Raw genomic sequence first — 71,618 nt, forward strand, 5'->3', positions numbered from 1 at the left:
GAGGATACACAAGATCATCCTTTGAAGAAGCCTTTTACGAACTCAGGCAAACATGGAGGAATATAAGAGACTTGAGATGTACGTGCCCGCTCTATCTTGGTGGCAGCAGCAACAACCTGACGCTGAAAATGAGTGAATAAGTGAGAAAATGAGCAGGAGGAAATATATGAGAGAGAGGTGGCCCAAGCTCGCCCACACAGACACACCAGAATTACACCCACACACTCGTGACCTCACAGATCGACTGCAATATCACACAGACAGAAACTCACTCTATCTTCAGAAGAAGAACTTGCAGCGCTTTTATAACACGATTTGTGATGCATTTTCCCATTTCATCCCTTTAGCCTGAAGGAAATCATTTCAGACTTGTGGCTTGTGAATCCAGAACACAGGTACACAGTGTTTTTCAAAACCTGCTCTTAATGACTATTGCCGTTTCATCTTCCCCACAGTGAATGCGATGTGAAGATTGAGATCTCCATTCTACCCTCCGTGACTTACTGGCAGGATGCTCTTTCTTTGTCAAGATAAAATGATGAAGCTGATATCAAGAATTGCGTGATTATCAAAGCTGTAACAAACCGTGTTTTTGAATCAATCTATTAATTATTGTTTGATTAGGCAATTAATCTAAACGTTGTTTTTTTTTTTTTGATAGAATCAGTTTTTTTCCTCTGATTAGTCAGTTAATCTGATCTTAACAGGGGGAACAGTCTGTTTAGTGTAGCACAAAACAATGCTCCAAACTACATCCTTTTAATAATGGCCATTAATCTATTATAGTATTTTGGAACACAAGGCATGAATAGAAATGAGCTGTTCACTAGTGCTGCTCAAAAATGTAAAACCTGTGGCTGTGTGTGTGTGTCATTGCTGGAATAATGGAAGTAGTGAGTAGACTGTAAGATAAGATATATTTTATTGTCCACTTAGGGAAATTTGTCTTTGGCTTGACGTCGCTGCTTCACGTTTATCGCCAATTGTGCTTAAAAGCATCCTTATCAATCCACATCTAGGGCAGATATCAATCAATGACAGATACAATAAAATTATTCGGATGTAAAATTAATACAACCTTAGGGAGCAAAAGCAAAGCAAATTTTATTTATATAGCACCTTTCCAAACCCGGGTTACAAAGTGCTTTACAGTAAATAAAACAAAAGGAAAAGATGATGAAGAGGCAACGAACAAAAACAAAGAACAGATAAAACAACATGATATAAACATCACATTAATAAAATACATGGGCAACACAAATGCTTAGATGGTACCAGTATTAAATGCCTGCTCAAATAAATAAGTTTTAAGCAGTGACAAAAAACAGCCAGACTAGATGTAATGTTCTGCTCTTCAGACCATAGAGAGAAAACTGGAAAGCAGACTTGAGGCTAGCGGACCAGACAAATCTTTAAACATGCGGATTTCCAGAGATTAACAATAAGGGTTACAAGATACTTGAATAGACACAAACAGCACGAGAGAACAGGCCCGAGAGCCTAGATGGGGTAGCACTGCTGACAATCTTTGCAACTGGGTGGAGGAGGGCAACAGAGATTGCATTGGGGTGATGATGACAGCAGGTGTGCAGAGAATTGGCAGGCCGCAATGGCAGGACAAGAAACAAAGGGAAGGCAGGGCAAGATCTGAAAATAAAGGGAGCACAACATAAGGGCTGCATCCAAAGTCTCTTAGAAGCATTGTTGTTTCCCTCGTCTGTCTTTTCCTTGTGTCTTAATCCCGTAACATGCAAGGAAAATGAGGAAAAGAGATGCAAGGAAACATTAATGGCACGAGATGTCCTTTGCTCAGAGCCATGATGTGAAGCTTCCAGTCACCACCCGGTTTCCGATAAAGGGGTGTGTCGGACCGGCAGCCTCCTCAGTCCTCAGAGCTGATGTAAGAGACTTGGAATATCCTCGGTCGACTGGAACGACTCCCAGAGAACTAGATGATTGTTTCTAAGTAGTGCATGTATCTGGTCTTTGTGGCTGTTGCTTTCAATGTGCTGACAAACAGTCAGTATCAGCATTTACTCATAGCAATATAACAAATCTCCAGAAAATGGAGAAGAGACATTTTCCTGGCTTTCTTGAGACATGCACGCCACACTGTATTAATGCCAAGCCTGCAACTTCATTTCTTTTGTAGAACAATCTCATTTCAAGCTTCAAGTTAGCTCTACATCTTGCATTCTGCAGCACAGTCAGAAGCCTGCTTGTCTTATTACTTTTACCCCTGCCAAGAAGGTATAATGGCTCCCAGAAGCATTTATTTCTGAAATGGCCTCTGCTGTTACTGGGGGGGGAAAAGGAGAAGCAGAGTATGCTGAATCAGTTTTACAGTAAGTGCAGATTGTGTGGTTGAATTTTAAATATGAGTTTAGTTCATTTGGGAGCTGCCATGGTGATACAGGTCACAGATGCCAAGATCAGAAACACAAAAATGTCAAGGAAAATATTTGGTCCAATCCCTCCTGATCACTTGTTGTTATCTTACAAGAAACCAAACAGCATAATGATGGAAGAACATTGACATTTGAAGGCTGACCTCAAGTATGATGACTCACTGACTGACGCTTGCAGTTTTTAAAAAATAATATGAACTCCCTGTTACGGTGAGTGCTGAATGCTACACCAAACAAAATACAGTGCCCTTGAAAAGATGGAATGCATTACACAAAACACCTTCTTGCCGATTTAGATTATAAATTAGACTTTTATTGCCACATAGCATAAAATATATATTTCAGTGTTGACAGGATTATTGATCAAAAGCAGTGATTCAGCAGCTATTTCCCAATGTGCTGAGACTCTTCCTGACCTACTGAATACATTTTTCAATGTGGTCTCCGATTTGAAACTGCAGAACTGCTCGACCTGAAAGGATGTTAGGATGTTGAACTGACACTTTTCAAATGCAGTTTCTAACAAAAACACTACCTTACAGCATAAAGGCCTCAGTATACTTTTAACAGTGTGGTTGTTAGATTGTCAACCATTATCAAAAACACCACAGTCAAGCAGTGATTGCTCAGGTGCACAGAGTGGAACACAGATCAATCCCAGTGACTTTGACGAACCCTGACCTTTCCACCCTGAGGTACATACTTGTGCTTCAGAGTAGAACTGAAACAGTCAAGGAAGTCGTTCTGCAACTATTTTGAAGATTGGTTAGTCATTTTGCTTTCAAACAAGAATAGTAAAAACATGTCAAATGTCCTCTGATTTCAACTTCTGAATTTACTTCATAATTTATTGTAACCTGCATAGACTACTTTTAGGTTTTGGTCTTTTGAACAAAAACATCACCATGAGCTCTAGGAGGTTGCGATGGATAGTTTATATATGTCTAATTGTAAAAATGTTTTGGCTGTAAATTGTCTTGTATTCCTGCTATTTAGTCTCTTTATATTCCACACAAATGTATTAGGGTGTGTAATTCCTGGTATTTAAGTGTAATGTCCCAGTTTATTTTTGGTAAAATATTTAGGTATATGTATGTATATAAATATTTAGGTTTTACTCTGTTTATGTTAATCCCACAATTTTCCATGTGTCCTGTGATCACTCATTTGTACATTGATGAGTGTATACAAGCTACTTAAGAAGCTACTGGTTTCCAGTACCTGTTATTCATGCCTGAATCTGAAATGTACTGTCAAAGTCAGCCTGCAGTCAAGGCAGTTGCCACACTGTTGCTGACGAGCTCTATAGTCTGAGATTACCGTTTTGTAGCACTGAAGTCAAATGACACAGAACTCACACTGTCAATAGCTGTCGCTGCCAGAAAAGCAAAGTGTAAAGGAGTGTGGGACAGAAGTGATGTGCTGTATCTTTTATCACACAGGAGTGTAGCTGATGGAGATGTAAACTGAAATCGCTTTTCATTTTTGTCCACATTCATTTGATGTTTTTCACTCTGTGAGCTGAGGTTTTATCCCTAATTGCTAACTGTGTACCTGCCTACTGTATACTGTAGGTTTTACTCATGCTGGGAGAATCTAATCAATGCAGTGTACACACACTAAAACAAAACTACAATGCTGCAGTGGCTCAGCAGGGAGAGCTATGAGCTTCATTTTTTATGGAAACTAAAGGAAAATACACAACTGTTGTTGGATTGGCAGGTGATCTCTGGAAAATGCAGAGCAGAAACATGGCCAAGAATGTTGCTATAGATACAGTGAGCTCCTTTTTCTGTCTTGTGCTACAAGGATATTTTCATTTACAAGAAGATGACTGTACACCTCCAGCCACTATATCCACTTTACAGTGATTGATGTAGTTGGGTTCACGGAAGACGGGCATCTGAGAGGATGCAGCTGCTGCTTAGCATGGTACCATGAAATAAAGAAAGCCACCTAATTTGGCTCATGACTCATTCTACAGTGGTGTTGTCTCTGACGGAATATTTTATTTGGATGTCTGAGCAACAACCTGCAAATGTTTGACTTCTGCTTGACATTAGATTATTTGTCCAGAATGCCAAGTGGGGATTTTTGTCCTAGGTATTTGTGGAATAAAAAGTCAAGTCTGAATGTACCCCCTGCTTATGTTTTTTTTTTTTATAACATCAGGATGTCTCTGTGGCTGGTGATCAAAAGGCTTGAGATCCATTAGCTAGAATGCACTTTCAGTCTGCAGTAGCTCCATGAGGATGGCACAGAGCCATCTTAGCTACCACAGTCTCCTTGGCGTCTCCCCTTCCTCAAGACCATCAGCATCTATTTTTTCCAGTTGGATATTCATTTTTCTGTATCATTAATAATTTCAAATCATGCTGGCATGATCGTTGTCTTTTTAAGTACTGGCTCAAGTAGTTCTTCTTGAAAAGGAATTTACTCCATTTTATTTACCCACGCTAGCAGCATGGCTCTAGGGATGGCAATACCAGTTTGTCAGCGAGGGTCAGCAGTGACACCAGTCAGACACACCTGTCTATAAGGGGGACTGCCATGACACTGTTGTACAGGCATTTGTGGTTGTCATTGTGGATTATTCCCAATATTGACCTTGCCTCAATTAGGTGAATATTAACCAGATATACTGTAGTTTCAGCTTGTAAAATGAGAGGGTGACATTTGAAGACATCGTCTTGGTCACTGAGAAGTTGTAATGGCATTTACATGGCATCTATTATAGTTCATAAACTATACTATAACTCTATAACCTACTATAATGTACTGTAAAACTATTATGATGCTTTTATTTATTTTCTGAATCTCAGCTATCTCTATCACTGATGTACAGTAATTGTCTTTTTAATTAACAACCATAACCAAAAGCTTTGCTCAAGTTTGTTGATCTGGATCTGGGATATCCGAGGGGGAATGGTTTGGATTTCTCAGCTTTAATTATCATAATGATATGTGAAGCAGCTGTTTTAGAGGTCACTCTGAAAGTGTAAGAGTTGTTGAGGGTTGGCAGAGGTTTGCACTTAAGAGTCTTTTGAATTTTAACTTTCACATGTCTGACTATAAAAGGGAAGGGACATTTCTTCACTCAACACGGAGGGCTGGCTGCAGAAATTCCTTTTAACTCTTTCATGAATTCCTCACAGCAGAGCAGGTGAGATTTTCAGAGAGGAATGGAGTAGAAATGCTTCTGTCACAGGCAACCATGTTGCCAGGTCAGTGGCCCTTTGAGAAGTCCGTAGGGCCCTGCACCTTGCTATTGCTTCATGCACAATGTGTGCTGGTGGCCAGGGAGGGAAGCCAAAAAGCCAAGAAGCTGTCAGCGAGGGTCAGCAGTGACACAAATCAGATGCACAAGTCCTGTGGTTTAGCTTTGAGACAGCTTGCTGGAAATGTTTACTTTAACATTACAGCAGATATCAGTGTGTAGTCATTTCCTGAGAAACACAGAAAAATGGTGAATCAAAAACTACTATCACTCTAAGTGGCCACTGATTTAAGTGACCTTGAGCAATAACTCTAAACTGTCGCACAAAGAGCTTTTAACAGTCTCCATCCCAAAAAAGCCAAACTGATGTTTTCAACCCTGTTTTTTTTTTTATTTCCCTTTCTCCAACGCTGTGCAAAAGACAACAGCCTCTCTGGTCTGGCAGACAGTGTTTTAGACTTGTAGCTGATGAAATGTATTTTGCGGCTGGCTGTTTGAAATGACCAGTTGTGGTTCAAAATACACTTTTTATAACCTTTGCTAAGTGGCAGGTGGTACTAATTTACAGACCATATTTTTACAACACAGGGTAGAGAAACTGGGGGAAAAAGGCAGACGTGCTGTAGGCAGCATAGTGTCATGGCAGGGGTAGTATAGCAGAGAAACACCACATCCTGTCTTATTTTCACTTGTGTCAAATCTTTGTTAATGCATCTTTAATTTGTGAACATGCTATTAAATTATGATGATCTGACAATTTATTCTAACTAAACCATCAGGTTCAAAATCAAGTGGAAAGAAACAAGGACACTGAAAATGCCCTCTAAAGATGGAGTATTGTTTTCTCAACCAGTAAATGAGCAAAACAGCAAGACAGATAACTGTGGCAACAGCGACACTAACAACGCATTAATCAAAAGAAGCTAACTCTAATAAACTATCCCACTATCAGTGCTCAGGACAAACACTAGTCAAGACTTAGAGCAAAGAGAGCACGGTGTGTGTGTGTGTGTGTGCACACACACACACACACACACACACACAAAACACAAACAGGCCATTTCAAACAATGAACCAGTTTCATTATTGGCCTAAGACTTCCCACTAATGATAGCTATTACTGCTTGAATGTTCCAGGGTCAGTACCTTGGACAGCTCCCTCTCCACTTACAGCTGCAGGGTCAGGACCTTGGAGAGCGCCTGGCACATATACACTTGTATTAAAACAGGTTCAATGCAGATCTCGTAACAAAGACTTGCAAAGTTGCTATATATAGATGCCCTGCTTGTTGTAACATTAGTTTGGTAGTTTATAAATAGGGACATACTTTTTTTTCCCACAGAACTTTATCTTAGTTTCACACTGTATTGCACAGCAGATGGGATTGTTCAGCTCGGATGCTTATTTTGGCTGTCACTGACTAATTAATGCTTCATGCTTCTCCCAGACCTACACAAAGATTTATTAGTTCTCATCTCAGCAAGAAAATGTCAGACTCTCCTTTTACAAGTGAAATAGCTCAGGTAAAGGTAGATAATAACTCAGGTAATTAAAGTAGGCCTACATACTAAAAGAACCTAAAATACCTTAACATTTTTTCAGAAAACTAATCTTGCTGTTTTTGTCTGTCATTTCCATTGCCATTTTCCTGTGCTCTCACAAAGCTGCTGAATTACCAACTTTGATAATATATACAGTGCATATTTATCATGGAAATCATTTATCAGCATTCGCCCACAGATTTAATAACCTCTAATAAATGCAGGCAGGCATTAGTACTTTCTCATACTTCAGAAATAAATATGTTTTTGGATTTACTTCTGGCAGATTATCATCAAAAATAGTTTAACAAAAGTAGTTATTTTGGTGTAGTTTACTAGGATGGAAAAATGTAGTGAAAAATATGGATCTTCATTCAGCATTAAGTGAACCGGCAGATGAATTTGGCTGTCATAGAAAAAAAAACAAACCGAAAACGTGTTACAAGAAAACACAGTGATAGTTTTCTGCACTCCTTGAGCCAGTAGGAGCTCACTTCAGGGGAGTGGATGTTTGCCAACACAAGGGCTTGAATCCTACTCCTTTTGTTGGAGGGTTTTTGAACTACTTCTCTCCCTCCCTGGTGTGATGCAAGAATGTTGGCAACTGTTCACACAGTGATTTATTGCTGTGCGCAGCTTGGCCTCTCCTGACAACACACTGAAAATGGTATGAAGTGTGGAAAGAAATTTTAAAAATCAAATGTTCCCTGAATGACATGAAAGAATAGGCTGTCTAAATGGAAATGTTGTCCAGTGCTTGACAGTATCAGTGGACAGAGACTGGTCTGAGAAAGCAGCTGTATTAACGTAAACACTCAAGACTCTTGGAAGAGAGCAGCTCTCAAAGGAGCAGATGGCTTATTAGTTGGAAAAGTGTCATGTTTGTTTGTCATGTCAGAACCAGTTAGTGTAAGCTACAGTTGACCCTTTATGCATCAAGAAGAGCAGAGTGACAATCGGTAATTTAAAACATCTGATTTTAATCCCCATCAACATCCACTTCCCTTCTGAATTGAGTTGTAAATCCAACACAGTTTGTCTGTAAAATCATTCCCTAATTTCTTAGCTAGTGTGTTATACTATACATGTTGAATCTTATAATAGAACAAGTACACCCTATGTTTTTATATATAGTATTTAGTACCAGCTAATCTCTGTTAGAATTCATTTGTGCACTGCAATGTGTTTTAATGTTAATCATTTAGTATAACAAGGTTAAGTTGGAACTTGGCTCCTGGTTCACCACCAAATCGCTGAAACCCAGTGAGCTGTAGCTGATACCAGAGGAGAGGAATGAAGAAAACATCTGTTTCTGGAGGATCATATAATTATTTTCCATGAGATGCAGTACAGGCCTTTGTATGTTCTTTCTCAGAAAAGCTACACACCAGTGAGAGCTTCCCGGAACAAGCTGACAAATTCCCAGCTGAGTGGAAAATAAGCAGAAGTTGTTTAAAAGTAAGTAAGTGTTACTCAGTGTCTTTTTAAACTAGTATGGAGATTTAACTCTTTAACCCTCCAGTAGTTGATCTACTTCTGTAACATCTGAACTGCATATGTGGGACTGGTTTCAAAGTTCAAACAGAACAGCTTTCAAATCTGAATATTTCATACTCAGCTGCAGAAGAATTTTGATCTCTCAGGGCAGATGGTTCAGTAAATAATCTAACTATTTATTGCCATGAACCAGTTTTTATAAGTGCAAGCCAGACATGAACCTGCCTGAGTGCTGCTACCGCCCTGATGTGACAAAGTGACTGGCTGCTTTCTAACTGCTTTACACGGGAAGGAGTCCACAGTCAGCAGGGCCCTGGCTGAGGCTTCGCTCTGATTAACTAATTGGGTTGGTTAAACGACTAAACATAGTCTGCCATGCTGTGGTTTCTATGGAAATCCTCTCAGAGAATAATTTCCTCTGTACACCTGGGGTGCTTCTGAAAAGACAGCTGGAATCCAGAGTTGATGCTGTTTCCCCTCATTTGTGGCCTGTTCTTTTCACATTTGCACTGAATGGGTCTTTGTTTGAGAAAAGGGATTATAAAAGGTTAAACTACAGGCTCTGTCTTTTTCAGTAGCCAGGACAAGTCTGGCTGCAGTGCACATTTGACAGATTAAAGATCACAGAGATTCCCCAGAACAGGAACATCTGACTATGAATGTCACTATTTACTGCAGTAAGATAAGCAGGGCCCAAACATTCATCACTGACATTCATCTACAAAGTTAGGAGATACCATCCTATGCTTACCTTAATGGATTATGTTTGTACTTTGCTGGACTTCAGCCCTGCATAGCAACCCTGTTTGCCTTGGCAACAAATGGTATGAGGATGCATATTAGTCTTTGCAGCATTTGTGCTGCTCTTTCAGACAGATTTGGGATTTAATGGAATAGCGACAGCGATCAATCAGTAAAGGTTGATAGAGAAACTATGTGCCAATTTTATAATAAAATGGCACTCGGATGTCAAAGTTGATCGCCATGCTGAACTGGGAGCAGGGTTTATAAAGCTGTTAGAGAGGCATGTGTTTCACTAATAAATGTATTATTAATAAACAGACTGCTGGCTTGGTGCATGGAGGCCGTTGGCTTTTGTTATTGTGTTGCCATTAGTGGTGAACCACTGCTGCCCCAGCCCAAGCAATCTCATGTCAGAGCCTGTTCCTGTAGTTACAGTACATGAAAAGCTAAGATCAATACTAGGCGAGCCTATACTACATAAATAAATAAACAAGTAATGCTATAGTTAAACCTTGTACAATGGATTTTATATAATGGGATTGGTGACTGAATGCTTCCCTCATTAGAAACCAGAAATGGTGATAAGCTTAAATTAAATTGAATTAAAATTTAATTTAGTTTTAAAAATTTATTATATTTGAGATCAAATAACTTCCTTTACATGGTGCCTTTTTCTCTCATATGAACTCCTCTTCCTGACACTTTAAAACTGCCTTACTGAAGAATTTATGTTGAGACATGCTAATAGATATGTCACAGACCTATTTCAGCTAAATTTCTTTTGGGAAACTAAACTAAACTGATCTCTTTATCAGGCGAAATTCACAGGGTAACAAACATTTACCCTAGGTTTGAACTCAGTTTTGACTAATATCCATCCATCCATTTTCCTCTGCTTATCCGGAACCGGGTCGCAGGGGCAGCAGTCTAAGTAAAGGTGCCCAGACTTCCCTCTCTCCAGACACTTCCTCCAGCTCAGCTGGGGGAATGCTGAGGCGTTCCCAGGCCAGCCGAGAGACATGGTCCCTCCAGTGTGTCCTAAGTCTCCCCCGGGGCCTCCTCCCGATGGGACATGCCCGGAACACCTGAACATCCATGAATTCAGATTGAGTCTTGTTCAACTAATTAATGGAATAAATATGCTGGAGATGTCTTCTCTTGTGTAAATGATAACAAAATGAAAAATCACAGAGCACAAGTAAACTGGCAGCAAAATTAGCATCAGATCAGAGCATGACTATTGCTCCTTCAGTCAGTAATAGCAAACTCGGATTCTGTCTTTCAGGTTTTAAAAAAACATTTCTGACTAAACATCAGCTCTGTTTTGTGCATCTTCAGGTAACCAATGCTGTGTATGCTTGTGTGGCCCCCACTCAATGTTAACTGTATACAGTAGTACAATAAATCCCCATACTGAGGTTGACTAGACTCACCATGTAGGAGCACATGTTGCAGATCCATAATCAATTCTGACCCTAATGGCAGTGAATGTTGTAGTGATTAGTGTTTCCTTCACAACAGATGGAGGTACTGCAGCTTGTGGAAGCTTGGGCTCCTGTTTAAACAAATTAATCAAAGGCAAAACCTTGAATAATTCACTGTTCACTGCACAAACGTGTTCATAAAATCATCTATATCAATGTTCCTGAGCCTGAGCTGGTGTGCACTTTGTGCCAGATGGCAACTATCAGTCTAGGCAGGACCAGATTAATTTGTCTGGAGTTTTATCAACTTAACTGATGGGATAAGTGTTTTTGCTCATTAAAATGTTGTCCCTAATGTTGCAGTTTTTTATAGATGAAAATGTTTTGTAAGGTCAGTGAACAAACCTGTTTTGATACTGTATCAATCTCCATTGTTCTTATCAACAACAATTGTTTGCCCACAGAGTGAATGATAAATTTACACTGGCAATGACTTAATCTGTCATCCGGCCTGAGAATTTTCATGTCGGATTCAGGTTTTAATCAGTTGGACATCTGAGCAACTTTCTGTTTTTACAGCATCATTTTTACTGGAATTGGTGATATTAGGAGCTGCGACTTAAGTTGTCTTGTGAAAATGAGTCTGTCAGGTTTGATTTTAACTAAAGGACCTAATAGGTTGACAAGCAAGTCAATCAATTTAAACTTGCAAGCAATGTGCAAAGCATGCAAATGTTGCATCTGTCCTGGTGTCAGTATGTTGTTTTGTATGTTATTTTATAATGGCAAAATAAGTTTCCTGCTCACTACATACAAGTCAATGCAGTCACCCAGGGCACTCCAAGTGTCCTCTATAAACAGTAACTATTCCCAGAAATCAGTGTCGGCATTATAAATGAAAACTGTGAAGATTTTTATTAGTCTAAAGTCTGGCTAAAGCTTTGCAAAGTCATAAACCAGTTGAAGACTACTGAATACAGAGAACAATAGTTTATAAAATTCAGAGTTAATTTTCAACCAAGCACACTATCATGGATCAGCTGTGGTTGCCATGGAGCTAAAGGATAAAGATGATGATGTTTATTATATCAGAACAATTCGCTTCAGCAGACTCTTTAGTGTGAGCTGAATTGCAGATCTGTGTAAGTAGATAAGAGCCTGGTGTTTTATTTAAACAACCATTTCTCAGAGGTAGAGGTATAATTTGTCAGGTATAATTTGAGATAAACACAAATAAAAGAGATTAGCAGATGCGGTTTTTCAGAAAAAAGTGAACTAAATTGGAAAGGTTTTCACATTGGTTAAAGCTTTAATTGGTCAGTCGGGTAACTAGATTGAATAGTTAGCCATCATCCTGTAGGAAATGACCCACTTAACTAAGAGTCACACATGGAATCATGATGCTGGAGGTGGTGAGGATGGCAATAGTTGGATGTTGGACAGTTATGGGGGAGGAGGGACTTTGAGGCAGGTGCAAGTAATTGTGCTATAAAAGGTATACCGATTAGCAATTGGCTCCTGGGGGAGTAAAAGTGAGGAGTGGTGGTGGAGGCTCTAATTGTTATGCCCTGAATTGCTTTACAACAAAGGAAGCATTAACATATGAAAGGAGGATTTGATTTAGAGGCTTACAGGAAGGAGTAAATGAAGTTTTTTTTGGATATCAAAAGACTGAGACTAAGAGTCTAAAGCCATGTTAGCAGCTCTTTGAGGCAGTACTTATAGCCATAGCAGTGTTTTGAGCCAAATGCCGACATATGGGCATGAACTTGCTCACATGGACAATACTAACACACTGATGTTAAGCAGGTGTATGTTCACCATGTTCACCATCTTAGTTTGCAGAAAATTCAGTTAATTAGCAAACACAAGATACAGCTTAGGCCATAGACTGTATATAAAGCAGCTCCCCAAAAGTCACTGCAAGGGGATCGTTCCCTTGTGGCTTGTTGCATTATACTGTAGGCCATAAACCCTGCCCCCTCCATGTAGGTGAATGGGACATGAACTAAAAATTCAAAGTACAAATTAAATACATTTTCCTAAATGGGATTTCTGTCATTTTAGGTAGATAACATGCAAATTTCTGCACACACAATTGTTTTTCTGATTATAAATAGGGTATATTTCAGATGATATAACGGTTTTGATTAGCGGCCTGATACCACGGATCCACCTCTGGTTACTACTGTGCACCATCTGGTTGCAAAAGCAAGATGGTCGCGATATTTTGGCTTCACTTTTGCATAGTTGCAGGAAGTGGTGATGCAATATCCATCTTTATATACATTTATAAATAAAAGTCTTAGACTTGATGATGACATTAGTGAAAAAGGAAGGGGATTGGCAAAGTTATTACAAGTCACCTTGAGGGAGACATAATCTAAACCAAAGTGTCCAAAGAAAATGCCAAATTTCACCATAATCTAATAGTTAGGCATTTCAAATAGCAACTGATGGTAGCACTAGAAGAAAAGCCCGGACCAGTTCATTGTCTGGGAAGTGTGAAGGTATAAAATTTCATGGTGCTTCATTAAAATAGTGTTGGAGACATTTCAGTTGACCAACATTTGCATTCCTATAGCCATGCCTAGTACTAGTACTGTAGGGATGAGGGGAGTGGCAGTCGGGATAAATCACTTGGGATACTTCACTATAAGTGACGGCTTTCACACTCACATACTCATAAGAATCATTGTTCATACAATAATATTGATTATGGGAATAACTGGATATTGTAGGACATCATGCAAAGGGAAGCCTGAAACTCAAAGGAGTCTTCTGATTTCTCTACAGTATATCCTGCACATCACAGTGGCAATATTTTTTATCAGTATCGTCATGTAAATTCAGTGGGAACGCCAAAGGGATCACCCTACCCTTGATCCATGGAGCGTTGTTTATATCCCTTATGTTTTCTCTACATCATATGTCCAACAAGGAGCCCAGCTGCACTAACACTTGCACGTGAATCACCAGAGAAGGCTCAGACATGTTTTCTCCCATCTGCTGAAAGTGAAAGAGCTGCACGGGGGAAATATGATTACCGAGTTCAGTAAGACACAAGACTAATGGAGAGATGTAGAGGGTTATTCTGGGCTGCTCAAACATCTGCAGCTGGGAACTGTTGGTGATTAGTCTGTGAACTTCTCACTCCGTCTGACTGACCACAGGCCTTCTTAGGATATGAATAAGATTTGACTCCATGAAGTGAAATAATTCCCCACTTTCAGCTGAACTGCAGGCATGGTGGTGGACAGAATCAGAATGAATGAATTTTCATCCTGAAGGCAAATGTAAAATACCCGGTTTCATGCACAGTTGGCAGATATTTTACCTCAGGATGTCTGTGGAGATTCTCATTCATCCAGGTCATGGTAAATCCAAAGTGATGAAGTTATCAACTGGTTTTGCTTCAGGTCCTTGAAGATGTTTCACACGTCATCCAAGAAGTTTCTTCAGTTCAACTCATGGCCCTTTAGAGCCTGTATGTGTGAAAGTGTCTATGTTCACAGAGAGCTTAGAATACCAGGCCAACATGCTGCAAATAATATTTCTATTAATTTGATATGAAAATTATTGTTTGTTTGATTGGTAAAATACCAGAAATTGTCCTTAAATGTTTCTTGTCTTACAGACTAAAATTAAAACCCATTCACTTTACTACATTAAAGAAAAGCAGCAAATCCTGACATTAAAGGAGCTGAAAATATTTAACACTTCTTCACAAATGGCTTAAAATACTATATAGATAAATAGTCTTTATTGTCCCAGGAGGGACATTTGTTTTTGCAGTCTGCACGTGTTCATGTCTCACAAGAAAAACATACAAATACATGAACCAAAAGCCCACCCACCTCTGCCACACCAGCAGGGAATCAATGAACATCTGGATTAGCTAAGGGTTCCAGATTGCCCTCTGGACTTGCAAAACCAGTTCAGCTGTTTGCCACTGACATCTAAAGCTGCAGCTATCTGTCAATTAATTGATTAGTCAACATAAAATTAAACACAAACTGTTTTGATAGTCAAATACTTTTTTGAGTTCAGCATCTGAAATTATTTCCTTAGGCTTTTATGGCATTTAACTGAATCTCAGACTGACAGACCCTTTCAGAAAGAGGTATAGTAGGTGGTTGCTTTGCTTGGTGATGCCTGGATACAAGTTTTAACTAATGGTTAATTTATTGCAGCAGTTCAGTTAATTCACCCCCAGCATGTACAAGCAGACCTGCACTCTGAGAGCGAAGTGCTCTGTTGGGATGATAAGGCACTGTGAGGTCTTTAAGATACGATGAAGCCTTGTCATTAAGGGCTTTGTATGTTAGGAGAAGGATTTTAAATTCTATCATGGATTTTACAGGGAGCCAGTGGAGAGATATGACCTCTCCTGCTGTGGTGACTGTTTATTTATAGCCTGCAGTTTGTTAGATCTACCCTTGGTTAGAATGTGGATTTCTGTCTGAACCTGGCCCGTGCCCGAGAGTGTGGGGTCCAAACCCATCCTGGACCCGACAAGCTTATAGTACATAATGTCTGAACCTGACCTAAGCCAGATGCAGTTAACTTTGTACAGCGTTTTTACCTTTATCATTAAACAAAGCAGACTTTTTCAGTGCTCCAGCAGTCTAACCTCACGTTTGACCTGCATGCCTGAACCCGACCTGAACCCAAACATAATTTCTAAATTTTTGTCTGAACCCCAGTGGATCTGATTGGGCTCAATTTGGGTATCTATATGCCATACCTGGCTGAAAAACCTTTTAGTAAAGTTTAATGCATAAAGTTTATGTTTGGGGCAGAAAGCTTCTCATCAGCACTAGAAAAACAGATGCAAAAGCCTTAGCAAACCCAACCCTCTGATTACAGAAAGATAGGCGTGTCGATGTTTAATCTCAAAAGTTCTAAATTAGTGCTCGCATTGTACAATTCTACACCTCGCGATTTACATCCTAATCCATTAAACATAACTGTCCATTACTGATATTATTGTCTGGTGACAGGCTTGCTCCATTGTGCAAATTTGCCTTGTGTAGCTTTAGATGCAAACTTCGAAACTTTAATATATAACTTGTTGGTCTAAGTAGTGACAGATATATGAATAGCTGGAGCTACTAAGAACTGAATCAGCAAAATAAAGCAAATACTTGGACCTACAGGGCACAACTGAGTTATAATGTCCTGTACTGGAACAGACAGATCTGCAGTGGAGAGGGAGAGACTCCATGCAAATGCTCCAAGACGGAACAGAGGAATATTCCAGTTTTCCCAGTGTCACACCCAGGCAATGCAACACAACAGTGCACTGCAATATGTGTAATTGCTTCTGACAGAAGTCAAGGTAATTTTGCACACCAGGAGACACTCTCTGATCTAAGGACTGTGACATTCATTTGTCACAGGAATCATCAACCACAGATTGAAAAATGCCAGCTGTGCAGGTGATTATTTAAGAATATAATGAATGAACATGGCACTGGTGAAACTAAACGACTTAATTTGATTATAACACGGTGCCCTCTCCTCAGATCAATGGGCATAAAATCGTTCGTTGTCAACGTTCAGCTGATTCGCATCATGTCAAACAGCAAAGGCAAATATACTGCAGCACTACAGAGCTATAAACACTGAAATCAGCTAAGATTTAAAAATAAGAAATGTGTTATATATGAGTTGAATAATAAATACTTTACTTAAACTAATTAAATCATGACTGTGGCAAATATGTTTTATGCTTGAAAGAAGCTGTTTACATATACAGAAGAAAGCTTACAACTATTTTGTCATTGTGCCTAAATAAAAACATGGTTTGAATATTAAAGACTTGGATGTGATGTGGATGATTCATGACGAGGCTCTTCACTAAGCTCACCTCAACAAGATAATCCATCAGGTATGTAATGCTTTCTCCACATTTATATGGTGACTTCTTTAAGATGCTGATCAATTTCTGTTACACTAAGAGGTATTTACTGTGCAGGCATAGCAATGAAAAGAGCCACTTAAAGATTCCAGACACACTGCGCCGATGCTGAATTTGCATTCATTACAGCATTTGACAATGCCAGTTTACTATTCCATGAAAAGTGAAGCTTATTCTCCAGGACCATGTGTGGATAGAGCAGAGAGGAGAGTTTGTTATGGGCCAAAGGAAACATATTTATAGATGATTAGTTTCATAAGGTCTTGCAATAAAATGTGAGAGTGTAATAAATTGCAGACTCATCCTGTTTTTCCTTTTACTTTGTTATGCCAAAATAATACTCAATGTTGTAATATATCATAAAATGGAGCCAAATTGTGCAGTAAATTCTCATTAGGTACCACTGTATGTAGCTCAGTTTAGAACAGCCTTAAATTCAAATGTACAATAAATCAGATTTATATTTAGTCCTCATACCCTTGTTTTAGCTTTCACTCTGTCCTTTTTCAAGTAAAATCATTTCATGTGCTTTCAGAGTCACTAGGCACATTTAAACCAACGCAGCAGGTCAGACACGCTGTTTGCATGTCATTTGTGCAAGTTGTATGGGTTGGTGCAGATGAAAAACAAGCCACAGGCTGGTGGAGAAAAGTGGCATGTATTAAATTTTGGCTTGTTAGAAGGGAATATAAAGCTATTAGGCTGTTATGGCATGATCGAATTACTGTAATGCAAAAAGTGGACGAGGAGTTTTGGTTTGTGTTATTCAAACTTGAATATGAATTTGATCATCAGTGAAATGTAAAACCACTACAGGCTGCAAACAAGCTTTTCCTCATACTTTGAAGACATGAAGGTGTATATTTTAGCTGGATTTGCTTCATCCACATTGCATTCTGTTCACATCACATGCGAATCGAATACAACTTTGAAATCCAAGTCTGAATTTCACAGTTTTTTTCTTTCTTTGGCGCAATCCAACACTTTCTCCATGTTGTTAATGTTTTTATTAGGAGCAGTAGATGCAACCAGTCAGTGTCCACTTCTTGTTGTCACTTGTGTTGTTGTGGGGATGTGTATTTACATGTCCACCCTCTGGTTACAGACTCATAAGACTGAAATATGTCTCTACATTGTACTGAGGCCTGTTTGAGTTCTGAATCAATTGTATTTTTTTTTTTTTTTTTTTTTTTCTGCTGTAGCCAGTGAAGTGCTAAAGCAAAACAGTGACTACACTGGCTTTGAGTCATTTTCATTACATTGTTAAAAGCTAAAGTTGTTGAATTATATGTTCTGTTTAAATTAATTCAAGACTAAAAAGCTATGTTAACGTTTTGTTTTATTTTTAAGAACTGCAGCAGGGAGCATAATTCACATTTGCTGTAATCGCTGACCAAAAACCAGCAGGATTTAATGTCTCCACTGGCGTTCATACATAAAAGTGAAATGTGTGGAAACGGATCAAGTGCATAGCACAAGCTGTAAAAGCTATAAAGTGTCATTCAGTTTTTCTAATATTTTATCCCTTTCTTCCAAAATGTACCTCAGTTGCAAAATGGAAATATTAAAGTCACACTTAGGAAAAATATACTAATAAACACAATGTCAAACTCTACTGCAGTGCCTTTTACTAATATTAGAGGATATTTTTAATGTTGGGAAGCAGCATTGTTGTTAGAAAAAAAGGAGTGTTATTAGACTAGGCAGTGAAGCATTGAATGCCACTGTGGAGTTTTGCTCAGCCTGAAAATTTAATAAATGGTTTTTCAAAGTGATTTGGACCTGAAAATAAAATCAATCAGTAACTGTCTTAAATGCTGAGGAGCTGCTTGGCACACTGGTGTGGGACCACAAATATCAAGCTGTGCTATTTAGTCACAATCCAATTAAAAAAAAAAACATGTGCATGCAAATTAGGCACGTTTCAGATGGGTAGCACATTAAGGGAAAGTCTTTTAGTAAAACTTCTTCCAGATAACAATTCCCTCGTCCAAAATCTCCCATCCATGTTCAGTTGGGCTGAGGTCTGTTGATTGTGAAGGCCATAGCATTTGATTTACACCTGATGCCCGTTATACATCAGAAAGCTCTCGTGCTGTTTATGGAGGTGCCCGGTTTCATTGAGTAGGTTCAAGCATTTGTTTAAGTTTTTCAGTAACATTTGAACACCTTCCTCTCTTTCTAATTCTGGAAGATGCACTACTGTTGAAATGCACTGCATTGTGCTGACAGGTGTTTTTATTTTTTCCAGCCCATTTAGATCAGTGGGGCTAGGCTAAATGAAGAAGAAACACCTCTCTGCATAATGCAGTACAAAGTACAGCATAAAGTACAGCTTCCAAAATGATTATACAGTTGAATCAACACCTTGATTTAAGCACTTTGTGAAAATACAGCCGCTAAACTAAGGTGGCTCAAACGTCTGCTACCAACAAAACAACATACATACCAACAAACAAGCTGAAAGAAAGAAGAGGAAGACACTGACAAATCAGTTCTGCTAATACCTGTGTGCGTGTGTGGGCGTGTATGCCAGTGTATCTGGGTTTTGGTGGAGGGAGTGTATAAATGAATACAAACCCCTCTTAAAATATATAACAAATATAATGATATTAGAAACAAATACAACAACCACAAACTGATGACCATAATAACAGTGGTTACTAATACACCGTTGTTTAAGACCACCCCGGATCCCATCATGAGCATGGCACAAGCCACAATTCCCTCATTACTATTTGTTGGAGCTTCGGGCCGTTGTTTCCCTTCACCAAGGGGTTTCTGTAGCCTCCTCTATGTGCTTCTTGTACACAGAGTGCTTCTAGCACACAAGTGAACATAGACACAGGCATGAACCTTGTGTGAGGTGCACATTAGATGTTATGCACTGCATTTTCAGTGCAGACATGGGATCAGTCTCTTGATGTCTTACTTCTATAGGCAACAGCTACACTTTCCACGGCAATGTGAAAGACGTCGCCTGGGTGGGCCAGTGCCCCCTTTCCCATTAGGCTTTGCACCTGCCGTACTGAGGTAGTTCAGGTCCAATAAGTGGATGCTGTGCTATTAACCCCATGCATTAGTGGCTTGAGTACTAACACAGAGCCAGTCCAGAGAAAGCTAGGGTGGCATGAGCTGTTCTTGAAACCAGATTTTGTGCCACACTTTGGACTATTTTACATAAATGTTACCGTGCGTACTGGCAGCCCTGACAGAAACATGTTATACCAATTAAATAGTAAAAATCTGAACCTCAAATGATCCCTCTCAAAAATACATCATTTAAAATTCATTTCATTTGCTCTGCCTTTCTCTGTAGCTGTTATTCCCTTTCCTCTTGTTGTTCAAATAAAGTAAATTTAAATGAACTGACATACATAATGCTTGCCAGTACAGTACTCCTGCAGTCATTATAGTTGGTTTCTGGCAGTGCTAGTGATTAACCATTGATCAACTTGATTCTCTTGCTGCTCTCTTTGCAAGTTTACTCCAATGTTTGCAAACGGTCTCTTCTAAAGACAGTCATAACTGTCTTCTTGTTCAGCAAACCTTTAATCACAATGTTTGTGTTCATGATATCAGTATCCGGTAATGCGTTGCTTTCTTGCCTGTGAGTCACAGCAGTTTGAATGACTGATGGTCGCGCTTCTCTGTGAGGACAGAGGAGGAGGTGCTACACTGTATGTGACCTGGATGGAATGTTTTTTTACTTACAGGATGATGAATCTCTAACAGTGAAGGTGAGGGCTTCTGGGAAAACTAATCCAGACCGAGGAAGAAAAGAAGCTGCTCTGCCTGTCCTATCAACAACACAAACATATCATAGTATAAATAAATGATACAGCATCTCACCTCGAGAGGATCAAGAGCAGGGCACATATTCCCTCCAGCTCAAACTGTCGATGCATTCATCTCCTCCATGGCAAGTAATTTCCTTACTCAGGACTTTACTTGCTAATCGGATGGATGCCTGAGCCTTGTTCTTTCTGGAGGGGCAGCACAAAAATATGGCAAATTGATGACTCTCTGGAAATTGCATAGATCAGATGGAGGGTAATAATTAGAAACAAGGCCTGCTTCATTTTTTACAATGCATTTATGATGAGGGTGGTATTTATTCTGCACTGTTACAAAGCTTAGTGTAAAAAAAAAAAGTGTGTACTAACCTTTGTTCTGGTTGCTACCTAACATTAACAAGCTAACTCTGGCTACATCATTGCTTTAGTTAGTTAGCAGCACTGCTTGCATTGCAAGCTTCTGCTGCGCTCCTGGTTATTTACTGCTGGCTATGTTGCAATATCACGCTTGTGTGTTCTAACGATAGCATTACCTCAGTATATTAATCAATGGTCATCTGGAAATAAAATGCTCTTGAGAGCTTTTGAGATTTGATGGTAAAACATTTATTTCAGCAGTTTGAGTATATCTGATACACCCACTGACTGAGTCATAATAGAGACAATCAACCAAAATTTTCAAAAATGTCTATTTTCACATTGCTGACTCAGTTGCAGTTCAGTTGTGGGTATAAATTGGTTAACATTGTTCTGGTTTTCCCAGAACAGGAGCAAAATTGACATTATTCAAAATCAGAACAGGAGTAATTATGTTGCTTCCCTTTCCGAGGCTGAGTGGTTAAGAATGGAGGTTGAAACACTTGAGATTTATAATTACTGTTTTCTGTGGAGCTGACACTGTCAATATGACATCCATATGGCCTTTTTCTTTTATCAGCCCCTAACAATTGACTTGTTTTTTTAACCTGGGACTCTTAATAATGAAGTATTGAGTCATCCTTTATACAAACTGTGTGGCTTCAAGTGGATAGTTGTTCTACTGCTGAAGAGTAATCAGTGAAAATTATGGCCATTTCCTGCCCATTTTTATGTTCAAAGAAATTTACAGCGTCTTTGTGTGCAAGCCGGTGGCACTGACACTTAGGGCTGCATGGCCATTATTAATGAACAAAGCAGGGCAGTTATGCTGTAAAAATGAACATCAATGTGCTTGTTCATAACAGTTAAACTACATGACATTGTACATGAAATCTGTTACTCTGAAGGTCAGCAATACATGACTTGGTCTCTGGTTCACTTCCTTTATTAGTACCTATTACATAAAATCAAAGGACAATATGCTCTGTTCGACTTTGTGACAGAGAACACACAACTAGATCTGTACTGGGAATATGACTGCAGTTATTTTTCAGTGTAGCTCTTTAATGTTCCCGGGCACAGATGGGGCTTTAATCAACCATGAAACTGGTTTATTTACCTTTTTATTTACCTACAATAATTTGCATGGGCAATAAAACAGCACACACACTCAAATTATACTGTTACAGTTTAATCTTAGGTCTCCTCCTTGCAAACAAACTGGTTAATGTGATGGAGAGTTAATGGGTTCAGAGAACATTTATTAGCTCATGAGGCAAAACAGTCTACTTCCAGTGTTTGATCAGACAGTTTACTTTACCAAACCAACAATATAGATCATTCATTTATTCCAGTTGGGCATGATCTAATAATGAGTAACAAAAGTAAAACTTTTGTGAGACCAGATCACCAGCAACGTTAGGTGCTAGTAATCACATATTAATGATTTGTATGACAAAAAGCAACAATTTCCTATTTAAAACTGGGCAAATTGTGAGAAAGCAATCTCAGCACATTGTACAAAAGCTGTGCTGGACCTTTTGATTATATCACATGATTTTCATCAGCAGATGGTATTTGCTCAGTTGTCAAGGAAGTGTAGACCAAACCAAACTGGGCTTAAGTTTTTCTTTTTTGGTACTTTGGTTATATATAAACATTTAGTTTCAAAAGCTGCTCAGTGACTGTATTTTAATCTCCTTGTAACTGAGTCAGTCAAGTGCTGTTGAAACTGGGATATCTAGACATATTTTGAACTGTAACTGACCAGCTAGTGCTAACTGATTTTGCAGCACCACAACATTTTTGCACATGACAGAACAGATATCAAAATGCCAAGTAAAGCTTATGCCATTGTTTTTTAAATAAATAAAAACAATGATAATGAAAAAGCACCCATCTGTAAGTACTACATTAAAAAGTGAGGCTATAAACTTATTGTAAGAAGCTTGTGGAAGGCATCCCGAAACATTTGACCCAAGTTGAACTATTTAAAGGTAATACTACCAAATACTGTGTATGTAAACTTCTGACCCACTGGAAATTTGATGAAAGAAATAAAAGCTGAAAAAAATCTCTCTGTGAAATGGCAGATTAATTATCTTAAAATAAAGTAGTGATCCTAACTGGCCTAAGACGGGGAATGTTTATAGTATTAAGCATCAGGAATTGTGAAAACCAGAGTTTAAATGCATCTGGCTAAGATGTATATAAACTTCTGACTTCAACTGTAGCTACAACATAGCCACTTGTGCTTTCACTCAGCTCTATCATGTGGTACTTTTGAGACTCATCTGATAGAGATGTACTCTCCAAAAAAGGCGTTGCATGAAAATCTGAGTTGAATGATGATTCTTTCTTGGAATCCTACTGCTGGAGCCAAGGCTGAGAGTGTTGAGAACTGAATTTCAAACACCTCAGTGGCGCCTTTACTTTTAATAGGGAGCCTCTGTCAGTCCTGTTTGGATTTAAACCCACCACTTCCCATGAATCTACAGTGTACAGTCTAAGTGGACATGCAGGTTTCCTGCAAGAATGTGGGGGTGTTTTTTTAAACACAGCAAATTCAAAATGGTTTGAGAGATTTGAGTGAATAGCTGATGCAGATGCTCCTCTGAGACGCAAAATCCATTACATGATTGGAGGTAACAAGAAATTGAAGTTCCAGTGAGCCAAAACCTTTCAAGCTGATAATTGGTCTTCTACAGAGAACTGAGACCTTCAGTCTCCCCGTGGAAATGTTGATGGTTGGGTCATTAGGATGGCAACTAGCTCATTTGATCCATCAGCTGAAACCCCAGAGTATAACTCACTACTATCCACGCTAAATTGAACGTGGCGTGTTGACTTGCCATGCTTACTGATGCTGAATTTACTATTACACTGCTCATGTTTGTACAGCAGGATGGTTGACAAGAAGTGAGAGATGCAGTCGTATACTGCAAACTGATTTTAATGGATTTGCCAGTTACATAAATGACAATTATGCTTCTTAATGAAGCATAATCCTAAAACAGTGATGTAACACAGGGGTCCCCAGACCGGTACCGGTCCATGGATCATTTGCTATTGGGCCGCAAAGAAAAAATTTCGTGGTTAAAATTATAGTTATTTTTAGTTTGAAAAACGACTGTTTCTGCCCTTGCCTCAATACCGCACTTGACTCTGGCATGCCCTTTTACACATCAGCGACACAAGCTAACCCTTTAAAAAAATGAGTCAAAAACAAAATTCACTGGAGAGCTTTTTCAGGAAGGAACGAGCAAACGATGGGACTTAAAGGGTAACAGCATTGATATTTAAATTTTCTACAAATCCCATACAGTGTTTTAAAAAGCAACTCCATATCCTAAGAATGGTCATAATGTTTTGTACTTTTTGAAGTAAGAAAGAGACAACTGCTCATACACACAACAACATGAGAAGCTATGTTAATATTCTTTATGTTCCAGGACACACAATGTTATACTGAGAGATACTCCTGTAAAAAACTGTCAGTTGATGCTATACAAACATGATCATTGCTGGTACACACATGCCCCAAATATGCCACTCTATACCCAACACTCCCACATTTATTGGTTAATAACCCAATTAGTCTTGAACTCAAAGAATAAGTTGTTCTCTTCTTTAATTGGTATCCAGCACAGTATGTACCTTATTTCAGCAACATTAACACATTCTACACATTTTTAAATGTAAATATTTCTTCCTCAAAGTGATATTGCCTCTAAAGTCTGTCAGCAGCCATGACAGAAAATATTTTTGACTTTAGGACAGTAGGTGGCAGGATTTGCTCTGCCTTTGAGTCTGGTTAGTTCAACTAATGAGAATTCATTCACACATCTGTGTATCTGTGCCGTGTTTAACAAAGCAATTTGTGCCATTTAGAATTGGAAAATAGATGAACTTCAAGTTTAGACTGTTTGGATTAGGTCAACAAGAGAAGAAGAGGTGTCACAGAAGACTGCTAGGACAAATTAATTTTGCAGATGTTCAGTAATATCAAAAATTTAGGTGTGGTTCTTTTTTTTTGTGGAGAAACTCATTGTATCAGACCTCACTGAATAAGACTTTGCTCCATTAAAGCCATCAAAATTAAAACACACAAACCTAAAAAGCTAAAATCGTAATAAGACAGATATTCCAGTAAAACAAGCGTTACAATGATTCTCCCTCTTAATAATTCACAGATACCATGATTTGTATTTTCTAAAGAACAAGTTGTTCCCTGTTGCTGTTTGTGCGCTGAATTGAGGCACCGTGTGTTTGGTCATCAGCTGATTCAACCCCAGCCTCGAAGATGCCCTGAAGACATTTCATTTCTCTGGATGCTATTAAAAGAGAACAGGAAAAGAAAGATTGACCGTTAAAAATCAATACTCAGTACAGTCCACATCCAGGAAGCAGCAGATAGACGTGAGGATACAGCTGATATAAGTGACACTAAGAAGAAAAGGCACAATCCATACAACTGTTCCTTCTTTCTTTGTTTGATGAGCCAAGGTGTGATTTCAAAATGTCTACCATAAAAAGCGAGCCAAAAGCAAATTAACCAAAGGCTCACTGCAGAGAACACCGGTTAATAAAACACAACCGAACTGGCATTTAACAATAAATGTCTCACTGGAGACAGCCAACAGCCAAACTCGGATTCAAAGCCAAGCCTAGGATGAGGGCTCTTGACCAGAAATGTAACCACTGCCCCAGTCTGATCTGACATCTCATCCGATTAAATGGTTCACCCATCAGAGGTGCCTTTTTCCGGCACTACAGATAGCCATGACAGATATTTGTCTCCATTTTATTTCCATTTGCTACAGCAGAGGGATTCAGAGACATTAGGAGAGGAGGTGCAGGCCACAATGCTAGATCAGGTGGCAAAACTATCTTTTGCTAATTCAAATATCCTGCTGATGGCAGTGTTGTCAGTAGGTCTGAATTGGTGATTAGTTATCTAAAACCACGACACTAGACCTCAGATGATGTAAATTTAATGACAAAGTCTCGACCAACCGTGGTCTTCATATACGGACTGATTCAAAAATCACTAATATAAAATGCTCAGGGACGCCCATCCACAGACCTTCCCCACTGGACAGAAAAACTAAATATTTGATATTTTATTCCAGCTGTGGAAGAAGTACTCAGATTTAAAAGTAGCAGTACCACAGTGTAGAAATAATGTTACAAATATAAATCCTTCATTCAAAATGCTGCTTAAAAGCATTAGCATCAAAATATACTTACTCATTATGCAGAATGGCACATTTCACATTAATGTACAGTATATTATTGGATTATAATTACTGATGCATTGTTGTGAATATCACTTTAATGTTGCTGCTGGTAAAGTGGAGCTAATGTTAACTACCTTTTAATCTGAAGTACTTTACATACTGCTGAGTGGCTTGGGAATGTCACACTGAGGATCAGTAAAGTCTTAGAATTATACTCTATTTTGTTTGATTCTGAAAAGTTACTAAAGATACCAAATACATGTAGTCGAGTAAAAAGTACAATATTTGCCTTCAAAATGTGAAGTCGAAGAAAATCAACGCTCAAGTAAAATGCGGATATCTCTAAATTGTGCTACAATACAGTACTTATATAAATGTACATAACTACTTTCAACCCCAGCCACCATTCCAGGGCACAGAGAAAGACAGTTGTGCAAGAAAACCTAATGTTGTCAAGAGATATGAGAACAATGCAGATGTCTGGACAAGCTGTGCCAGATCTGGCACATCACTGCACACAGATGAAAAAACCGTAACTGAGCAGTGAACTTGAAAGTGGATTCTGGGAACAATGTAGCACTTCTGGTGAGCCATCTGTTGATCTCGTAGGCAGAAACACTTTGAATTGTTTCCATAGTTAAACACTGACAAAATGCATGTGGCTACTAAATCAACTTCATGTATTTATAACAGAAGTCACGAGTGTGTTTGTATGAATCCATTAATATTTGGCATACTTTAAAAAGCTAAAATAAAGGAGAGTATGTGATTACATATAACAGTCCAGACTGTCATTTTGAGCCACTGTAAATGGAGAAATTATCTCCAGTGGCCCGTGCTGAGAAAAGGCTGCCCCAGACTGCAGCAAAGACACAAAAACCTCACAGTGCATAATGGGTCTGCTCATGCAGCAGGAAGAGGTGGGGCTTTATAGATCCTAATGTTCCCAAGATAATTGTCACTTCTTCTCCAGGCCTGATTTATCTTCACTGTACAGGTCAGATACATAGAGCAGTTTGTGGTCTCCATGAAAATGTTGCTCATGAACACCTCAGTGGCATTTTGCCTGTTCTCAACTCTAGATGAGGACAGTTTCCTTGAGGTTATAACTTAGATCATCCATTCTAGTTTGCTGTTTTTAAAGATTCCTAAAAAGATCTTCCCTGGAACCTTGAATTTTTTTTAAATACTGGTCACAAGTACAAGTCGTTGCATCTCACACAGCACTAAGTTTAGATACAACCTAGTAATTCTAATGTACACCAAGCCACGGGTCCATTTATCCTCTGATTAATCATTAGCAAGTCACACTAGATCCTTTTCACATCATGGAAGCCATAAAGCTTATGGTGTAAAGTGAGCTGTGATGAAGTGTGGTGCATTAAGTACAAATACATCTTGGTGATAATCCCTGTTGGCCAGCGTTCCCGTTTAGTGTCGCAATGTTTAAATGTTCTGCACTTAATTAATGTTGCGCAATCTGTCTACAGGCTGGAGGCAGCGTCAAACAGAAACCTAATGTTGCTATGGAGTCGATGAATTATGCAGTGGGTTACAAACTGCGCCCCATTTGTTTGCCTATAGGTTTTACATTTTAACACATCGGCACCATTAAAAATAAATTAGCTATTAGGAGTTTGTGTTTAAAAGCAGGATCCTTTTAACTAATAATGTACCAGTCATTGCATTGTTCTTGTCCGTACCAAATATATCAAACATTCAGAGTGTAGGTTGGAAATGTATGTGATTCCCCTAGGCTAATGGCATCAACACAAACTAATCGAGGTCCAGTGTTGCCAAACCTGGATTCTATTCAATGGGACATGATTGGAGATGTGGGTTAGAGGTACTCTGACTATAAACAAACATTTTGAGCTTGCTGTTCACACTAAGCATCTGCTAATGTGAATCAAAAAAAGAGATATCAGAAAAAAATAGAAGGGGAAAAAAATATCACTGTCCAGGGCTCTGATTAGATCTCATTTTATTTGGCACAGAACAAGGATCTAAGTCACTTCTCAGTCTTGGTTGTTCAGTAGGTTCTTCTGTAGAGGTCAAAACTTGGAAAATAAGTGCTCTCCCCCTGACGATTTCTCACCAATTAGTGTGGAGTAGATAAACCTAACTTTCTCAGGTTGGTCAAGGCTTTCTCTGGGGACAAGAGAGCTGAAAAAAAATATCCAGGCTTCCACAAATTTGGTATCATGTCAAGAACTGGTTTTTACTATACTGTTTAAAAGAACTTTCTGGCACTCTGCATGTTCGGTACTTACAGCAGCAGCCAGTGCTTGCTCCAGATCTTTAATAATGTCGGCCTCATCCTCCAGTCCCACAGAGAGTCGAATCAGTGTGTCACTAATCCCCAGCACATTCCTCTCTTTTTCTGGCACTGATGCATGGGTCATAATTGCCCTAAATTATGAAACAGGACAGAGACACCTACTGTATATATGAGCAAAATACAGCTGCTTTATTACAAAGGACTTCAAAACTGAAGGAGCGTGTCTCAAAGTCAGTTTCTCCAATTTCTTTATCTCTGCTGCCCCCTCCTGGTGTGATCTCAGATAACATCAGTACAGAAAATGTTTCTATTGTTCAGTACAGTTTTATAATTAAAAAAAAAAAATCTACACAGCTAAAATTATTTATTTTGCTACTCTGTTAAGAATACAGCTTTGCAGGGATACTTACGGGTGTTCTGCTAAACTTTCATAACCGCCGAGGCTCTCAGCTATTGCAAACAACTGAAATGAGAAGATAACAGAGGACATGAAGTAAAACAGTCCAGAACACACTAAATAGTTGTAAACTCAGTCAGAATAGTGGAAGGAACAGAAAAATCAAGCTACAAAAAAGCAGTTAAGTAACCAACTACAAAAACTGTGGCTTGGATCATTTCCAGCAGTGAGCATACGGGCCTCTGTTATTTATAGAAAAATACGACCTGGTCTTCTAGAGACAACAGGAGCCACTAAAAATGTGCCAGATTACTTTAAGGTTCTTGAGGAAGGTGGTGGCGTGCTCAAGTTTCCCTTTAATGTAGAAGGTGATCATCCCTGGACACCCAGAGCATTGTCTCTTCATCACTTCATGCTGGGGGTGAGAGCGCAGGCCTGTGTCGAGAGAGAGAAAACATGAAAAACCGGTCAGTGAAATAGACTAATCCTTTAATCCCCACCTAAGGCACACGCCCAGTATGTGGCTCGAGTGTTTCAACGTTTAGGAACTTGACAGCTTCTTTTTTGCAACCTGTAGCTTCAGGTGTAATGAAAGAAACGACCAAGGAAATGTTAGGTTTATGTTGATCAGTTTGAAGTTAGTGGTCACAATTTTTTATGCCCTTTCTGCAACTTGGGACGAGATTCAAGTTTTGCTCAGGAGCCCTGGTTTGCTTGGGCTTGACACAACTACCTGTATTTCCATTTAAAAAGAAAATGACTTCCTCTGAGGCCAGGTGCAGCATACACTGGAAAAGCATAAGATTACAGTTACGTTGAATCTTCTTTAAATCAAATAAAAAGATGCTGAGTCTCTAACCAACAACTTAGATGACTGAGAAATGGTGTGCACCATGTCCTCATACTTCCATACACTATGTAACGACAACTGGCCCCAGGAAGGCGAGGAATACTAGGTCACCGAAATGCCTGTGGCTTGTTGTGCTTCCATGAGTCCAGTTTTCCCCAATAAGAGTTTTACCTGGGAAGATGACACGCTCCACCCTGGGATTCGCCTCCAAAAATTTGGCAACAGCCATGGCATTCTTAAAGTGCTGCTCCATCCGCAGGTGTAGAGTCTTCAGTCCACGATTACATAGGAAGCAGTCAAACGGAGATGGTATAGCTCCCAGGGCTGAACGGAGGAAAGATTACAGTACGTAAAAAAGTTAGTCTCCTAAAAACAAGATCAGGCAAAAACAGACCTTCTGAGAAGGTTTTAAATTGCTCCAGATGTTTGGCCTCGGGAGCATGTTTTGGTCATTTGAGGGAATGTTAGCCTGGATTAACTAGCTCACCAAATACAGCGTTGCACATTAATGACATTAAACAGATGACGCTAGAACTGTTCTGAAGTCTGACAGTACTTGCCAGACATGTCTTCAGTATACAGACTGCAAGAGTAGCTGAATTTTGTTCTACTCACCATTTTGCAAAAACTTCAGCCGCTCGTAGAGATCATTCCGGTTCATGGAGGCCAGACCCATTACCACGTCACTGTGACCTGCAAAACGGTATGGCAGGAGTTAAAAGAATGACACGTGTATGCGTTTTAGCATTTTCTGGACTATACACATTTACTCTCTCTCCTTGAAAAAGACTCGTTTGATGAAAATACAGTCCAAAAACCCACTGATGATGACCTGGTCACTGGTGAAGATTACAGACTCCCTTCTCTACACTTATTTTGACACCTGTTTATTCATCTGCTCCCCTTAACAGTACTGTAATATGACCTTATGCCATGCCTTTGTAAAATTACTGACCTTTTTATTTAGAATGTATTAAATGGAAAAATGTACACTACTTACCATTCATGTATTTGGTGGCTGAATACATGCAGACATCAGCTCCTAAAGCCAAGGGGCGCTACAAGAGGACAAGACAAACATAACTTAATCATTCAGTCACTTATTTCTACATAAACTAGAAGAACATGAGCTGCTTAGCCTCACCTGGAAATAGGCAGACATGAAGGTGTTGTCCACGACCACTACTATGTCTTTGTTGTGCTTGTGGACCAAATCACTGCAGGCTTTGATGTCAACGACCTTCATCATGGGGTTGGTTGGCGTCTCAATCCACACCAGCTACACAAGCAAGGAAATGAGGTAATTTCACTGCATGGGCATGTTCAGGAGGATGAGTCAGTGGTGTGGCAAACCGACACTGACAAAGCCTCATCTGCTGATGCATTGAACATAAAGCCCAAAGCATCCATCACATAAAGTCCCACGTCAATGATCGCTTCAAGTTTGGCAAAGGAAATAAGTTTGGAAAAGAACACAAAGTGAATCATTAGTCTTTGACTTACTTTAGTGTTGGCCTTCAGTGCAGCTTTGAGCAGCTCCGTTTTTGTACAATCGGCAAACGACACTTCCAGACCAAGTTCACAGGCAACTCTTTGGAAGTAGCGGTTCGTGCCTTGCAATTAAAAGAGAGACTTAATTAACATTCCCAAATATAACCCCACTTTTGATTCAAAATCAACTCACAATGTGCTTTTTTTTTTCAGACCTACGACAATTTTGTACAAGGTGACTGTAAATGGTGCACGTGGCAAAAAAGAAACATTTCAGAGGGGCGCCTCACCTCCATACACGTCATCCATGCAGACGATCCCGTCACCTGTCTTTAACATGTGAGTGATGGTCACTGTGGCTGCCAGTCCTGAGGCAAGAGCAATGCCTGCAAGGGGGAAAAGCACAAAAGCTGTACAGACCAAAAATCCCTTTTATGTCATCTTGTCACTGGAAGCACAGGCTGTAGTTGCATACAGTGTATCCATTATGACTGATGTTTCAAGCCTTAATCATTTATTTGTTGTGCTGCAGTGTTACATATGTCCTGTCACAGTGGAATATGCCTGCCATGACTATACGAGTGTCCAACACAAATAGTCTTACTTACAGTACTTTGCTCCATCCAGAGCTGCCACAGCCTTTTCAAGACAGTCTCTTGTAGGATTCCCACTACGGCTGTACTCATACCCCTTCATAAAGACATAGCTATTAGAAATGTTGTCACTAAATTCAAGATTTATAATATACTGTGTCCAAACAACAGGAAAAGGGAGCCTTTGGTTGCCCAAACACAAGTGGGCATTCATAAATTCTAGCTGAAACAATGAAATTCTTTAATGTATTGTAACTTCCTAATCACCTTCGATACTTATATTAGCTTGCCACTATCACACAAATACACATGCTAAAACAGAATTTCAGAATCAGATTTATTGGCCAGGAGCTTGACTCCAGTACAGTGGCTCTCAGTGCGCATGTGCGATGCTCTTCCATAAGGCAACAAGTAAACAATATAAGACTGACAAAACCTACAAATGACCTTTGTTCTCAGTGACTGATTTTACCCTGTCTGTCTTTGTACCAGAGCATTTAAAATGGCCCAACCACACTTGCAATGTGTAAAACAGATGGGAATAACCTGCAGTATAATCATTGACAGAGATTAATTGAAGTTGCTGACCTTGCATGCAGCACAAATGGTCTATCACTACTTAAACTAAAGACAGAATATGATAGTGTTGTAGAAATTCTTCTTAGATAAGAGAGAGTTCCTAAAAAATTAAGATAGAAGCTGGATGTGATGGACCATCTCTGTTTAATTAAATGTCGACATGGAGAACAGCTTTTATTTTTTCAGTTAATCTCAGATCAGGTGACCTTTTGCAGGCTAGTAACCACTTGACCCTACTACTTAACGGTAGGCCTTTATAATGTAGTTAAAACTAGCTGCACTCGATGCTACATTACCACTGCTAGGCTATCTACCTAATGGGTAACAAGCAGATTGACAGTATAAGCTATTATTTCTTTGTAGCTTCTTCCGGTTCTTTCAAACCAGGAACTCTCAATGAGACGAAAGAGACTGCTTTAGATTTTATAAAAAATAACCGTGCTGGTTTATTCAGAGGATCACAGGTAAAATTCACATTACACGTCCAGAGCTCTCTCACCCCTCTGCCTGCAGGCAGCAGAAAAGCTGAAGATGTCTGGACCCAACAACCTATATAATATTAATCATTTTTGGGCTAGCCCATGCTACAAGGGGCGTCAAACCGTGACGCCACCCGATAAGCAAGCTTTGCAGCTGCTCTATCGTTTAGCCAAAACATGAGGAAAAGTCAAGGTGCGTGACTGTTGTTTTCGTGGTGTGTATCTAAACAATTGGACATAACCTTACACTTTAAGACAAATATTAAGACTAGCATTACAGTTGACACTAACAGCAGTTTTCCTGTAACCTTGGCGTGCCTGCAATCCTTACTGCAGGCTGAATAGTTACAGCAAAGCTAGTCACCCTGTCTGTACTAAACATTTCTAGACACCAGATCTCTAATCCATATCTATCTAACTAAGAAATAACCTAACAACAGTATTAACATATTTATAAACTGTTTTATTTAAAAAGAGATTTATGTATATACGTAAGCTACTAGATGGGTCTCGACACAACACTGGATCAGTGTTCACACCTCAACGCCCATATCGGGTACTTACGGCGGTCTTTCCCGGTTCGCATTGCTTAAACGTGGTAGAGAGAGAAATCGGCGGCACTACAGCCCTTGATGTCCATTGCTCCGGCTCCTGACCGACGTGTATTGCTTCTGTGGCGAAAGACTTAAAAGGCGGTGCAAAACCGGCGAACACGCCGCTCTGCTCGTCTAGTTTGTGCTTCGGCTCCATAACGGCACGCTTCCCCAAATACTAAGTATAGCTGGCACAGGATGAGTACGCATTACAGTGTATATGGTGAAGGAAGAACGCTATTTAACCGAGTTGTGGGCGGTGTCTTTCTGTGTGAGCCAATCAGCGCTCAACAACAAGCAGAAGGCGGCTCCGATTGGCTATTTAGAAGGGGCGTCAAACACATGTGACACTACACGTTGTTTGCACCCTTTGTGCGTGTGTTCTGTATGCGCTATAGTGATGCAATGTTTCCTGTTTTTTGAGTAAGGCAGGGTACACCTTTTAACTCAGCCTCAATTAATTACTAAATTAGTTTTCCAAGTTAGTTCCACTTAATTGAGCAAATTCCCATCAAGGACATTCTGAGAATTGTATAGGCCTTTAAGGCCAATATCCCATCAAGCATCATTACTTCTCTGTGATCTAGGTAGAGCAATATTCTGTATTTCTCCACCACTGCCATAAAAGTTGTACTTGGTAGGATACATCAACATTGTGCATTTACTCTCCATGGCACAACATAACAGATGTTTAGCATGTGTTTCGTTTCATGGGCCATAGAGGGTGGAAGTGCTCTGTAGCATGCCCATCCTGCTTCAGCGTGCCTAAACGTGCTGGTTCAGTAAAACATGTCAAACACAGATTTGATTCCTACAGGTGCCTGCACCCAGTGTCCTCAGAAAGTCAAAAGCATCAAATGAATACAAGAGGACAATGACTAGCTAGATGTTTAGTTTGTATAATTTATGACAATAAAAAATCAGCATCCTTTCATTTGAAACTTTTGAAAGTTACAATAGCTGCCAATTACTTTTTAAGTAATCAGTTAATTAAATAATGGTAATGTGACTACGACTAAGCGTGTTCTCCAGGCTTTTTGTACGCCTGATAACTTGTACGTTCTGTGTAAAGGACCTATTTGCCTGCCACATAGGCCATAGGCTGTGTTCCTCTTTAATCAGTCACCTTATTTGTGTACTTGTTCTTCTCTGGGCCAGTTATCTTACCTGTAGTGCCATCCATCCTTGGTGTTCCTGTTGTCTGTCAATATACTTACCCATGTCAGCCATTATACCTGTGTACCCCTGTGTGTTTGCCTGTCTTTGAACCAGTATTCTGCTTACCCGTACTCTTGAAAATCTCATTAAAGCCCTGCTCCCCAGTCTGCATCTGGGCCCTCAAATTAGCCTATAACATGATAATTGTATGTGCTGCTCTTAAAAATGGAAGTCTGAGAGAATCAGATATCATGGCTAGCCTGCTGCTGGATAGATTTACATTACACATGACTGTAATAATTGTTAGCTGTAGCTAACAATAGTCCTAATAATAGTAGGCCTACAGTAGCTAAAATAAACTTCAGTATATGCCTGCCATTTATAGTTTACTGATAATAAGATATTTGTGTACTTTTACTTGGGCTCATACTTCTTTCACCACTACAGCTTATGTATAAATAGTCAGTTGTGAAGCAAGTACTCAGATTCTTTACTGGAACATAAGTATAGCAGTTTCAAATACTTTGAATACAGGACTTCTAACGCCTTAGTGATACAAGCCTAAAGCCCACCCACGCCAGGAGCCTGAGTACGGCACTGCACTCACTAAAAATATATTTTTTTTCCTGTGGCTATTTTCCGAGTAACCCCTCGGGTACCCTCGCGTACACGCCCATAGACATAATAATAATGTATATTATGTCTATGTACACGCCCCAGTAGCATCAGCTAGTGACCGTTAGTAACCTCCCCAGAACTCTCGCGATGTTATGAAGCGGAAGCCACCAGCTGAATCTTGATATTAGTCAACCAGAGCTACTTATGTTGTTCAAAAGCGACCGCTTTGTACGACAGGAGGACAGCGAATTGTGTTTCATAATAAAATCAGTGAACAGGCGCTGTACTTGTTCGTCTTCGAACAAACTGTCATTTTGCCTGTTCCGTGGGAGGATTAAGTGTTTTCATGTTGTGCAATTTACAGTGTTTGCGTGAAGACTTCTGTGGCGAATCGCATCAGTTCGCCCGGGGGGTCATCGTCAACGACGACACCCTCTGCTCCGATAGCGCTAACTGTTTAGAAAATGACCGGAGAGAAGATCCGCTCCTTGCAGAAGGACAGCAAGCCGAACAAAGACGAGGATTTACTAGAACCGGACGAGGAGGCTGCGACCGGGACGTTCACCGTCTCCAAGACGAACAACAAGAGCAGAGCGACTAAAATCTTCAGTAATCACAAGTTGAACAAGTCGCCATCCACACAGGAGCAGCAGAGCCAGCAGTCGCAGATTAATGCCAACACCAACACACTGTCAACATCGGATGTTATCGATGACAACAACAAGAACCCAATTATCCGAACCGGGCAGGACTTTCCGGTGCATGAATGTGTGTTTAAGGGAGATGTCCGACGCCTGTCTTCTCTCATACGGACGCAGAATATCGCACAGAAGGACGTCCATGGTGAGTTCATCAGCTGTTTATCGCATTAGTCCCGAAGGCAGGATCCAAAAACCCATCACTGAAGGCAGGATCCAAAAACCCATCATGATACAAAAATCCATCATGGTCCAGTGAAGCTTAGTTTGAGCTAATAGGCCATTAGTCTCCAGCAGCACTGGAAGTAGGGGAGGCGTCTTTGTGCCAAGGGCTGGATAGCAGATTCCCAAACTGAGGAATATTTTAATTTCCACCTGTTTTACACATTCAGGTTCTTCATGTCAACTTAAAGAAAAACATGTATAGATTATCTGCATCAGAGGCCTCAGGGCATCTTTCCACCAACAGCAGTGAAATATCAATTGAATTTGAACTGGGATTGTTATCTATTGTTTCTGAATTTGTTGATTATTTTCTTTATTAACTGATTAGTTGTTGGTACAATAGTGTATACATATGACAAAATTGTGAAAAACATCCATCCACAATTCCACAATGACCCAGATGACATCTTCACATCTTGGTTTGTCCAGTGAACGGTACACAACACTGATACTCTGTGTAGTATAGAAGACGACAGAAACCACACATTTGAGAAGCTGAACCAGAGAAGTTTGACATATTTCTTTAAAAAATGAGTCGGGTTGATTATCAAAATATTAGCCGATCAGTTGCAAAAATCTCAAATAAATCGTGATTAAACACTTAAATAAGTTGGTCCTTAGCCTATAGTTGATATATATTAATGGGTTCTTTGCAAAAGTTTGGGGCCCCCGAATTGACAGTCTGTAGGACCAGATCTGCTCAGGTAACACCACAGTGTCCAAAGAAACCCTCTGGAGCTGTCAAAACAACAAGAGTGTTCTGTTACGCTGACGTGCGGAGACCAAAGGCTGCCTGTACTTGAGCTCTCTGTCAACACTGGAATGTGGTCTGTATTCAAATCAAAGCTCTGAGATGGTGTAATAATGCAACAAGGTGTCAGACATGACACGTATGAGCCTGTGGTGCTGCTCTTAATCTCGAGCCAGCATGCTTCAAAGGTTTTACACTCCTTGTTGTGGGTGGAAATAGCCCCTGTTGTTTCATTGCCCTCTCTTTACAGCTTTATCACAGCATCCAGAGGGTCATTCAGCTGATCCCCAGCTTGTATATTCACCCATATCAGGACTTCAAGCCTTTTTTACTCTGGATGCTCACCTGCCTGTTTTCCCTGGAAGAGAAGCCTGAAGCAGCTGACCAGGCAGTTTGGCTTCCTCTTGTGGGATTCTCCAGTGCTTATGAGGCACATTTCACATACTGAGAAGAAAACCTGTGCTTTTCCACACCTGGCAGTTATGTTGTGTTCCCCTAATGCAGGGGTTCCCAAACGTTTTCATCTTTAGACCCAAAAGAGAAAATTCGTATCTCTCCAGGACCCAAACTTCTAAAAATACATCATGGTACAACATCTGCATTAGTAAACTACTGATAGTGAACACGGCAAACCCCAAATTTGAAATGTAGCTTATTTATTTGATTCTAAAAGGACATCACAGCAATAATGACGTAATGTAATTTTAAATGTAATGTTAAATCTCTCACCACCTTATATTGAACTTGTTTGAAACAAACCTCAGTGGGACAGCATCAAATATAATGTTCTATTCATTACATTCAGAATGGACAGACCAGCCTTAACATAGGCAGCTACATGTGGTGTATTATTCAACATACTTGCCTTTCTTTTTCATATGATGTAACAGTAAATAACTTCTGAAGAGTAGTCTAACCTGATCATAAGCATTGAGTCTGTGCTGGTTCCTATCTCTTTCTCACTCAGTATGTTTACATGGTACAGTCAATATTTACCAGACATCATTTTCACAATACAGCAAAAAGAATTGATGAGTGTTCTGAAATATGCTTACAATGTGCTGAGAGGGAAATTAGCAGGCCAGCATCAATATTTCATAAAAGGAAAAAAACACATTTTCATATTTATTTGACCCAGTTGCATATAAACGGCCAATTTTTCCACTTTATTTGCAGATATTTAGTGTTAAATTTAACGTTCTGACCGCTTTAATTGTTTCTGCAAGGACTGCATTCAGTAGCCACTTTAGGAGTGATTAGACAATGGTGGGTCGGGCAGCTCTGCAATAATCACACAACAAACTGCCATGACACTGATTCTCCCTGTACACTCATCTGTCTTATCATCCTGCCTCTTCACTACATTGCTCATCATCACACACAGCAGCTGTTTTTGGTCCGTGGTTTACTGTTTATAGGCCATTAGCTACTTTTGTGCACTTGGCATCAACCAAAAAAGTCTGGTCTCTCTTTCTGCCTCTCCTTTTGTGCACCGAGGGTTTTTCATGTCTTCAAGTTTCATTTACTACCAGATCTACATTGCAGTTGTGAAAGCAACAGCTCTCACGGCTGTTAAGGTTGCGCCAGCAGTGTCGCAGCTGTTGAAAAGCTGTTATCTGTATAGGCTGTATAACATCAAAGCAGTTCTCGAGAAAAACTTGTCAGCCCTCTGGGAAAATTCCTGAACATCAATGGCCAGTCAGGGCCTGCTGAGATTAGGCTGAGGAGAGAGAGAAAGAGAGAGCCTCACACGCAGCATCTGAACTGAACAGGTCCACATAGATAAAAGAGCACCCTTCTTCTATTTTGGTTTGGAAAATATATTCACTAGGGATGGGACTATGTGTTTTTGTTTCACTATGATTTGATGCATGATATTCAAGCACAATACAATTAAAAATTCAATGACAACATTGTGTGACTAGCTGTGCAGTACTTATGAAAGACAGCCTATAAATTCAGGTTTGTTTGCTTCATTCTTTAGGAAACACACCTCTGCATCTGGCTGTCATGATGGGGCACAAAGGTGAGTAATATATAAAGATTCAGTTTATTTTGTCTGTCTTTGTGACTCTGTGTGCATTGCATGTTTCTTTGGTGTAACAAGGCTTTCTAAAAATCTTTGATTTTTGGTTTGAGGTGAATTGGCTGGAGTGAAAGGATGGGCATAAATTATGAATACACCGTCCCTTTTGTGATGTGATGCTTACATTTAATTTTACAGAACAAGCTATTGAAAAATGCATGCCTCCTTTTTCACAGCAGGCGCTCGGTGAACAATTCAAGCATAGGGTTACCTGTGCAGTACCATCCCATTTGTCTGTCACTGGAGTGCAGATTTCAATTGATTTCGCATTTGCAAAGTTCAATTCCTGTCACTGGTGTGAAGGCTCAGCCACTGCCTATTGGTAATTCAGACAGCAGCAGTACAAAGTGTAGTGGTGGACTGGCTGCTGTGGAATTGATTGCGCTAATGAGGTTGCCTATCTTTTGCCTGGGCTCCTGCTCTGTCCTCCAGGGATGCTCGTGCCAGATGAGCTGAAGGCTACTGCATGATATCATAGTCTGGGTGTGGCCGCCCAGCTAGGACAGAGAGGGCAACAATCCCTGTGTGTATATCTTTGTGTGTGTTCATTTACCAGGCTTGCAATGACGATGATACTTGTGTATAGCACCTTCATTTTGAGCTTTGGCAGTTTAACACTAAAAATATAATATATAAGAAGAAGGTGTTTTCTGTCACTGGTAACAAATAAAATACTCAGAAAGGAGCTCAATTAACATTCAACTGAAAAGAAATGTCAGCATGTTACGACATGGCATAATCTTTTATCCATCCATATTTTGTTCTTAATGGAAAGATACAGTCATGGCCAAAATATTGGCACCCCTGCGTTTTTGTCAGATAACGCGCCACTTCTCCCAGAAAATGGTTGCAATCAGAAATTCTTAGGTATTCTCATGTTTATTTCTTTTGTTTGCATTGGAACAACACAAAAAAGCTGGTTTGAGATCGCTCCACGGGTGCTCTGTGGGATTTAGATCTGGATTCATTGCTGGCCACTTCTGAACTCTCCAGTCTGAAACCATTTCTGGTGCTTTTGAAGTCTGCTTTGCGTCATTGTCCGGCTGTAAGACCCATGATCTCTGACAGACACCCAACTTTCTGACACTGGGCCCCAGAATTCAGTTTAAATGCTGTGTTCAATAAAGATATGAAAGATCATGACTGCATTTTAACAGCTTAGAAATATTATGTTTGTTGATATTTATGATTTTGGTGTAGATGATCACATTTCATGGCCAATTTATGCAGAAAACCAGGAAATTGCAAACATTGCTTTTTTTCTTGTGGTTGTATATGTGGCTAATGATTATTTCTGTCATTGATGAATCTGCCAAATTATCAGTCCTTTTTCATTCAGCTGACTGTCTTCATGTCTCTAGCTCACTCATTATTTGCGATAGGGTGCTGTGGAAACTGGCACACATACAGTATATGAGTCCTACAGTTTTCCCCTGAAGCCTGTTTCCTGTCAAAAGACAGAAAAGTGTTTCATTTGTGGTGTGCTGTGATCTGTTCCCGTTTCCGCAAAGATACAATCGTAACATACTTTTAACCTTTTTCAGAGACACTGGTGAATGTTTGGAGCTACTGTGTCGGTCAGGCTGGGTTAGTCTGCCTCTGAAACAGCAGATCAACACTTTTTTTTTCCAGGTCATTGTTGACATAAAAAGAGCAGCACATTAAATTTTGATAGAGGATTAGTTTCATTGTGCACATTAACTTAAGAGGAAAAAAAACACATCTGCAAAGCAAAACAGGTTATGTTTAATAAGCATTTTCAGTTTTGCCTTAGAGAATTTCCTTGTGCAGCTCCTATTTGATCCGGTGGCAGAGTTTGTCATCGATGGTGAGGTAAAACAGCTATTTTAATACAAATGCTCAGCCTGGATTTGAATGGCTGGTGGTGGTTGGATTTTTCATAGCTCACAGATCCTTGATAAATGCCCCATCTGTAGCCAGTGCACGTAGTGTAGCATTGCTGTGGATTAGCATTTCATTCCTCAATCCTGCACTGCCTCGCTCATTACTCTGCCTGAGAGTTGAATGTTATTTGAGCAAGAGCTCCCTATTGCTGCTGCACATGCTCTCAACTCAGAAATCCACTGCGAGACTTCCTTATATCACAGTTGCTTATGGGATTGAATCAGGCAGTAAACCAATGAGTTATAGGCTAAATGTTAATGTATCTGTGCAGCTAATTTTGATTTGATTCACATGAATGACCTGAGGTTGTTGATTATTCCTTGCCTACATCCTACTATACCATATATGAACTGTTACTTATGTATGACATTAGATTCTAACTTTGTTATACATTTAAACATACATTATAGAATCGCAATGCTGCACAAAAGGAGAATCTTCTTTGGGTCAAAATTTAGATCTCACTCATAGGATCAATAACAGATCAGTCTAGATAAAGTCATTGAAATCTGAGACTGTTTTGATGGCTTGCTCCACAAGCAATAAGCTAGTAGTCGTTGTGCTTAGCCAGTGCACAGTAGTGGTTAAATGTTGTCACAGTCTAAGGGAAAATCTGCCGTTTCTCAACGTAACCTCACCGGAGCCTTTCTGAGTAATGTTTGCTTGGTGCTCATCACTCCGACATTTTCTTTTACCTATAGCCTTTTATGGAAAGTGAAGCATTTCAAATTCGTTGTCAAATCTTTTTAAGTAGGTTGTTTGGTGGGGAATGAGGACATTGTCAGTTAAGGAAATGTACAGCTTTTATTTCACAAAAAAGTTTTATCTGTTTAGTGTAACAAAAGAAAAAACTTAATATTTAACACTAACTTCTAATCATGTTAATATGACATTTGGTCATTTTAATTGTGATTAGGGAACCAGTTATCAGACAGTTGTGACTGTTGCTGGTAATTGAATGGTCAATGGACTGTATTTATATAGCGCATTTATTCCACAGTGTGTTGCACTGGCCAAAGCGCTTTACAGGAGATGATACACCATTCACCCATTCACACGCCGATGACGACAGGCTGCCACACAACGGCGCTAGTCAAGCCACCGGGACACTTAGGTATGCGGGAAGACCAGGAGTCGAACCACCAACTTGCTGGTCAGGAGACAACTGCCCTACCTCATGAGCCACAGCCACCCCTTAGCCATTAAACTGTTACCACTAATATTCTGCTTTATTAAAGGATTATAGGTCTTTGTCCACTTATTTAGAAGCTGTAGAAACTAATGTAAAACAGGGCAAAAGTCATATCAACTTAACTTTATCATTCAGTGAATAACAAACAAAGCTCTGATTTTACCTGATTTTAAACTCGTTGCACTGCAGCAGGCCACAGAATGCGCTGCAACACTAACGATAGATTGAGGCAGACCCCCATTCACATTTGTTTGACTTTGGAATGTTTAAACTGGTCTTGTATGTTTGTTGTTATCAGCATCACTGGGTTTTCACGTATTTACTGTAGTGTCGAGAAAGAGGCAAATGAGATTAAACTGTATGGAAAACATGAATGAAAAGTTCGATGAAGGATTCGATTGGCCGTGGATCTTGACGAATCTGGGTGTTTTTCCATCTTTAATCCAGGTCTAACATGGAACTGGCAATGAAGCCCACCTTTACATGTTACTGCACTGAAAGTGTTCATCCAGAGGTTCAAGTCCAAGCAAACATTATACAGCCAGTCTGGTGCCAGTGGAGGGGCTACATGTCTTGTTTCTTCACATTTCATGTTGTGGATGAGAGAATAACACACATCATAGAACAGCCTGTATTTTCACCTTACATGATGTAGCCATCAGCACAACCAGAAATTGTCTGAGTCCAACTGTAAATGGAAAATGGCTGAAGTCATCGTTTAAAAGAGTGAGGTGTTCAGCATAGATTTGCATTTTTGTGCTTGGTAGGCAAATCAAATGACACGTCAGGTGAACCTCCTGCTTTTAATCCAAGTAGGGCAGAACTGAAATGTGTTTCTAAATGCACACAAAACAAATTTCAGATTGTGTCCATGTACCATTGTGATGCTAATTATTCGAATAGTTTTAATATCACACTCAATAATTTGCACTGCCTATACTTGAGACACTAAGACCGACGCTAGCAGGTTTGTATCTTAGGACACATGGCCTAGCTGTTCTCTCTGTGGTTGTGTAATGTATATCTGCTAAATGTTGTCACTATTATTACATAATCATTATATATAGTGGAGTGATATATAGGTCAAAGGCCAGAGAGAATGCGAAGCTTACATCATATAGTGAGCTGTATTTTCTTGACATCATCGACTGCTCCATCCCCAAGCTCGCACACAAACTGAGCTGATGCGTAAACACAGAGGTTTGCTTTTTTTGTTTGCTGATGTAAAGCTCTTTGTGCTGCCAGCACATCTCTTTTGTTTAATTAAAGCATGCAATATGGCCAGTATAGTCTCTCTCTCTCTCTCTCTGAAGTGGTTAGCCTTTGGACAGTATCCAGCACTTACTGGATCATGTCAAAGCAGAATTAGGCAGAAACATCATGAGAAAATAAATTCAGACTTCAGTCTTTGGACCTCAGGAGCGCCCCCGACGTGGCCACATTGATTTCCCACTGGCCTTTCTTTGTTCATTTTGATTTTCTTTGCTGTGCTTTCACCTTGAAGTCAGCTGTACATTGGAGTGATGGTGTTGCTGGTAATTGTTTTTGTAAAGTAAACGGCCTAAGTGCTTTGGGTGCGGTCACAACACGTCTCTTTATGTTTCTACAACAACACTTTTTGAATATCTGCATTCATCTTTGTTGTGTAGTTAATGTGTTTAATTAGGAAGAGCTTTAAAATGTATTTGTTCTAAAGAATGTATCAGACTCTGGTCTCATTCTAATTAATGAAACCCGGTGAGTATGTAGATCAGAGGTGAGGCGGTATTTTAGACTGTGTGACTGTTGATTTGTGTTACACTGATTTTCAAAAGGCAGAACGTGCCTCTTTCTGGTTCTGTGCATCAGGTTTTCTTTGTGAATACACCATTTATGGCAGTTTTTTTTTTCTCTCGCTCTAAATAGGCTTTCATACAAATCTTAAGCAGAGAAACAAGTCTGAACATGATGGCAGCAACCGGTTTGAATTTGTTCAGATGACTAAGAGGGTGAATTCGCAGTGAAAACCGAGCTGTATTGAGAGCCTCTGTGCAGCTTTTGTCAGACTAAGTGTTCACTGAGGAGACCGGTCAAACAAGTGCAGTAAGCCCAAGTTCCTGCCACATCAAGTGAAGGCGCTACATGTCCACTCAGTAGCAGACTGTTAACAGTTAGCTTCTGCTTTGTGTTGGAGCCCTTTGCTGCTCACAGGACTGTGACTGCTCCTGCCCAGCGCTGAGACAGAGCTGTACAGGCGCCAGCAATATAATGGACGATGCCACGACAAAACTGACAGCTGAGCCGGAACAACAGGCTTCATTTTTGGCTGGCTGTAGTTTGCTGACAGGCTGCCCAGGGAGCGGAGGGATTCAGTGCTGCACTTACTGCTGATCATACCATAGAACAGGGATGAGGCTCTTTGGCTGTTTTCCCATAGCTGGAGTACAAGCACAGCTCTCAGGGTTCTCTCCACAGTACAGGGAGATGTCTTTTTGTGAAGTCTGACATTTTATTCCTGACAATCTTTCCTTATTTTATAGTCTCTAAAGTGTAACTGTAGCTCCCATATGGCTCTTTGGTTAATGGGTCAACTGTCATTTCAATCCTACACACAGTCTGTCACTCTATAACACCAGGCTTGTTTTTATGTAATTTGATTTAATGCTACAAGAAACACATCCAGTTAAAAGTTTCCTTGACTTCATTTTATCTATGATGGGTACCCTGCTTGAAGACAAGTTCACACAAAATTAGAACTTGTCACACTGTTGGCATGGCGTTCATTCCCTGGTTTCTTGGTGTTTTTGTCTATTTGAAGGGAGCATTTTTCCATTCCAGGGGAATTTTGTTCATAATTTTGACTTACTGTGATTAAATGCCAAGTTTTCAGAGGGCGTAGGCCTGTTCTAGGTCAGGAAGATCAGCGTATAGAATTCGCCCTGTTGTTTTTAGCATACATTCATTCTGAAATGTCACCTAAAGGCCTTTTTCTGCTCGGCTTAAGGTGCCTTGAGGTGGCGTACCTAAGCCTTTCTATAGCAGGGAAAACCACCGATTAAATGTGTGGGTATCTTGATGCTGAGATTAAAACTTATCATTCAAATAAACGTGTTATAAATTGACTGAGTGTTTGACTATCTCATTGTCCCTCTTACAGAATGTGCCCACCTGCTTCTGGCCCATAATGCACCAGTGAAGGTGAAGAACGCTCAGGGATGGAGCCCCCTTGCAGAGGCCATCAGCTACGGAGACAGACAGATGAGTAAGTATCTGTGACTAACTCACTGGGTGATAGACATTGATCGATAACACTGAAACCACCAGTGCTGCATACTGGGGTGATGCTTTTCAGCCAGTTCATTTAGTGAAATCAACATGGTCTCAATAGGGTCTGAGTTTGGGCTTTCCTGTGTGAAAATAATGAAGAGAGGGACAGAGAGAGAAGGTCCGATCAACAAATGGTTTGGCACATTCTTCCAAACTGCTGCCTCCCAGTGAGGTCACGATGCTGGCCTGCTTCCTTTGTCGCTCAAAGAGCAGGGACATTCCTCAAGGCCCTCTGGCTTTTGTGCTGTGATGAAAGGCAATTCATTAGCTGTTTCTCTCTCCTCAAAGACTGATGGTAGTCAAACCCCCCGTCTCACCCATTTTCTGCCCACACTCCAAAGTCTGGCTTTAACTGGCTGAAATGTTCAGAATGTTTCTGAAGAATAATATTTCAATTTCAGATTGATTATATCTACTATTACCAGTAACTAGGGAGGGGCATTTCAAATTTTGAAATATGCAAGTTTTTTAACATTTATGGCCTATTTAAATATTTGAAAATCATTGCCCATCTTTACTGGTAACAATAATATTGTACAGGACCATCACTGGCACCAATTATGTTCGGAGTTCTTTTTCTTTGCACTTCTGTGTGGGGTTTGCATGTTCTCGTGCCTTTGTGGGCTTCCTCTGGGTACTCTGACATCCTTCTACAGAGCAATACTAAATTGCCTGTAGGTGTGAGTGTAAATGTGAGTGGTTGTCTGGCTCTGTGTGTCAGCCAGGGTGTAATGTGCCTTTTTCACTGTGTCAGCTGGAATCAGCTCCAGCCCTTATGCAACCTTCTGCAGGATAAGCAGGGTAGACAAGAAATGGATAGAGTGAGAAAATCTGTGTCCGCTGGCCCTACAGTTTGACATTATACTGGGTCATGAACATCTGCGTTTATTAGCAGATAAATGCAATTAGTCACATATGTATTTAAAGCTCTTGGCATGCTGGGCATGGGAGCAGGTCCTATAGTTTTCATAGAGAAAACTGTATGAAAGCTAATATGCTTTAAAAAAAAAAGGCATGATGGGGTGAAAAGAGTAAAAATAAAATAGGGAACATGTAAAAAAAAAAAAAAAAGCCCTTGACGTAATTTTCGAGGTGCCATCATTGATTTTACCGGCCTCTGTTGCCCTAAACCTCTGTGTTTTCACCTGTCTGGGTAGCACAACGCAGCTGAACGGATGTTGTTACTGTTCACAAGTATTAATATAAATGTGACAATATTACAATGAGACATCCTGAGCTACAATGAGAGAGAATGACTTTCTAACATACCAGCATTACACATCATGCCAAGTCTGATACTGCCAGAATGAAAGGGTTGGGCCTTATTAGAGTAACCACTTGGCACCAACACTAAAGCGAGGCAACTTAAAGTGTCTCTGCTGACTGCATCCTCTAATGAACTCTCTAATGCCACTTACTTTATCTTACCGGATTTACAAGTGTCTCTGATTGACTGAGGCAGCTGTTAATGAATTCTGGAATGCTGTTTTACCTTAGCTTTGGCAGCGCTCACATCAGTAAATGGCAAAAAGTGGGTTCAAATGTAAAAAATGTCTTATCTTGCTGAAAGGGTGTGACGTCTGTAGAGTCAGTAGGGGGGGTTGGGTTTCATAGCATTTTATCAAGTCTACTATTGAATCTCTTCAAATCTTATAAAGTTTACTTTTCAACATTTGCAAGCAGCTAAATGATAACTAAAACTGAGGTATCTCACAATTAAACGTTTACTGGATACAGAAAGCACCTGCAGAGAATGCATTAACCAGACAACTTTTCAGTTTAGCCAAATGTTAATTTGCTACAGCTGATGTAGTTCTGCTTATGTGTTCCATTGTTCTTTGCTAAAATAAAAGAACTTGATCCAAAGTGGAAGCAGATAATGGAAGAAAATCCATATAGACTCTCCTAAGGCAAATTTACACCAGGTGAGGGGCCAAACTAAGAGTGATTCTCAGACCTCTATTGAATGGCACCTTTCAGAGAGAGTCAATGTCTCCACACCCTCTCCTGGCGCCAGGCCTGGGAGGTGAGTTTGCAGGCACGCACCTTGTGGCTGAACCCGTTATCAGTCTGCTGATTCAGGAGATCAGAAGGTACAGGCTCACCCTGCTGGCAGAAGGTACAACTGGTCTCCTAAATCAGACAGCGGGTTGTAGAGGCAAGAGGAACAGCAGCTTCTGTTGCCTCCTTTCCTTATTTAATATATCTCCAGAGTTTAGGACAGTCGTGACAGTTTACCTGTGGTGTTTGACTCTGAATTTGGCTGAGACTGCACATGGTAAAATATTCACACTTGGCCCTCCACACAGAGTTCAACCTGGCTGCCGTGACGACATTAAAGGATAGAGGTGCTAAAGGGAACTAGGACTGTTTGACCTCACAGTTTTTCAGCGTGAGCTAAGTCAGCTTTTACCAGGAAACTCATAAAAGTAGAGACCTAGGAGCTTTGTCTGTTGTACATTCAGGTAACTGGCCTTGAGAGGAGCACGTTGAAGACTGGTAACATTTAAACCGTGTCCATACAAAGTGACATATTAACTTTTTTAGGAGAACTATTTCTTCAAAGTGATGAATAACAAAATCCTAACTCCAGTGTTTATCGACAGCATTTGTGACAGATTTCCACAGATGTCAGCCTAAATTTGCTGCGTTTCATCATCTATGACTTTTTATTAGAGTAAGGCTCTACTATGGCTCAGACTTTGTCATGCATTTTGTTCGGGAAGAGCTATTTCTGTCTTCACTGTGCTGTCAGCTTCAGGAGCTTGTTTAAAGGCTGCCACAGCCATGTCACTTTCTGTTAGAAGGGGAACTGCTTTGTCAGACAGCAGAGGTCTTGGTACTTGGCTGTCGAGTACGCAGCCAAACTTGGGGCTGGCGACTAAAAACTTTAGGTTAATTGGAAGCTTTAAGCCTGGTTAATAAAGATTTTTGGGTTTAGCTCATTGTCAAGATTACCTGTATCGTAACTAGAAGATGGATGTTTTCTTGCCATATTTACAATTTGAACTTTGTACTGTTTTACAAATAATCAGTCTAGGTATCGTCATGCTATTATCACATTGTGCCTTTAAAGCCATGAAATGACTCTGACATGTTTTAAGATGTTTTTTGGACTATATATTTTGCCTTATATAAAGTATCAGAAAGGAAGCCTTTCCTTTATAAGGTCAGGGCTATCCATCAGTGTTTGGTGTGTAGCTGTTGGAAATGTCCCTTCAAAGGTGAGGGGGAAGTTGGTGGTGATGAGTTTCAAGACTTATCTTAATTTTTTTTTTTTGAGCCTCGTGTTAAGGCTGCTATGTTAATTATGTTATTGTGTTATTGCAACATTTGTTCAGTTAAATCCAGGCTTTAATTGTCAAAAAAAGTGTTGAGATGAAATTACTGAGCTCACTCACCTAACTAATGTCAAGAAAGGGCCCTAATCAGTGCCTGGGTGAATTAACTGCAGCCATCAGTTTGGTTTAGTGTTGAAGCGGTCAGGATTGGTTTCTCGGCCTGTGTTGGCTGGGTGGTCTGCGAGCAGATGACTGTGGTGATGACAGGTGATTGTACTGCTCTCCTTGTCCCACGGAGAGACGGCAAGGATCAAGAGGAGCCTCATCCAGAGCTTGTCCATATTTATTAGGCAGCCGGGACTTAAAGACATCCCTCGTCCTATACTTGTGTTTGCATCCATTGACGCATGTGTCTTGCCGTATGCGTGTATGTGTGTGTGCATGCATGCCTGTGCTGTCATTTGGCCTAGTTTTACCATTTAGCCCTCTGTTAAACAACATGAACAACATGTTTGTGTATATCAGCTCATCTCATGGACAGAGAGAAGCATAACATTGATGATTATGCCATATGTCCACTGTTAGCTTTAACTCCTGTTAACATGTCAGGTGGTACGGCTGTCAGGCCAGACTTTTCTTTTTTTAATTACTGTTTCCATGGGTTTATAACTGGCACAGTCATTCCATCAGTTAATCCCCTTCTGGCTTCATCAAAGGACCACAGCTATGTCAGAGAGCAGCTGATGCTTCCAGTCCATTTATAAACAGCAAATAACATGAAAATAAATGCTTTATAGTTGTGGGGCTTTTTGTCGTCGTCCCCCCAGCCTGTTTTCTTTTGCATAAACAAGTGAGTCTACTGCAACCGATGGACTAAAGAGCTGTGCATGCTTGTTAATGTGACCCATCATGGTTAAGTCTCCTGTTAATGCCTCCTGTCATTAAGGAGGTTAAAGGCGCAGCTCATTAGCAGGCAGCTCCATATCTGTCAGGCTTGCTTTCTTTGAACTACTTGGAACATTTTGATCTCTGCAGGCGGCGTGTAGGGTTTGATCAGACACTTCTGGGAATGTCTCATCTGGTGCCAGCAAGTTGGTCCCTTAAAAAGTTGGTTTTGGTCTTAATTGTATGAACTTATATCGTGTTAGTTGTTTGCATCATTTAAGTTTTTTTTTTTAGGTGGGGTGAATTTAAGAACAAGTTCAACAGCAACATCTGCTGTCTGTCGCACTCATCAAAACATAATCACCTTCTTTTCATTAAAACCAATGAGAAGAGTTTACACTTCTTCTTCACTCACTCTTCTCCCGCTGTTTGAGAAAAACCCCATATAGTGAAATTAAAGTGTTTTTCTTCTGCTGACAAATCACGATTAAGAAGGTGCTGAGTTTCATGCTGTGTAGAGAAGAACACTAGTTGGTGGCTGAAACAACAAGAACAACTTGGTGGAGAAATATGTTAGTTTCTTATTTAAATAGTAAAGATGGGACAATATATGAAAATTCAATATATGACGATACAAAAACATCACAATATGAATCGTTTTGCCTAGCAATATACACTGACCGGCCATTTTAATAGGCACACCTGTACAGTTGTATGCAATTCAAAGCAAAACGTCCACGTTAACATCTGTGTTTATGAAGCTCAGAATGTTTGTTTTTGGTGAAATTGTCTAAAATGTATAAATTCTATTATAGTTTTATCATAGAGGCCATACAGTATATGCAGTGGTGTCTCTATATTTATGTCCTCTCCATCTACATGCATGATAGGGTCAGAATATTAGGAAGGTATCCAGCCTGTGCTTTTTCCACACAGTAAAAAAATGTCTTTATTGTTGATGCTTTTGGTCTCATTTGTTCTCCTCTTCATCTCTCTTTGTGTCCTTCAGTCACAGCACTGCTGAGGAAGCTGAAGCAACAATCTAGGGAGAGTGTAGAGGACAAGAGGCCTAAACTGCTGAAAGCCCTGAAAGAGGTATGTGCTGTAGTTCTTACTCAGCCTTCTTCTCTGCTCTCTCTCTTTCTGGCCATTAGCTCTTCTTACAACCGGTCTCGTTCCCATCGTATTCTGCACCTCTGTTTTCTTCTCAATTCTTATCTTATTCCTTTTCTCTTGTGTAGAAGTTATCAGCACCACTGACTGAACTGAAATGAATGTTTCTGTCTTGCATCCTCTCTTTGCTTCTCTTCTCTCAGTTGTTGCATGCATCAAATCACATACACAGGGTTAATTATAGAAAATACACATCCACAGGTACATATCCACCCCTTCCTCAGTCAAGTTTGTCATTCACTAATCACTGTCATCACAAGCAAAGCCAGGAGGGACGCACGCTCACATTATCATCCAGTCCGAGACATGGTCTTTAAGACTAAATAAAGCCTGACAGTGCTTTTGTGGTTGTCTGGTATGACATCACACGTACACACAAATCACAAACACACAACTACTCACAGACTCACTGTTCAGAGCCACAGTTATCCTGCAGGGTTTGTTATGGTTGTCTGCCCGACATGATGCCACACGGCCTTCATATGGACACACACTGTAAACATTAATCATGTATAGGCTGATGTGTGAGCTCTTCAGAGCCAGTGCAAGAGGAGCCTTTCATATTGTTGTCGCTGCTGAATTTGAACTTACAGAGGCCAAAGTGTAGGAGTAATCTGGTGAGATTAGCTTCCAGGTCATCTGTGTAGCAGTGTCACCCCCGCATGAGAGTCAGGGAGTAAGAAGGAAGCAGACAAGCAGCGCCAACACCAGAAGCTGCAGTTGGTCTAAAATGATGCTCCAACCTGTCTTTAAAGAGGTCATAGCATAGGCCTGTTTCAGTGGGTTTTGACCCCCAGTCTTGGGGCGGCTGTGGCTCAGGAGATAGAGCGGTTGTCCCCTAATTGGAAGGTCGGTGGTTTGATTCTCGTTCTCCTCAGTCCACATGTCAAAGTGTCGTTGGGCAAGACACTGAACCCCAAGTTGTTCCTGATGGCTAGAGCAGGGACTGCGCCACCATTGGGGTGTGTGTATGTGTGTGAGTTGACACCTCAGATGGCCGCCTTGGTTCTGTACCGGAGACAAACTCCTTGTATGTGTAACATACTTGGCGAGTAAAAGTGATTATCATCATCATCATGAATGAAAAACATGTTTGCCATGACTTGATGCAATCGACAGAAATGCCAGAGATGATTTTTCTGCGTCATTTTTGCTCCGAGATGACATTAGACTGGCAACGGATCACAGAGCTTTATCATCAGTAAAGGACTGAGTTCAGCAGTAGTGATGATGAGTTCAGTCCATCCCAGCATAATTCGGTTGTATTCTGTTGTGTAAGTCAGGTGGGATTTGTCATAGCCATACTCCTGTATGAGTACCATTGATTAAAAACCACAAATTACTCAACATTTCAGGTCTACTTGTAATTGCGTTTTCTCTGTTTTCATTTGCAGCTTGGTGACTTCTACTTGGAGCTTCATTGGGACTTCCAAAGTTGGGGTGAGTCCAGTTCCACCTTCTGCTGTCTTATGACAGTGAGGCTGACAGAAAATGTTTTAGTTCCACAAACTTAATCTACTCTGGAAAATGACCACCTGGCCTCAGTTAGGGTGTAACACCAACAAGAGGCTGTGTTGCAGACAGGCAAATGTAGTGAATCACTCTTTGTTTTTTGGCTTAATGAATGTTTATCTTGTGCTGTGATGATCCAAGTTACTCCACCTACTGGACATGAACTGACACACTGTCCTGTAGTGTGAAGGTCCCTCCTTTTGTGATTATGGCAGTGAATCTACAGAATTTATTCTCCGGCTGCACTAAATGTACACAGAAATTCATTTTTCTACAGTGTAGGACTTCACATATAAAACAGTTGAAGCATTTGCTTAGTCTGCACTAGTGTGGCCCCGCAGTGTGAGCCAGGACTGAATTCTGTAAGGGAAGATTATGGAATGTCTGCACAGTTGTAAATAAATGTCAGTTGGCTGCATAACTGTGTGTTTGTAATGGGGAAATTTTGTGAGAGAGTAAAAGCTTTAATGTAGCGGCAGTCATCTACCAATGATATTTGTAGGTTAGAGAAGCAGCTGGTTTAAGCCAACGCAGTCTCATGGATCTGTGCGTTCACATCAGGGATTTCTGGCTTAGTGCCCTTTATGCCTGTTCAGTCTACATGTGGCTGGGTTGGAGGAGCCAGCATCGTTTTTTAATGCAGGCCTTCACAGAAGCATTGCAGACTGTTAAAATCCCACTTTGAGTTTTGTTTAATTATAGAACAGCAAGAGAACTTTCTTGCCTTCAGTTACTTAGCCTTATTAAATATTTAGTTACAGATCTACATGGTATATCGTCCTCTGGTCGACAGCGCTACTGAGGCTTTGAAGTGGATGATGGTCTACATTATTGAGTGACCTTTCTAGCTGTAGGCACCAGGATGTCGTTTTACATGTCCTTACTGTATCGTTTCACGTTGCAGTGCCATTGCTCTCCAGAATCCTGCCTTCAGATGCATGTAAGATCTACAAGCAGGGCATCAACATCAGGCAAGTCCTGTCAACAGATGTCCTGCATGTCAAGTAAATGTGTGAAGTTTAATGTCGAGGAAATGCATTTCTAAAGCTGTCTCATTATATTAGTTTTATGTCAAATAAACAAGAACACCACCTTCTTTTGCATATGTGTGTATACAGGTTGGACACTACGCTGATAGACTTCACAGACATGAAGTGCCAGCGCGGTGACCTCAGCTTCATCTTCAATGGCAATGCAATCCCATCCGAGTCTTTTGTTGTGCTGGATAACGAACAGAAAGTTTACCAGCGGATACACCATGAGGTGTGTGAGAGACGCACACGGATACAAGGCTGAAAGACTCGAGCTTTGATTGTGAACCTGGAAATTTTCACTCTTCATTACAACCAACATTGAGGGCTTTGGCTTCATATTTTGCCAGTTCCAGACTATGTTAGAAGTAACTCAGACCATTATCAAATAAAAAAGTAGTTGTAAATTAAATTCCTGTAAGTCTGATAATCATTTCATGGTTTTGTTACTGGAGCTTTGGTCAAAAATAACTGAATCCTGGCAGTTTTGCTGTTACCCCTGCTTTATCAGTTGCATGGCTACAAATGTAGGTTTTGTTGTATTGGTGATGGCACAGCAAATCAAAATAGTACGTCCCTTTCATCAGAATGAATGCTTTTCACTAAATGATAGGATAATTCTATGTGAACAAATATAAAATTTGTCCATAGAGTGGTCCCATGTTGGTGCAGGATGGATCAAAAGTTATAGAGGTGATTTTTGTTTCCCACCATCAGTGGTAAGAAATAAACTTGTAGTTTGGGTTTGTGTTCATAGTATTGGTAGAAAATCAGTGTGTATTGCATTCCACAGCCTGGTACGTTTGCATACTCAGCCATGATGTAGATGTTCAATTTTAAATGTGTAGTTAGCAGGAAACCAATGTCGGGAAACATTGTCAAAAACATGGAAAGCAGCCTACTCATCAGAAATGTTGGCATCTGTTGTAATGACATGTTATCATGTTAGCATTCTTCATGGAAACGGTTCATATTGCCCATGCCTGTGTTGATGCCTCTGTCTTGTGTATTCAGGAGTCGGAGATGGAGACGGAGGAGGAAGTGGACATTCTGATGAGCAGCGACATTTACTCCGCCACGCTCTCCACCAAGTCCATCACCTTCTCCAGGGCGCAGACTGGCTGGCTGTTCAGAGAAGACAAGACGGTTGGTGTTGGCTGTTGTAGTTATATTGTGGGTGTTATTATCATGATATTATTATCCCCCCACACTCCACCTGACCTGGGGAATTTGAAAAATTTTTAGTAGCTTATCCAAGATGGAAAATGGGGTATTTGATAAACTCACTGTCAGAGGCCAATCAAATTGAAGCAGGGAGGAGACACAGAGAGAGGCACCTGACAGACACTCCCAAATGCAAATACTTATTTCTAAATGAGTGTATATCAGACTGTATTTTATATATTAGCCTGTCGTGTAGAATGGGGGGGGGGGCCCCTTTCGCGACGTGTCCTGCACGGTTAGTGGGGGAACTCTAATACTTCTTAATTTATACTTTATTGTGAAAGCAAATGGCAGCAAAGTCAAGGACTGCTGATGAATTTGCAACGGGTTGACAGTTCTGAACTGAACTAGAAACAGGTTTGTCTTTTGTCTTTTTGGGCAAATAAATTCTATTACTGCCTGACCTGTAAATATTGTCTGTCTTCTTGTTGAAGAACCCTCAAAAAAAGAACACAGCAGGTCAATTAACCCAATTAGTATTCATTCCTGGAGTAAGATGTAAAACAGCCGTATCTAACTGTTTCTTCTATTTCCAGGAGCGCGTGGGAAACTTTCTGGCAGATTTCTACTCTGTGAACGGCCTGGTGCTCGAGTCCAGGAAGAGACGGGAGCATCTCAGCGAGGAGGACATCTTGAGGAACAAAGCCATCATGGAGAGCCTGAGCAAAGGAGGAAACCTCATAGAGCAGAACTTGGAGGTGAGTCTGGCATTGAATACTAAGCCTCTAAGACTCAGGTTTACAGCCTCAGTCCACAGTTAATGTGTGGTGCTGCAGTGCCCCAGTCATCATCACTCTTGAAGTCATACTTGGGATTATGTCCTGTCCTGTCAGAGACATTAGCATTACACAGGAGCCAGTTTGGCTAACGTCCACCTGCTGAGTCTTTACTGACTCCCACAGGCCTGTTATGTGGCTGGCTATACACACAATCTGTACTTCAAAGCAGCAAACAGCAGATCAGGAGGCTGTGCATTTAAGGATTTCTGATCACCCTGACTTATTTTACTGTAGAAATTCTGACTGCTTTTACTTGTTTTAAGTATTTCACGGACTGGACATCGTCAACTGTTGTTGACCAAAAAGGTCCAGGAACAGAACTTAAGGAACTAAAAGTCTGTTTTGCCTTCCTACCAAAACTGACAGCTGTACTTTGCGAGTCACTGTTAAGAAAGTCTTGGCAAAAGTGAGAAGCAGCTGGAGCACTGTGCTGTAGATAAACATCCTGTTTACTTATGCCTGCAGCGTAACCGCCAGTTCAGTCCTGAAGCTCTCCTGCCTCGCTGGAACCTTGGGGTAGAATAAAATAAGTCTCAGCCAAAATAAACCTCACAGTACTCCACTGCTCTATCTGTGCAAAGATAAATCCTAAAAGCATGGACCTCCAGCCAAACCGTCAGTCAGCTCTGCGTGACTTATTGAGAAATTCCTGTGTGACTCCTCACTGTTGATTCTTTGATGGTTTATTTTTTTCCAGCATGAAAACAGAATGAAAAGCTGCTCCAGTCACTTTTATGTGTGAGAGAGGTCTATACCCCACCAAAAAACCCAAACACCACTGTCACTCCCACCCCTGTCCACTTTGTACAGTTTGAGTCCCTGTGCTGCCACCTAGTGGTTAAAGCTGCAAAGGTGCACCTTGTTCTCAGGGACACCTCACCACAGTATGTTCCAGAGTTTGCTTAACAATCCCTTGTCTAACCTCGGAGCAGGTCAGCCCTGTGCCTGTGGACGCTGAGAAGCGTGGGAGACTATAGAGCATAGTTTGACCCTTTTGTTCGCAGAGATGAAGGCTAAAACCCCTGGTGCCATGGAATGATGAGGGGGTGGGACCAGTGTACCAGCAGATCAGGGCCTCCACAGTTATGTATCCTCTGGGTTACAACACGCCAGAGTTGGCACACAAAAACACACACAGTGTGAGTGCGAGGCCGCAGGACAAAAACACCACAACATTTCATGACAGGAGCAGTGTAGGTGTGGCTGCAGGGAAGCTAAGATATTGTTTCCATTTAAATTTGCACCTCATATACAGTAACTGCATCTTGGCATAATTGGGTGTCTCACCACCCACCACATTTTTCCATTTATTATTCTACCCTAGTTACATTATTTACCCACAGCTTACAAAAGAGAGGTCAGCTGGTACAGTTCCAACTTTTGGAACTTGAAGGCTGGCAAGAACAGCACTTTCATTTTAGGTGAAAGACAACTTTAGAATAAACAAAATGGAGCTTGTTCTTATTCAGGGTCAGCAAGAACAGACTGTCCCATCTTACAGTGAATGAGAACACTTGCAGTGTATTCACAGAAAGTTCCTCAGGAAGCTTAGCTTATTAGATATCAGGAGGAAACTCCTCCATGTTTTTATCTAGGTGGTTTGGAGAAAATTCTTCTTTTTGCTACTCTGGAAATGGGAGTCAGATCTGACTAACACCTGGAAATCAACCTTACAGTGAATTCATGTTAAAACTGATCATACATGTAGCCATGAATGATTATGTACAGTATCTTCAATATAAACGGTATCGTAAAGGTTACATATACATTTGTTCATGGCAGAGTAGGACAGTAAACAGATTCTTCAAGCATTTCCAGCTCATAACCGTATTGCTATTGCATTTTTAAAACTTTTTTTAAAATTGTTAGTGTTGGCTACTTTTATTGTACATGTTCGGTCTCTCTTTGTCTCTAAATCGCAGATTGCTGAGTTGTTTCATGCAGATGTGCATGAATAGTCTGGTGCACATAAAGAAATAAAATGCAACTGTTTTGTCTTGAGGCAGGTTAAGAATGTAAATGCCATCTAAGCGAACATTTACCCTCTATTATTAATTATTTCTTACAGTAGAAATGTGCACGTTTAAAGTGTAAATGATGAAAGGACTGAGAGCAGTTTGCACCCTGAACCCTGAGCTGTAGTTTTTGTCTGTCTGCAGTGGTTTAGTCTTGGATCAGACCCTAATGTATTTTTTCCCTCTCACTGTTCTTCAGCCAGCGAGGAGGCAATCTCTAACTCCCCCGTCATCCAACACTATATCCTGGGAAGAATACATCACCACTGACAATGGAAAGTAGGTGTTTACACCCAGGAAAATTTCATCTTTTAGACTTGTAGAGAAGAAACCAGTTCATTAAGAGGAAACGGTGAACTGTTACTTTTAGTTTTGCTGTTTAAAAGAATAGAGTTACACTTACAGTGTGTCATGTTTCTATAGCAAACCTCCTGCTGCAGTAGCATTGTGATCTAACTTACACTGTAGACTACACAGTCTTCTCTGCACTTTTCCATGATGGAGTTTCCTATCACTGATCTGTCATGTTAATTATTATTTAGGAGAAAGAACATGAATTACAGAAAGTGAGTTACATACATCCGTTTCGTTTACAAAGATTCCTGCCTACTTCTGTAAGCTGGTCCTCAGCGAGCTGCCTTCATCAAGACAGGTTGTTTCTGTCTCCCCTCAGAGCTCCGAATCTAGGAAGAGAGCTGGTTTGCAAAGAGAGCAAGAAGAACTTCAAAGCCACGATAGCCATGAGTCAAGACTTCCCTCTGAGCATTGAATCGTGAGTCTTCTCTTTAACTTGGCATCCAGACAGATTTTAAAGGCAGCCGGCTAATATAGCCTCTTAATTTCTCCTGAATATGTAAATGTCCCTGGTTTAAAAAAGAAAGTGTTTGCAAGTGTCAGAAAAACATGATTATTTATTTATTTATTTATTTTTCATGTTGCATTTTCAAGTAACTGATCTACAGTGTTATAGTTCTGCCTTTGTGAGTTTAGAGTGGCATCAGATAAAGTTGAAGAAAGATCACAGGTTGAGAAGAGATGGCTCGAGCAGTAGCAGTTCTCTTCTTAACTATTGATTGATTGATTGATTGATTGATTGATTGATTGATTGATTGATTGATTGATTGATTGATTGATTGATTAGTAATATATTAAAGAATTATTACATAGTGTTAACATTCTTACACCACACCCACAATGTTACACCTAATTAATCATTAAACCTGTTCTTGCATGTATCTTGATTGACACATACCTTTATACTTATGTTTAAACTCGTCAATTCTATTACTATTTTTTATGTCCACACTTAAATTATTCCATAGTTTTACCCCACTTATGGAAATACAAAATCTTTTTTTGGTTGTACGTATAGCATGAATTTTTAAATTTAACTGACCCCTTAAATTGTATCCTCCTTCCCTTTCATTAAATAGTTTTTGAATTCCACCAGGTAATAAATTGTTCCTGGCTTTATACATAAACACAGCAGTCTTATATCCCACTAAATCAAAGAATTTTAACAATTTAGACTGTATGAAAGCTACATTTGTGTGATCCTTATACCCCATCTTGTGCACAACTCTTATCGCTCTCTTTTGTAATATGTACAATGGTTGAAGTGAACTCCTGTATGTATTTCCCCAGTTTTCAACGCCATACTCCAAATATGGCACTATGTTGTATCGTCTGGCCAGAGAGCATAAAATGTACACACAGAGGTGCAGGTCAAAATCATGCTGAGATCTTCTACCCACATGTTATCAGGACAGGGGACGTCCTCACTCAACCAGTTAAAAACCAGCTTCCCCATACACACATGAAACTCGGGGTGCTGGGTGAGACAGTACCTCCCATCACACACACCCTTAATGTTCCTTACTGATGAAATTAAACAAATCTAAAACATTGTGATTATTAACTGTTAAAATTAGTTTTGTATTTGTCTGAATTTCAGCCATATATTTGTTGATTTGTGTGTAACCATTTGTTGGTTTCATTCCTCAGGTTACTGAACGTTCTGGAGGTGATTGCACCATTTAAGCACTTTAATAAACTCAGGGAGTTTGTTCAGATGAAGCTCCCCCCCGGCTTTCCTGTCAAACTAGGTAAGCAGATGTAGTTCCCAGGATACTTAATAGCATCTGCATGGTTGTTAGACAGGTAGTTAAAAATAAATATTGGATGTGCAAGCAATGTGGTAAATGTAAGGGATGTTTTTTTTTTTCATTTAATAATTCCTCCCACTTATTTAAAATATGGGGGGGGGGAATCCATAATCAAAAGAAAAAATTAACACTCATGTGCTCGTCTTTCTGCAGACATCCCCGTCTTTCCCACGATCACAGCCACGGTGACGTTTCAGGAGTTTCGCTATGATGAATTCGACCAGTCCATCTTTACCATTCCCAGTGATTATAAAGAAGACCCGAGCCGCTTCCCTGACCTTTAACTTGTCAAGCTACAGCAGGAAGCAAATGTAAAACAAAGAAACATTATGCTACAAAACTTTTTTTTATTACAAAAGAAAAAACCGACGAGGAGAAAACTGCGTACAAACAGCAAAAAATGACCCAAGTCTGACACACGAGAAAAATGACAACGGATGAATCTGAACGTGTCATCGGTCAAAGGGCATTGAAGAGAAAGTGAGGGACGACAGAGCAGTCGTGAGTACTTTTGTTACAAGATGCAGCTAGAGAAAGACAACCTGTTCAGCTGATGCCATGTGTTTAAGTATGTAGGTAACATCTGTAAAGGGACTGTGTGTAACTGACATGTAGCGAAGCACTGTTATTACTGTGTGAGCTTTTGGAAAGGGATCAACAACAACAACAAAAAAAAGAGGTTTCCTACTTAAGTAGACTTAAAAATTTCGAAGCTGCAAAGTCATGTTAGTTTTGTGATATTAAAGTTCAAGTACCACATAAAATTGTACATAATCTGATATACACCTCTTACACAGATGTGCAGGGGAATAAAATCTTTTTTTTTTTTTTTTTTTTTTTACACAATTTAACATGATCAAATTTAGAAATGTTCCCAAAGTACTAAACACTTAAAATTCACAAAACTGAAAATCAGTTTTGGAAATAAGTGTTGTGGGTACTTTTGTAGGCTGAAAACTAAAAATCAATTTTGTGTACAATTCCTCTTTAACACAGCACATTTTACAATTGCGTGCATGTGTGTGTCACTGATGTTTGTGGGCAGCCTCACTGAACCTTTTGGGCACTATTTCGATCCACTACAGACCCTAGACTCAGATGCTCATTTTGTGATAATGAACACTGCATTTGAAATATTAGTTTCATCAAGGTAAACACTAGGAATGCTGCAGTTTTCTGTTGGAGTGCAAGTTGTGTGAAAGCATTTTTGTTCCTAACGTCACCTTTGTAAACTATATAACTGTACAATCCTGTTAAAATTAGAATGCTGGGGATTGTATACAGAGATGTTGGGGAATGAATGGCTGAGTTATTCATGCCATTTTTTACACATAACCTAAACCAGGCTTTTTCCCTGCGCATTATATAAATACATGTTACTTTGTTTACTTATTATTTGTGCTGATAAAATTTAATTTGTCTTCTACAAGAGGAAGCATTGTGGAAGCTTTTTGTAGTGAGTTAATTTGAGTTTGTTGGGTTGTAACATGGTGGCAGGTGTTTTTTTTGTAATTGTATTGTTTTAAAATATTCATCTCTTAACTCTCCTGTCATTTTTTTCCCCTCATCCCACTTTATCTGATGTGTGCAACCAACTCTTATTTCTGCCATGTGAAAAGTACCAAGGTACTTAGAAAAGAAAACTCTGTGAAAGACCAGGAGGTGTTCACTGGCGGCTGGGGACATTCAGATCTTCTTAGCTGCGGCGGTTCATAGCTTTTAAATAAGTTAGATGTTATGCTTTTATTTGTTTGTTGGCTGCCCCTGGAATTTAGATGACCGTTTCCCGATGGCTCCCTGTTGTTCAGTATCCACATTACCCGAACAACTCATTTGTATTCAGCATCATAATAACCAAAAAAATAATAATTTTATTTTCCACATTCTTTTCCTCAGTACCTGCCAGTGCAGCTAACAGAACTGTGCCTCACTGACATATTTTGAGCTACGTTTTACTTCAGCTGCTTGACTTTTACATTTTCTGTAGAAAATTATCCTTCCATTGTACAGCAAAGACTGTGCTGTCTCTACAATACTATTTTCTTATAAAATGTACTAAAATAAAAATTCCACATTCGAATTTGGACTGTCCGAGTGTTATGTCACAGCCATAACTTGTGTGGAAAGAAGCCTTGTAACTTAGTTTCCAATATGATAGTTGCAGAATTTCCAAGTTACCTGTGAGTGTTTAGTTCTAGAAAATTATATGAAAATTTCTCTTAATTGGCTTCTTTAACTAAAGCTATTTGCACAGTTAACTGAGTATATGACGTCACTCAGGTTATCAAAACATTACAGGATGAGCCCAGTTTGCCTTCCCTGGTAGGCTAGTGGTTAAGGCGCAGTGCTCCCGCTGCTGCAGCCCGGGTTCGAATCCAGGTTACGTCAGGACGGGCATCCGGCATAAAACGCGTGCCAAATGTCAACCTGCGAATCGTCAGTGTGATGATTCGCTGTGGCGACCCCTAAATAGGAAAAGCCAAAAGTGACCTTTCACAGGAAGAGCCCAATTTACAAGTTGGTAGAAAATAGGTAACATTGGTGTAAAGTGCAGTTTTACAAATCTTTCCATAATGTGTTCTGTTCTCACACAGCAGCTTTTTTTTCCCCCCTCAATTGCACAATGTTTTTAAATCATGAGGTTTTATTTTCCTAATGTTTAGTCTTTCTGAATGTTTTCTGAATTCAATGTACAATTCATTTCACAAGCGCAGCTGCCAGGTGGCCTGGCATGATTAACTGTGGAATACATCATTTATGTCCACCTTTTCTTTCAGAGAAGGAACAAGTCGACAGTGTTACCAAGTTTTATTGGTTTCCTTTGGAAAACCTACTGCAGACAAAGTACTGTAACAACACATTTCAATCTACAGTGTACACTAATGACAGTTGTAAATATGAAAGTCGGCCGAGTCAACTACAGTTGAAGCAAAAAGTATTGAACGGTGCGTGAGAGGAAAGAACTCGACCCTGACTCGTTAAACATTCACAGCACTCAAGTGTGCTGTGTATTCTATTGTCAGGAAGACGAAGTAGGAACACAAAGGTAACAAAAACAGGATCTTTAAACAAGTACAGCACTGACAATTTAAAACTATGTCATGTTTTTCATGTTTTAGTCTCGTTTTTGCTTTACAGAAGTGACTTGACTGGTTTCCTTCTACACCCTTCCCCAATGCTTCTACAGTTAAGACTTTTTTTTTTTTTTTTAACTTTGATCAGGCACAGACATGGCCTACATTAAAAATATAAAAAGACAGTGGAAAGGTAACGGTCTGGTTTGTTCTTAGTCACTCATCTCCATGTCCTCCTGATGGTGATCATCTCCATTCAGTTTGGACTTTTTGAGCATTTGGCCTTCTGATCTCTCCATCTCCTCCTGGCCTTTGGGGGATGATGCAGAGTCAGAGTCGCTTTTCCTCTCATCATCATCCTCCTCGCCTTCCTTTTCACTGTCATAACCTTGCTCCTCTTCATCGTAATCCCGGGTCACCTGTGTCACGGCATTTGTTAAAGTGAAAAGGGAATTCTGGGATTAGTTGATTCATGAGACGTAACTAAATGTATATTTCAGCAAAAACAGGAACCGCAGCCACCTGCTACAGTTTAAAGACATTCAACTGGATGCCAATATTAAATGCCATGTTCTGTACATACCTTGACATCTCCTTTTTCACTATCAGACTTGCGGTCGCGATCTCGCTCTTTGTCTTTGCTCTTCTTCTTCTTACTGCTGGAGCGTTCTCGTTCATCCCTGCTCCGGTCCCTGTCGTCCCTTCTGTCTCGCTCACGGTCCTTCTCGCGATCCTTGTCCTTCTTCTTCTCTTTCTTGTGGCTGCATATATTACAAATACACCACATCATTATTTTTCATTGCTGTGCTCAAGACTGTGTGTGTGAAGAAAAGAGGAAGCATTGCGCATGACAACTGACCGTCTGGGTGAAGGAGACCTGGACAGCCTCCTCCGTGGGGACCGAGATGCACTGCGACTTCGCCTGTGCCTCCTAACACCCATTGAATGTAAATTAGGTAACCCAAAACGAAAAAAAAAAAAAAAAAGCCCTGTTAAACGGCACGTTTACATTTGGTTCCAGTATTGACCGTAAACTATGGACTGCTGCAGTTTGCACTGATAAATTGGAAAGGTGTGCCTGATATGAACAGCGTGTATTTCAGCGTAGTATCCAGGCTCGTGTTCAATCGCACATTGGAAGTGTTTATTGTACAAAGAGGAGCCAGAGAAGCACTGAAAAGGGGAAATTTACGATTTAAATCTCCAACAGATAACAGGCAGTGAGGGAATTACTGGCTATACAAACAAAGTGCATGTTCAGTAGGACTGATGTGACAGATGTGTTAACTGTTTTTCTTGATACATTTCTCTTATTTGATAGATTTTTGGTTGAATTACTGAGTCATCACTGTTTGGTGGATTTGGTGGCAGAGCGGTTTATGTGTGGAGCTCAGAAAAAATAAGACTTGAAGCTAAAGGTAGGCTTAAGGTTGCAGCTACGCACGTAACGTGTGAGTGATATGCAGGCAGTGTAGACAGCTGGACTAATTAAAATAGGGGCACATCAGCATGATATGATATGCATGAGATGTACATTTAAAAAAAAACAGCTGAAACGCTTGTGGTGTAGACATGGCGTAACATTGTGCTTGAACCACTCACCGACTGATGCTGCGAGACCTCCTCGCGCTGCTGTAGCTCTTGGGAGGTGTCTTGGACTTTTTCTTAGACTTTTCCTCCTTTCTCCTGTCCCTGGCCAAGAGATGGGCATGGTCAACAACACAGGAAAACAGCAGCATGAACAGATAATGTTAAAATTGTGAAGAGAAAAATTGGTGCATATTTTAAGTGCCAACTTAATTTTTCTAACAGCAACTTAGCCTCAACTGGCACCAGAATAATTATTGTGAATGCTTTTAATAACCGTAATTTATTTCTTTAGTGTGGGGAGCTCTGCCCAGACCTCATGCAACCATGCAGCAACGCAGAGAGGGGCTGGGGATCATAAATAAACAAAATTAAATTTTCTTAGCCAATAGTAGTAGATGTACTGACAGCTCTTACAGCTGAATGATTTAGCACAATGAGTATTTAGAAAAGACAGCATTAAAAACTATGCTCAACTGTCATGCAACAGTCACAACTTGTGCAAGCAGCAAGTTCCTCTTAAAGAGAAAAAGCCACTAGCTTTGTACTGAAGATAATACTAAAAGGTACTGACCTAGATCTACTGCGGCGGCTTCTATCCCGGGAGTGGGACCTCCTCCTCCGCGGGCTCTTGGACCTCCTCCGACTCCTCGAATGGGACCTTCGCCGAGACCTGCTCTTTGAACTTCTGCCAAAATTAGGATAAAGATTTTTTTGTTTTGTTTTGTTAATGTTCAGAGCTCATAACTGTTTTCACACTTGATGTTAATAGTGCAGTGGCAGAATTCGCTATGCAGATGTCTTTACCTATGTCTTGAGCGAGATCTGGACCGTCTGCGCCGTGACCGCGAACGGGAGCGGGAATGTTTGCGCTTGTCATCCTTCTTACCTGCAAAACCAGTGATGTAAAGTTACATATCCACTAGCAGGGTTCCTAGTCTTTTCAAGAAACAAGTTTCCAGAACATTTTCAATGACACAAGGCTGTGATGTCAAATGGAGATCACATCCTAGACCAACAAGTTGCTGTGTGCAAGTCAAATTATATGTATTAATCTATGATGACACTTCATCTGTGTACAGTAACTAGTCTTTAAGGTGCTTTATGACCAATTTATCATTGACGACTGTGGCACTTTGACAAACGCACACATGTTCAGTCCCTCACCGTATGACTTAATATCCTACAATAAATGTATGAGCTTTACTTTCTGCTGTTTTTCTTGTCTCTTACATCACAGGTTAGGATGGGGAAAAAAAAACCCTCTAGCTGCTAGCGTAATTAAAAATAATTTTTTTTTTAAAAAAGCAATCTGATTTGACTAACAACAAAGTAAGCAATAATAAAAACAGCAACATTCAAGAAGAGTTTTGACTTTCCCCCCCTATAATTTCTGAATGGATAGTTTGTTTTTTTTTTGGTTTATTGGCAATGGACGTTATGGATAACGATATCCTTGGGAAGTGTCTAGAGAAGATAGATTTCATAGCTCATACTGAAATGTGACGGTTTGCTCTAAGCAAAAGAGAAATGTAAAAATGTTAAAACTAATTTTCCAGGATGGCTTTTTTTTTTTTTTTTTAAAGACTTGTACAATTTATCTGAATTTCCATAATTGGAAAACTGGCTTAAAAAAATTGTTCATGATGCGTGGGAACCCTGACCAGGTAGCAGAGTCTTACTGCTTACATGACTGAACACACATTCTACTGAACTAAATTCCTGCTCACTGCTTAAACAGGATATTAGCATTTCCACACATAATGTACATTAAAGCGCTGAAACCCCTAAAGCTTTCTGTGAAGGGAACATTAAGAAACAGATTACTCACTTCCTGGTTCAATGGCTGCAGAAATGAGAGACTGTGCCTCTCTGACTCTCTTCATGGCCTCCTCAATTTCCTTATTGGAGGCATCAGTTTTCAGTCCTGGATTCAAATTCAGTCCGGCCGCTAATGGATTCAATCTGCAAATACCATCAGTTATTTAGACTCTTCTCAAAATATATTTAGGTTCATTGAACTGCACACTATGGAAGAAACAAAAGGTTTCTTACTTAGGGTCTATGGACTGCATGAGCTTCAGGAAGTCTGCAGAAAGAGCCTGAGAGCAAGCGAGAGAAAGACAAGTGGGATGTTAAATCAGACTGACTCCGACTGAATATGCAGTGACTATGAATGTGACTGATTGCAAGCTTGCCTGGGGGCTCATGTTAGCTCCTGAAAGTCCCATGGCAGCCATCTGCTCCATGTTAGGAGCTCCAAGGCCTCCGAATGGTGTCCCTCCCATCTGAAATATAAGGCACATACAGTTAATAGACACAGCAGAGCTTGAACAACCACACACTTGCAGGTTATTTATGAGGATTACATTTAAAAAAGAAACCTTCTGGATGTTATGTTGCAGTTTGTTTGCAGGAAAATCACCAGTACCATCTGACAAAAGTGCATCTTCTATTACTTTTTTGTAGAAAGAGTATGCAATTGCACTTCTCAAGTATGATTGTAGTTTCTTAGATTATTTCACTCAGCAGCCGAGAAGGTGCTTCACTGGTTTCCAAACTCGTCTTATGTGCATCTTAAATAGCCCAACATATCACTATAGGCTGTAGTTTTTACATCAGTGCAAGTAGATGCAAATTCCAATGTTGAAGTGTCACTGAACACACCATCAAGTAAATGGTCTTAAATATATATAGCACTTTTCTAAACATTCACACACTGATTATATCACCAGAAGAAACTAGGGGTTCAACGTCCTGCTCAAGGACCATTCGACATGTGGATCGGAAAAGCCGGGGATCAAACCACAGATGGTCCAGTTAAAGGATCCACAGTCACCCCATGTGAAAGTTACAGGCTCGTGCATGTAAATACATCATCTCGCCACACTGCTAACTTTCACAAATAAAAGTGATGGAATATATGTGTGTTGATTAACGTATCTAATGCATGTTTAATGTGCTGGTTAATTTCACAGGTTACTGAAATGAATGCCTGCCTGGAAAGTAGGAAAACAGCAGTAAAGTGTAAAAAAAAAAACAAAATAAAAAGCTTTACGATCATAAACAAAGCTTTAGAGGCAAACATAATGTAAGAACTCACTGATGCTAGAGGGTTGGGTGTTGGGAGAAGGCCTCCACCAGGCATCATTCCTGCCACGGCATTGGCTGGAGCCAGCAGCGACATAGCTTTAGACTCATCAGGAATGACTCCTGGAGAAAAATATAATCTCAGAGCATGCACTAAGCAAACACCGATAAACACTCAGACAAGACTTGCAGACAAGCCACCTCATTCTAACTACTCCGTAGTGAAAAGTGAAGAAAATTGTAAAAATCCACTTTTGTCTTGTCTGTAAATCTTGATCCCTGACTTTTTTCTTTTTTCTTTTTTTTTTTTTTTTTGCCAAAGTTTGATTGTAGGATTAACAGCTATGAGTTTAAAAGTCACAATACACACTGTGGTCAACACTGCCAAGATTTTATCACCTGTACTTGTTTTTTAAGTCATGAACCAAACGTAAGCAAGCACAGCCAGGTGTCCCGTGGGATGTGCTCTCAACTTTCATTAGATGTTTTATGAGCAAGCGACTCACGCCGGCTGCTTCGCTATAAAGCACACAAAAACATTGAGATACAGAAAACAAAGTTCATAATTTGAGTGTAGACAAGGGTACATTAACATCACTTACCATCACCAATAGAAAAACAGAAAAGGTTCAGTTATTTTACCTTTTCTGGGCTTTTGTTTGTGGTTACTTTGCAGAGACCAAAAAAAAAAAAAAAAAAAACCCCCAAAAAAAAAAAAAAAAAAAAAACTAACAAAGAAACAAACAAACAAAAAAAACCTAGTTGGCAACCAGATTAAGTGCTGCCAAAAGGCTACAGTACTGACAGATTTTAGCCAATAGCATCTCACAAAAATAAACTGTGTCCAAGATAATCTGCACTAAACAGTTATGGGCTACTGCCAGCAAAAGCCATGATAAAATCATGAAAAATGTGCCCAAAGCTGAAGAAAAACCAAATAGTAAAATAACAAGGAACATCTTATGGAGATGATCATCCATGGTTGTGCAATCTGGAAACAGGCTATTTTTAAATCTGACATTTTTTACATTTTAAAAGGGGAGAGGGGGAGAGAGAGAGAGACATGCGCGCACACACAACAGAAAGGACACTTGAGAAACAGGATAAGGCTGCAGAAGACAAAACTGTTGGTGGCATTTTCAGCAGGGCCTGGTATATAGGGCTGGCTGAACCAGGAAAAAGAACTGTAAAACACAACAACAAAAGAAACACCACTGTTAAATGTGAGATTCATTCATCTCTTTCAGAGTCATGTGTGGAGAGGGTCAATAAAAAAAAAAAAGCATCTTACTGCAACATCAAGCAGAAGCAGTAAGTTTTCATATCCTTTCAAGTTATCCACATTTTGTGTCGTTTCTGACTCATCTTAAAATCGATTTTTTCACCCGTCATTCTAAATATAAAACTCCACAAACATAAAGCGGAAAAAAAACAGGTTTATGGAGTGTTTTGTCAATTTGGTAAAAATAATAAATATCTAAATATAAATATTTACTTAGTACTTAGTTAAAGCACCTCTGACAGCCTCTTGAGAATGAAGCTGCAAGCCCGGCACCTTTCTTTTGGAATTTTTTTTGGCAGAATTGTTCAAGGTCAGCCAGGTTGGATGGGGATTGTTGCTACACAGCCATTTCCAGGTCTCTCCACAGATGTTCTATTGGGTTCAGGTCCAATGACTTCACCCCTCCAGGACTTTCAGAGTAGTCCTGAAAAGGGCTTCATGCAGGATTGCCCCCCCTTTTTTTTGCATCCATCCTTCCCTATATTTTGACTAGTCTCCCAGTCCCAGATGCAGAAAAACATTCCCAGAACATGACGCTGCCACCGCTGTGTTTGACTGTAAGGATGGTATTAATAAGGTGATGCTCAATGCCTGGTTTTCTCCACACATGCAGTTGGGAACTGTGGCCAAATAGTTCAAACTCTGTTTCTTCAGACCGGCAGATTTTGTTTTTCATGGTCTGAGAGTCATTCAGATGCGTTCTGGCAAACTGTCATGTGCCTTTTAATGAGGAATGGCCTTTGTCTGGCCACTCTACCATACAGGCCTGATTGGTGATGTGCTGCTCTGATGGTTGTCCTTCTGTACAGTTCTCACATCTCCAAAAGAACTCTGGATCTCATTCATAGTGATCCCTGGGTTCTTGGTTGCCTGTCTGACCAAGGCCCTTTGTCCACGACTACTCGATTTGGCTGAGACAGGTATGTGCCTTTCCTAAATATATCCAGTACATTAAATTAGGCACAGTCTAATCAACCTGTAGAAACTTCTCAAGGTCTATTGACAGATGTAGGATGCGCCAGAGCACAACTGCAAGTATCAAAACAAATAGTGTGAATGCTTATAGAAATGGGATAGTTCAGTCTTTTATTTTTAATAAATTTAAGAAACACTCCAAAAACCTGTTTTAACTTCATCACTGTGGAGTATTGTGTGTCGACTGAAGAGTAAAAAATTGAACTGAATCTATTTTGAGAGGAGTCTGAAAGACAACAATGTGGAAAACTTGAAAGGGTGTGAATACTTTCTGTACTGACTGTATACTATTTAGTTTGTGTTTGTGAAAATTTGGGAATACAAATGCACAGTATAAAAACAAGGCTTTGGCACATGAAGCAAATAAAAGCCAAAGGCATTATCTGTGCTTATTAATAACCACATTAAATGTTAATGTCCACAACATCTGCTGAAAATAACTGAAGATGCTGGCACACACCTTCAAAATCTAGTCTAGCATGCACAGCTGATTACTTAACCTATATTGCATGCTTTATTCTTGATGCAGGGATGTCCCGACCATCTTTGTTCCCAATTTCAGTCATTTAATACTATGAATCTGCCAATACCAAGTCTTGATCCATTATTTATATTTTCCTCTGTAATCCAGTTGCACCATGTGTACTTGGTTACATTTAAACAATCAGTACAGATGTTAACCCTCAGTTGTTTTCAATTGTTTGGCTGATCAGACCTATTCTCAGGACTGTATGGGCTTGATTTACCTATGCCTTATTCCACTGCTAGGTTTCGTTGCACCTGTTAGGTTGGGACAATTTACACCTAGGGGTTGGTGACCGCAGCAAACTTCCACCATAGCTGTGCCCAACTTGAACCTAAAAATAGATCTAATCAGCCAGTAACTGACAACACCTGTGTATCTGCACAGTCTTTACTGGTTTCCTACAGTGTTGTTAAATATCAATGGACAGAGGAGTGTGAGCGTGGGTCTGCTGCAACAGCAAATCACCTTACATGTATGCTAGAATAACCAATTATACAGGGAGTGGCTTTTGTCTGTGATACATGCTGTTAATGTGGATATTATAAATTCAAACTGGCATTTACTAGTTGAAGCACAATGGTACACTTTTGACAACTGGCCTATCCAGAGTGCAAAAAGTATAAATATAAACTGAGGATCAGAAACGGTTCCCAGTTTGAGGGTTGATACAAATTACTTAAAATTTCCTATCTGCCTTGATACAGATGTGCTCGGGGCATCCCTAGTTTGGTGCAAACATTTATTTGACAAATATTAAAATACTTCAAATGTGAGGAACTGAGATTGCCCTGCTCCCTCTCCCCACCCCCTCATTTGCTTAAGAGTTGTGTGGCTAATTGTTTTAAGAAAAGATGCCTTGAACAGAGAGAAAAAATAAAGAGTTAATGTTTTACTGAAGAACAAGAGAGAGAAGGGGGCTTGCGAGCCTGGTGCCATTATTTTTTCTAATCTCCTGGAGGACCACTTTCAGCCAGCAAGGAAGGGGCTCTCTGCAAATGACTTGTGCACTATGAAAACCACAACACAAATAACAGAGAGAGAAGTTTACAGCTAGATTGTAAGACATGGACACAAATGTACATTTCCCGTTTACATACCAAGAACTGCCAAGCTTAGCTAATTTCGCTTGGTCAGAAAAACTCACAATGGCTCAGATAGTGTTTGCAATTACATTAAATGAACCTACTCCTACTCACTGTGATGTGCGTTCACAGACAGCCATGTGAGTGACACGAGAATAAAACAGACACCCACCTTCAGCAAAAGGGACCACAATCAAGGCTCTGTCCACGAAGACGGTGTTTGTCAGGTGTTGTGAAACTCCAACTGACTCGGCCTCAAGGAACTTTACAAAACAGACACGTGAAGTCACAGGCAAGGGAGAGTCACTGAAAGAAAATACAGATATGCTGTGCAAAAAATACAAACAAGGAGACCCAACATGTCTTTTTCAAGCGGTGAGTTTGTGTCCCCAGGGACACCTGGGGCCAGTTTCACAAAGATAGACTCTGACTATGGCTTAAATCTAACCAAGAGTCAGACTTTTGATAGACATCTAACTCCATCTGTTGCACAAAGCAGTTGAGCTCTTGACTATCTAAAGCAGGACTTGTGCTTTGAATTCTGGAAAAATTAAAACCTTTTTCAAACTAAAAAAAAAAAAAAAAA

General features: G+C 40.1%; 3 protein-coding genes across 6 annotated transcripts in view; 1 reads left to right on the top strand and 2 right to left on the bottom strand.

Moving 5' to 3' along the window:
• Positions 1-23,991: 23,991 nt before the first annotated feature.
• On the bottom strand, positions 23,992-33,665 carry cth (cystathionase (cystathionine gamma-lyase)). Of its 2 annotated transcripts, none has more exons than XM_020596831.1 (12): positions 33,384-33,664; positions 31,777-31,858; positions 31,459-31,554; positions 31,181-31,290; positions 30,822-30,956; positions 30,678-30,735; positions 30,293-30,370; positions 29,849-30,001; positions 29,141-29,262; positions 28,841-28,893; positions 28,423-28,561; positions 23,992-25,243 (listed from the first exon to the last, which is right to left on the bottom strand). In XM_020596831.1, exons 1-12 carry the CDS (start codon positions 33,567-33,569, stop codon positions 25,229-25,231), a joined length of 1,227 nt encoding a protein of 408 aa, XP_020452487.1. In that variant the 5' UTR covers positions 33,570-33,664; the 3' UTR covers positions 23,992-25,228. The 2 variants fall into 2 exon arrangements, with proteins under 2 accessions (XP_020452487.1, XP_020452486.1); XM_020596830.1 differs by lacking the exon at positions 23,992-25,243 and adding an exon at positions 28,107-28,315 and having other exon boundaries at positions 33,384-33,665.
• A 1,659-nt stretch (positions 33,666-35,324) lies between these two features.
• LOC109958300 (ankyrin repeat domain-containing protein 13C) lies at positions 35,325-60,253 on the top strand. The gene is made up of 13 exons (XM_020596842.1): positions 35,325-36,031; positions 38,847-38,888; positions 45,182-45,286; positions 50,527-50,612; positions 52,085-52,130; positions 53,107-53,173; positions 53,321-53,465; positions 54,248-54,379; positions 54,994-55,155; positions 57,451-57,530; positions 57,925-58,023; positions 59,256-59,356; positions 59,570-60,253. The coding sequence occupies exons 1-13, from the start codon at positions 35,653-35,655 to the stop codon at positions 59,698-59,700; spliced, it is 1,575 nt and encodes a 524-aa protein (XP_020452498.1). The 5' UTR covers positions 35,325-35,652; the 3' UTR covers positions 59,701-60,253.
• Positions 60,254-62,207: 1,954 nt separating this feature from the next.
• LOC109958226 (serine/arginine-rich splicing factor 11) overlaps positions 62,208-71,618 on the bottom strand; it is an 11,750-nt gene continuing 2,339 nt past the window's right edge. Inside the window, exons 2-12 of one of the 3 annotated variants that reach the window (XM_020596728.1) lie at positions 71,205-71,338; positions 67,181-67,290; positions 66,276-66,365; positions 66,133-66,179; positions 65,909-66,042; positions 64,885-64,966; positions 64,652-64,765; positions 64,093-64,176; positions 63,350-63,421; positions 63,074-63,251; positions 62,208-62,909 (exon numbers count right to left, since the gene is read on the bottom strand). In XM_020596728.1, the coding sequence (XP_020452384.1) occupies positions 62,703-62,909; positions 63,074-63,251; positions 63,350-63,421; positions 64,093-64,176; positions 64,652-64,765; positions 64,885-64,966; positions 65,909-66,042; positions 66,133-66,179; positions 66,276-66,365; positions 67,181-67,290; positions 71,205-71,338 (1,252 nt within the window). In that variant the 3' untranslated portion in view covers positions 62,208-62,702. Of the gene's footprint in view, positions 62,910-63,073; positions 63,252-63,349; positions 63,422-64,092; positions 64,183-64,651; positions 64,766-64,884; positions 64,967-65,908; positions 66,043-66,132; positions 66,180-66,275; positions 66,366-67,180; positions 67,291-71,204; positions 71,339-71,618 lie in introns of all 3 variants that reach the window. The other 2 variants (XM_020596727.1, XM_020596729.1) reach the window with 2 other exon arrangements.

The sequence above is a fragment of the Monopterus albus genome, unplaced genomic scaffold (genome assembly GCF_001952655.1).
Source record: "Monopterus albus unplaced genomic scaffold, M_albus_1.0 scaffold31.1, whole genome shotgun sequence".
NCBI lineage: Eukaryota > Metazoa > Chordata > Actinopteri > Synbranchiformes > Synbranchidae > Monopterus > Monopterus albus.

Coding starts and splice junctions, on each gene's coding strand:
- cth (XM_020596830.1), bottom strand. CDS start 33,569: ATGGAGCCGAAGCACAAACTAGACGAGCAGAGCGGCGTGTTCGCCGGT. Junction 31,859..33,383: donor GCGAACCGGGAAAGACCGCC/GTAAGTACCCGA, acceptor GTCTTTATGAAG/GGGTATGAGTACAGCCGTAG. Junction 28,316..28,422: donor AGCAAGCACTGGCTGCTGCT/GTAAGTACCGAA, acceptor ATTTTTTTTCAG/CTCTCTTGTCCCCAGAGAAA.
- LOC109958300 (XM_020596842.1), top strand. CDS start 35,653: ATGACCGGAGAGAAGATCCGCTCCTTGCAGAAGGACAGCAAGCCGAAC. Junction 36,032..38,846: donor CGCACAGAAGGACGTCCATG/GTGAGTTCATCA, acceptor TTCATTCTTTAG/GAAACACACCTCTGCATCTG. Junction 54,380..54,993: donor TGTTCAGAGAAGACAAGACG/GTTGGTGTTGGC, acceptor TTCTATTTCCAG/GAGCGCGTGGGAAACTTTCT.